This window comes from Musa acuminata, chromosome BXJ2-9 (assembly GCF_036884655.1).
Source record: "Musa acuminata AAA Group cultivar baxijiao chromosome BXJ2-9, Cavendish_Baxijiao_AAA, whole genome shotgun sequence".
NCBI classification, from domain to species: domain Eukaryota; kingdom Viridiplantae; phylum Streptophyta; class Magnoliopsida; order Zingiberales; family Musaceae; genus Musa; species Musa acuminata.
The window spans coordinates 15,137,558-15,208,956 of record NC_088346.1 but is presented as its reverse complement, the minus strand read 5'-3'; the positions used below and the strand labels follow the sequence as shown (position 1 = coordinate 15,208,956).

The 71,399-nt window shown below is 41.1% G+C and overlaps 4 protein-coding genes across 17 annotated transcripts; all 4 read left to right on the top strand.

Annotated features, from left to right (window-relative positions):
* Positions 1-13,708: 13,708 nt before the first annotated feature.
* On the top strand, positions 13,709-15,367 carry LOC135584437 (uncharacterized). 9 transcript variants are annotated; one of them, XM_065126027.1, is made up of 4 exons: positions 13,709-14,019; positions 14,112-14,186; positions 14,627-14,707; positions 14,823-15,367. In XM_065126027.1, the coding sequence occupies exon 4, from the start codon at positions 14,874-14,876 to the stop codon at positions 15,279-15,281; it is 408 nt and encodes a 135-aa protein (XP_064982099.1). In that variant the 5' UTR covers positions 13,709-14,019; positions 14,112-14,186; positions 14,627-14,707; positions 14,823-14,873; the 3' UTR covers positions 15,282-15,367. The 9 variants fall into 9 exon arrangements, with proteins under 9 accessions (XP_064982099.1, XP_064982104.1, XP_064982105.1 ...); XM_065126032.1 differs by lacking the exon at positions 14,112-14,186; XM_065126033.1 differs by lacking the exon at positions 14,627-14,707 and having other exon boundaries at positions 14,125-14,186.
* Positions 15,368-20,549: 5,182 nt separating this feature from the next.
* Positions 20,550-28,991, top strand: LOC135623262 (squamosa promoter-binding-like protein 14). The gene is made up of 3 exons (XM_065126023.1): positions 20,550-21,916; positions 28,011-28,135; positions 28,219-28,991. Exons 1-3 carry the CDS (start codon positions 21,555-21,557, stop codon positions 28,806-28,808), a joined length of 1,077 nt encoding a protein of 358 aa, XP_064982095.1. The 5' UTR covers positions 20,550-21,554; the 3' UTR covers positions 28,809-28,991.
* Positions 28,992-29,132: 141 nt separating this feature from the next.
* Positions 29,133-38,648, top strand: LOC135623261 (uncharacterized). Its single transcript, XM_065126022.1, has 8 exons — positions 29,133-30,096; positions 31,016-31,240; positions 31,350-31,552; positions 31,635-32,076; positions 32,157-32,516; positions 32,596-32,774; positions 32,898-35,891; positions 36,007-38,648. Exons 2-8 carry the CDS (start codon positions 31,039-31,041, stop codon positions 38,599-38,601), a joined length of 6,975 nt encoding a protein of 2,324 aa, XP_064982094.1. The 5' UTR covers positions 29,133-30,096; positions 31,016-31,038; the 3' UTR covers positions 38,602-38,648.
* A 3,817-nt stretch (positions 38,649-42,465) lies between these two features.
* Positions 42,466-52,591, top strand: LOC103998485 (bZIP transcription factor TGA10). Of its 6 annotated transcripts, none has more exons than XM_018831029.2 (11): positions 42,469-42,794; positions 43,436-43,539; positions 44,214-44,266; positions 44,388-44,525; positions 44,599-44,661; positions 44,759-44,818; positions 44,903-44,980; positions 45,095-45,167; positions 45,238-45,509; positions 46,322-46,561; positions 52,187-52,591. In XM_018831029.2, exons 1-11 carry the CDS (start codon positions 42,619-42,621, stop codon positions 52,334-52,336), a joined length of 1,407 nt encoding a protein of 468 aa, XP_018686574.2. In that variant the 5' UTR covers positions 42,469-42,618; the 3' UTR covers positions 52,337-52,591. The 6 variants fall into 6 exon arrangements, with proteins under 6 accessions (XP_018686575.2, XP_018686574.2, XP_009418243.2 ...); XM_009419967.3 differs by having other exon boundaries at positions 42,470-42,794; positions 44,596-44,661; XM_009419969.3 differs by having other exon boundaries at positions 42,692-42,830; positions 44,596-44,661.
* Positions 52,592-71,399: the final 18,808 nt, after the last annotated feature.

Sequence of the window (71,399 nt, the reverse complement as noted above, 5' to 3'; positions counted from 1 at the left end):
ATCTGAACAATGAGAAAATTATTTTCAAAATTCTTGATAAATAATGTAATATCAACCTTGCCTTTTGTGAAATTATTTTCGATAAGAAAAGAACTAAGTCTCTCATACCAAGCCCTTGGGGCTTGTTTTAAACCATAGAAAGCTTTAGTTAATCTAAACACATGATTAGGGAGGCTATCATTTTCAAAACCAGGAGGTTGTTCAACATAAACTTCTTCGGAGATAAAGCCATTTAGAAAAGCGCTTTTAACATCCATTTGAAACAACTTAAAATTATTACTGCTAGCGTAGGCAAGGAGCATCCTTATGGCTTCCAATCGAGCCACAGGAGCGAAGGTTTCTTCGTAATCGATACCTTCTTCTTGGTTGAAACATTTGGCCACTAATCTAGCCTAGGATAGATAGGTTCGTTAATCTGCAAGATTGGAAGTAGATCTAGGTTTGCAAACCATTGGATAGTCTCTAAGTCTCTTAGTTCATTTAGATCTACGTACCCTTATTGATACTTCTAAGTTCGAAAGAGGGAAATTTTTCAGCATAGTTTTTTAAATCAAAAAGGGTGAAGTCAAACTCTTATACTAATCTCCTCTTTCCCTTGTCCCTTGAGGATCTTCTAGATCCCATAACTACTGCTGTTTAGAGGGATGATGATGAGCAAGAGTAAATGAAGAACAAAACAGAATTTAAGAGCTTCTTAGAGAGTACCTTTGTGAAATCTTCAAGAGAAGGAAGGATTCTTGAAGTTTTGCTCCGAAATGGGAGGTATTTGGAAAGCTTAGAGGAGTGAAATGAGAATGGAGGAGACTTGGAAGAGTAGAGGAGGAAATGGGAGTGAGTTGGGGTTGATTCCACCGCCGACCCTAGCGTGGGTTTAAAAAGGCAGAGTTGCGGGTGGTTGCACCTCTGGCTGGAGCGATGCAACCGCTGGCAACCCGTGGTAGCTGGAGGTGCCACCGCCAGCTGGAGAGGTGCCACCGCCTGCAGCCAGTGAGCACCTAATGTGATTTGATCAGGGAGCCTTTGCTTTGAGGAGAGTTTTTCATTTCAGAGCAATTAACGTTTCTTACGTGATTTCATATGAGTTTTTATTTAAGGAAGAAGCTCTTGTATGATCAAGATAGATCTTTTAACGTGCGTATGTCGTACGTATGTTGATAGTTTGTTTGGTATCCCTTTTAAGATCATGACATATTTAGTTTCTTCATGATACAAGAATTAATTCGTAGATGATAGAGTTGAAGGGTTCGACGATAAAGGGGATATGTGAATTTGGGAATCATATGTTTCTAATAAGGTTGTATCCAAATCGCATTTGTGATTTCATAACTTCCACTTGTTATTTAAGCGTTGCGAGTTCCTTTTTGACTCTTGGTTTATGACTATCGAGAATCAAGGAGCAGAATATTATTTCTTGCTCCAGCCTAAAAGTTTAATATTTTTATAGGAAGGGATGATTTTTAAGTACCCATTTGCTTTTGGGTGCCTCACAAATAGATCTACATTTTCTATCATGTTGTATAGAATTTGTCATGGTTCCTTTAGGAACCCAAATCAATTTGTTTGGACTAATTTTCCTGAATGGACAATAATGCGTCCTGTGTCCAAACTTGCAACAAAAGTTGCATTTGCTTTGATGTCTAACATGTAAGATGGGGCCTTTTACGAAGGTAGTTGGATTTTGGTGAGGACTCCTCACAAATCCAATCCCACTTCTTTTGGGAACATGACCCTTGTTTGTAAGGATCATGTTTAATGACTTGCTACCAACCTCGAATTTCTTCAAGGTGTCCTTAAGTAGCAAGTTTTCTTTTTGAAGAGTTTCTAGATCAAGGCATTTTATGCATGAGTTTAAACTATCACTATGTTCATCATTTAACTTATCAAACTTGTAAATAAGACTATCATACTCCTTTTTTAGCAATTTGTATTTACCACTAATAGTCTTACACTCATCAAACAATTCATGGAAAGCATTTAATAATTCATCGAATGATAAATCTGCATCTAATGAATTTGTTACCTCGTCTTCGATGGCCATTAGGGCGTAATGAGCAACTCATCTTCGATGGCCATTTTGGTGTTGGTCTCCTCTTCTTCGGACGCGTTCGAGTCGTCCCATGTTGCTTGAAGCGCCTTCTTCTTTGATGTTCTTCTTTTGACTTGGGGACAATCACTCTTGTAGTGTCCCGGCTTTTTGCATTCATAGCAGATCACTTGGTCCTTCTTGGGTTCAAGTTTATTTTTCGCGTCATTCTTAAATTTGTTTCTTTTAAAGAACTTTTTAAACTTTCTTGTTAAAAGTGCCAAGTCATCATCACAGTCCTCATCACTTGAGTTTTCTCTCAAGTGGCATTCAGAAGTTTTGAGTGTCATATCCTTCCTGTTCTTTGGAAGGATGTCTTCTTGCTCTTCATGAGCTTTACAAGTCATTTCGTAGGTCATTAATGACCCGATTAGTTCTTCAAGAGGGAAGTTGCGTAGATCTTTTGCCTCTTGAATAGCAGTGACTTTAGGATCCCAACTCTTAGGAAGGGATCTTAGTATCTTATTTACGAGTTCAAAATCTAAAAAACTTTTTCCGAGTCCTTTCAGACCATTGACGACATCCGTGAAACGGGTAAACATGTCGCCAATGGTTTCACTCGGTTTCATTCGGAAAAGTTCAAAAGAATGCAACAACAGATTGATTTTTGACTCTTTCACTCTACTTGTGCCCTCGTGGGTCACTTCAAGTGTGTGCCAAATATCAAATGCAGTTTCGCAAGTTGAAACACGATTAAACTCGTTTTTATCAAGTGCGCAAAATAAGGCATTCATAGCCTTTGCATTAAGAGCGAAAGCCTTCTTTTCCAATTCATTCCAATCGATCATTGGAAGAGAAGACTTTGAAAATCCGTTTTCAACAAGGTTCCACAGTTCAAAATCCATAGAAATAAGAAAGATCCTCATTCGGGTCTTCCAGTAGGTGTAGTCCGTCCCACTGAACATGGGTGGACGTGTAATAGAATGCCCCTCTTGGTTTCCGGCGTATGCCATCTCTCTTGGGTTTTAATCCGTTAGAGAGTTAACCTTGCTCTGATACCAATTGTTAGGATCAAGAGCACTAAGAGGGGGGGGGGTGAATTAGTGCAGCGGAAATCTTTCAGCGATTTAAAAACGAAAGCTGCGTTCGTCCGATAAAAACGATTTCGATGTAAAAGTCGATTCTAAGATTACTTAAGATTAAGCGCAGTTTACGTCTAAGCACAGTTTACGTCTAAACTGAGTTTGCGTCTAAATACAGTTTGCGTCTAAACGCAGTTTTGCGTCTAAACACAGTTTTACGTCTAAACGCAGTTTTGCGTCTCAACTCAGTTTACGTCTAAACGCAGTTTTACGTCTAAACGCAGTTTGCGTCTAAAAGTAGTTTACGTCTAAAACACAGTTTTATGTCCAAACATAGTTTGCGTAGTTTGCGTCTAAACACAGTTTTGCGTCTAAACTCAGTTTACGTCTAAACGCAGTTTTACGTCTAAACGCAGTTTGCGTCTAAACGCAGTTTTACGTCTAAACGTAGTTTTACGTTTAAAAGAAGTTTACGTCTAAAACACAGTTTTATGTTTAAACATAGTTTGCGCAGTTTACGTTTAAACGCAGTTTTACGTCTAAACGCAGTTTGCGTCTAAACGCAGTTTTACGTCTAAACGTAGTTTGCGTCTAAAACAGTTTCAAAGAGATCTAAACTTAGAAGCTAGTTCATAAAAAGACAGTTTTGTAGAATCAAAACACAAACGTAAGCTGATCGTACGAAAAACACATATTTACGTCTGAATGCAGATTCGAAAAGATCAGCACTTAGAACTTGTTCGTAAAGGCGCAAAGAGCAGTAGTTATGTAGGAGGTTTGCAGTAATGATAAGGTACTCAAAATAAAAGCAAACCAGAGATTTAGAGTGGTTCGGTCAGTCTTGACCTACTCCACTTTTGGCTTCCTCCTCCGACGAGGTCACCGACGTCAACTAGCTGCCTTCCTTCAATGGGCAAAGGCCAACTGCCCTTTTACAGTTTCACTCCTTTTGATGGGCTCAGGAGACAACCCTTACAGAACCTTTCTCTCCTCACTTTACAATTCAGAAGCTTAAAGAACAGAAGGAGGAGACTTAGAGGCTTTACAACAATTTTGAGCTCTTAGAATCACAGAAAGAATCAAGATTTCGGTGTAGGTCTATATCATTTCTGTGCTGAATGGGTGGGGGTATTTATAGGCCCCAACCCAGTTCAAATTTGGAGCTCAAAACGATCAAATCCCGGAATTCCGGGATCAGGCGGTTGCACCTCCTGACTGGAGAGGTTGCACCGCCTGGCAGAGCTCGGAGACTGAGCCCAGGCGGTTGCACCTCTCTGTCAGGGGCGGTTGCACCGCCTGAGTCTGGCTCGGAGACTGAGCCCTAGGCGGTGCCACCTCTTGACTGAGGCGGTTGCACCTCTCTGCCAGAGCTCGAAGACCGAGCTCAAGCGGTGCTACCTCTCTGTCAGGGAGGTTGCACCGCCCAGTCTAGCTCGAAGACTGAGCTCAGGCGGTTGCACCTCCTGGCTGGGGCGGTTGCACCGCCCAGTCTCGCTGGGAGACTTAGCCCAGGCGGTGCCACCTCCTGTCCTAGGCGGTTGCACCTCCTAGTGCAATCAGGGTCCAAATGGTTAGCTCCATTCGGCCCAATTTCAATCTTTTCAGGGGCCCAATTGCCCCAAGATTAAGCTAATGGGATCACCTCCCATTTTCCAACTTAATCAACATGCTAACTATGATTAAATCTAAGACAATTTCTGCAGCTTTGCTCCGATGTATCAATCGCTTCTTCCGGCGAGTTTCCGGCGAACTTCCGTCGATCATCCGATGAACCCTCGGTGATTCTTCTGCGGACTTCCGGCAAACTCCTGGACTTTGCGACGATCCACTTGGCAAGTTCCGACGAGCTTCGCTTGGCAAGCTTCTGGACTTCTCGGATCTGTTCTCGCATAACCTCCGACGACCGTCCGAACTTCCGTCGAACTCTCGAACTCCCAACGTGATCATGATCTTGACTCCGGCGCAACTCCTGCTGCTTGTCTAACTTTCATCGTAGTTAATCCTGCACACTTATCTCAACACATAGATTAGACAACAAATGACAATTGACTTCATCATCAAAATCCGAGATTCAACAAATCCGACCATTCGTTCATCGGTTTAGAGGGAAGTTGAAAAATATTTTCAAAGATATTCCATAAATCCAAATTCAAAGAAATCAAGAAAACTCTCATTCGAGTTTTCCAATAAGTGTAGTCCAATCCGTTAAATAACGGTGGACGAAAGACCGAAAAGCCCACTTGAAAGCCATGAAGAGCTATTTCTCTCGGGTGTAAATCCGAAATAAGAAAAATCGGGCTCTGATACCAATTGTTAGGATCAAGAGCACTAAGAGGGGGGGGGGGGGGGGGGTGAATTAGTGTAGCGAAAAACTTTCTGCGATTAAAACGAAACTGAGTTCGAACGATAAAAACGATTTCTGTGTGAAAGCCGATTCTAAGATTACTTTAACTTAAGATCAAGCAAGATGATGTTAAAGTCAATCTATGAAGGCAGTTTGCAGTTATGATGAAAACCATAATATAAGCGCAAACTGAAATACGACGTTCGTATGAAGAAACTGATTTACGTCTAAATGATGATTCGTAAATCACTTGATTAGGCGAGATGCAGTTTAAGCAAGGGTATAAAGGCAGTTTGCAGTTATGGTAGAAATCAAAACGTAAACGCAATCTGAAATATGATGATCGTATGAAAAAGCAGATTTACGTCTAAACACTGATTCAGAAAATGCAAGGCTTGAAACCCGATCATATATGTGCAGAAAGCAGTAAGCTTCAGAGGAGGTTTGCAGTAAAGATACTATGCTCAAAGTAAATGCAAACCAAGATTTAGAGTGGTTCGGTCAATCTTGACCTACTCCACTTTTGGCTTCCTCCACCGACGAGGTCACCGACGTCAACTAGAGGCCTTTCTTCAATAGGCGAAGGCCAACCACCCTTTTACAGTTTCACTCCTTTTGACGGGCTTAAGAGACAACCCTTACAGAATTTTCTCTCCTCTCTTTACAACTCAGAACTTGGAAGAATAGAGGGAGAAGAACTTTTGGGCTTTACAACAATTTTGAGCTCTAAGAATCACAGAAAAGGATCAAGATTTCGGTGTTGAATTACTGCCCTTTCAGTGCTGAATGGGTGGGGTATTTATAGGCCCCAACCCAGTTCAAATTTGGAGCTCAAAACTGTCAATTCCCGGAATTCCGGGATAAGGCGGTTGCACCTCCTGACTAGAGCAGTTGCACCGCCTAGCAGAGCTCGAAGACTGATCCTTTGGGCGGTGCTACCTCCTGTCAAGGGCGGTTGCACCTCCTGACAGAGCTCGAAGACTGAGCTCAGGTGGTTGCACCTCCTGACTGAGGCGGTTGTACCGCCTGGCAGAGCTCGAAGACTGAGCTCAGGCGGTGCTACCTCCTGTCAAGGGAGGTTGCACCGCCCAGTCTCGCTCGGAGACTGAGCCCCAGGCGGTGCCACCGCCTGGCTGGAGCGGTTGCACCTCCCAGTCTCGCTCGGAGACTGAGCCCAGGCAATGCAACCTCCTACCTTGGGCGGTTCAACCGCCTGGCAGAAATCAGGGTCCGAATGGGTTGATCCATTCGGCCCAATTTGGATATTTCAAGGGCCCAATTGCCCCAAGATTAAGCTAATGGGATCACCTCCCATTTCCAACTTAATCAATGTGCTAACTACGATTTTTCCTAAGACATTTACTGCAGCTTGCTCTAGTGCGTCAATCGCTTTTTTCGGCGAGCTTCCGGCAAACTTCCGTCAATCATCCGATGAACCCTCGGTGATGCTCCTGCGGACTTCCGGCAAACTCCTGGACTTGCGATGATCCACTTGGCGAGTTCCAACGAGCTTCTTTGGCAAGCTCATGGACTTCTCGGATTTGTTCCCGCAGAACCTTCGATGATTGTCCGAACTTCCGTCGAACTCTCGAACTCCCAACGTGATCATTGTCTTGACTTCGGCGCAACTCCTACTGCATGTCTTTCTTCCATCGTAGTTAATCCTGCACACTTAAAATAAAACTTCGATCGAGACAATTAATCCTAAGCAATTAACCAAGTTGTCCGGCATGTCATTGGTCCCTCGACGCTTCATCTGATTCTTCGGCGCATCGTCCTCTCCTGCAGCCTATTGCTCAATCGGCTAGTTGACTCCGCAACTCCGATATCCTTGGCACAATACTCGCTCTTCTTGGCCCGAAGCCTTATGTCGATACGTCGACCGATCCACCGGCCCGACGTCCAATCTTCTGATATATTCCTCCGACACAACATGATTTTCCTGCTTGAATTGTCTCATCCTGATCGAAGCATCCTGCGTCACTCAAAACACAGATTAAATCATAAACATATATCAAGTGATTTCATCATCAAAATACGAGATTCAACACATATAAATTTTCTCCTCCAAATCATCATGAAGGAAAGTTGTCTTCACATCTAACTACTCAACCTCCAAGTCCTGGCTAGTAGTAATACCAAAAGCAACATGAATAGAAAATATTTTAATAATAGGAGAAAAAATCTCTTCAAAGTCAATACATTTCTTTTAACCAAAGCCTTTCACAATCAATCTAGCTTTGTACTTTGGTTGAAAATAATATTCTTGAGTCTTCAACCTAAAAACACACTTGTTCTTCAAGACCTTCATTCCATTTGGTAGTAGCACCGAATCATAAGTGTGGTTCTTCTGAAGAGCATCTATCTCTTCCTGCATAGCAACTAACCACTTCTTTTTTTGCTCACTTTCAACTGCTTCTTGGTAACTCTTTAGTTCACCTACATTAGTAAGCATCACATACTCATCTATAGAGTATCTTCTGGAAGGTTGTCTAGAAGATCTTCTCAACTGAGGTTCTATGGGAAATTGCTCTCTAACTTCTTCTTGCTTAACATGTCCTATAGGTAGATCAACATCAAGCTCTACACCATCTTCCTGCACATCTCCCCCATCAGCCTGATATATTGGAGGAGTAACTAGGTCACAATCTGCTAATCCTTCTATAGAAATCTTGGCCGATGTCTTCTTCTTCAAATCCTCAAAGGTTTGATCCTTAAAGAAGATCACATCTCTGCTTCTAAACACCTTCTGCTTTTCTGGATCCCAAAGCCTGTAACCGAAATGATCATGTGAGTAGCCAAGAAAAATACATTCTTTTGTCATACTATCTAGCTTAGACCTCTCATTATCTGGAACATGTATAAATGCACAACAATTAAATACTCTCAAATACCTATAGGAAACATCTTTCTTTGACCATACATGCTCTGCAACATCACCATCTAGGGCTATACATAGTGACAAGTTGATCACATCAACTGTAGTCCTTAAAGTCTCATCCCAAAATCTTTTGGGTAGCTTTGCTTGTAAAAGTATACATCTGATCTTTTTCATGATGGTGCGGTTCATCCTCTCTACAATAGCAATATGCTGAGGTGTACCAGGAACTATCATCTCATGTTGGATACCATGTGACCTACAATAATCATTAAACAATACTGTATACTCACCACCATTATCTGATCTTATGCATTTCAATTACCTCTTTGTCTCACTTTCAACTTTGGCATGAAATTCTTTGAAGACATTAATAATTTGATCTTTGGTCTTTAAAGCATAAGCTCAAACTTTCTTGGAAAAATCATCTATAAAAGTAACAAAATAAAGTATACTACTTATACCAAGAACATCAATAGATCCACCAGGAGTTTTTATCCTCAAAGGACCACATATATCTGTATAAACATGGTCTAAGGCATGCATTTTTCTAGACATAGCAGGACTAGCAAATGAAACTCTATGTTATTTATTAGTCAAACAATCAATACAAGGATTCAAATATATACCTTTGAGATCTGGTAATACTTCTCTCTTATAAAGAGCTTGCAACCCCTTCTCACTCATGTGTCCCAGTTGCCTATGCCACAACTCCATGCTGAAATCTTTCTTTGTAGCATTTAACTGCTCACCATAAGCTTTAGCTTGTAACCTGTACAAAGTATGATATTTCTTTCCACTAACAATAATTAGAGAACCCTTACTGAGCTTCCATTGCCCTTTGTGAAATCCACTATCATAGTCTTCATTATCTAGCCTTCCAACTGAAATTAAATTCAACCTCAAGTCAACGATATGCCTTATATCCTTAAGCACCAACTTGCAACCAAGGTTGGTCTTTAAATGGTTATCACCCATGCTAATGATATCTGTCATGCCATAGTTGCCCATTTTGACAACACCAAAATTTTCATACTTGTATGTAGCAAAAAAACTCTCTCCATAGTGTAGCATGATAAGAAGCACATGTGTCAATCACCAATTCAAGATCCTAATACACACAAGAAAAAATATCATCAAAATGAGACAAAATCAAATAATCACCACCCTGCACTGTAGTTGTGATATTATCTTTTGTAGTTGTGATATTATCTTTTGACTCTGTAGACTCCACTTCTTTTTCCTTTTTCTTGCTATTCTTAAGTTGCTTACATCGGTTCTTGTAATGTCCTTTCTCACCACAGTTATAACAAATAATATCTTTTCTTGATCTTGATTTGCTTCTACCCATGCGTGAACTGCTTCTAGACTTTGACCTTTCTCTGTTCTCTGAGATAAGTGCCTATGAATCATTCTGAGATGTTGCTGAATTCTTTCTTTTTAACTCTTCATTCAACAAACTGCTTGTTACTTGACTCATGGTGACAACACCATCTAGCGCAGAATTACTGAGGGAAACCACTAGTGTCTCCCAACTTTTCGGTAATGAATTGAGAAGGAACAATGCCTGCAACTCATCATCAAGAGACATTTTCATAAAGAATAACTGGTTAGTGATACTCTGCATTTTATTCAAATGCTTAGTAATAGAAACACCCTCTCTATATTTTAGGTTCACAAGTTTTTTGATCAAAAAAGCTTTGTTGCCAGTTGTTTTTCTTTCATAGAGACTTTCCAACTTTTTCCAAAGAGAATATGCAAAAATTTTAGTAGAAACATGGTGAAAGACACTATCATCAAGCCACTATCGAATAAACCAAACTATTTTTCGATTTAAGCTCTTCCACTCATCATCTGTCATAGGTGTGAGTTTTGCACTATCCTCCTACAAAGATCTACACAAATCTTTATAATATAAGAGATCTTTCATTCTTGATTTTCATATCATCTAATTGTTTCAATTTAAACTAATCATGCGAGAAACACTATTGGCCTCCATGTTCTAATATAAAATTAAATCACCACAACCCTACTCTGATACCAATTGATGGGATATAAAGTGAAATAACTTTTGTATATGAACAAATACTAGCAGGCCATAACATACAACGGAATTAAACGAAATTATAATCAAATAGAATATCAAGATATACGTGGAAAACCCCTCCATTGTGAAGGGTAAAAACCACGGGACAAACTAGAGATAATCCACTATGAGAATAATGAATATACAAATATCAATCTCTTGCTCAAAACCCTAGGAACAATCACAAGAGAATAACTGGATACAAGAATCACATCACTGTGCACAATATCTAAATTCTCCCTCAAGTAATCACAACAAGAATTTACTGTAGATTTGATTTAACTAAGATGAGAACACTACTAGATGATTGAGAACAGTCTCACTATATTCCCCTCATTATTATAGTTTTTTCTAATCTTTTCGTAGCCCCCACACCCCCTAATATAAATTAGGGTTAGGTTAAGAAAGGAGGTGAGATATGGGTTGTTCAAACCCACTATGGGCTGAACCATGAGCTGTCAGCCCAAACTCGGAAGACGCTCAAATCCCTTAGGTGTTCAGGTAACCGTTCCTTTTTTTCGTTGCAAATTACGCCCTTGGAAGTTCGATTGTCAGATGGCTTCGCCGATTTCGTTTGGAGGAACTCCCTGCATCGCCAAGCAGATTACTTTGTTGTTTTGAGACAAGCAGAGTTCTTGCTACCAAAAACCCATCCTTTAATACGAAAAATCCGATATTTGACCATGGCAGCACTTATTCATCACCGTATTCCGTGTCTTTGATTGGTTTCAGGGGTTTTTGCGCTGATGTAGCTTCTGGAGAATCACAGATTAGTAGTCGTATTAGTCGTGCTATCGCCGAGGTCCAGGGAACTCTTATGGATTACCTTCATGGCACGAGAGGCATAGACTTGACTGACTCAGAGCACATGAGCAGGCACTCTCTTTTCTTTCCAAGCTTTTGAAGAATGTAGAGAACGAGGAGAACATTGGGAGGGCGATGTCGTCTCGGTTCTTTGAGACCATCGGTCTGAAACCAAGTGAAATTATCTAATTTCTTCGCCAGGATTTGATGTTCCTTTCCGATGATGAAGAACTGACTGAGAGCTATCATGTTCTCTGCAATTATGGCATTGCCGGTGGGAAGATTGGAAAAATGTACAAAGAAGCCGCTGAGGTTTTCAGGTGTGACTTTGGAATTTTGGAATCAAAAAGTTTTGCGCTTACGAGGGATTGGGTCTTAGTAAAACTGTGATGATAATGAATGGTCACGTAGAGATAAGAAGGAAGTTGTCAGTGCGGCTTTGGCACTCTTAACAGTATTCCGTGTCAATGGTGATGAATTCCAGGACTTATCGGTGAAAATTGGGATTGGACGCGTATCCCATGAGATCAAATTATCTCTGCACATCCTAAATCAGAAGATACATGTCCCAGAGAAGAGGGCAAGATTTCCTTCCTTTCTTGTAACTGATTTGGGTTATCCCTTCAGAGAACAAATCGAAGGTACAATTACAATTGGCTGAGCGATAGAGGAAGGGTTAAAGCATACAATTAGCTCTTAGCAGTATCCTTGCATGTTCCGCTAAGATTGATTTTTATGAGACCTTGAAGAAATCACCATCTTCAAGGACTCTGAATGCTGGTAAAACTGCTTAGGGTGACTTGTTCAAATATTAGATAGCATGAAGCTCGTTGAGAACTCTGAATATATGCGAAAACAAAGACACCTTTTTTCTTGGATAAGTTGAATTCAACCTAGGTGATTTTTTTGTCTCTGGGATGAAGATGTGAAGAGTATGTGTTAATGTGCAGATGTAAGATGATCGTGAAGCGTGTCTATTTCCTTTAGACCTTCTGAATTAAACTTGTTGAGCTATTTGCAGTAAAATCACGTTTACTAATCTTCTTCAACCCATCAATCATTTATCTATCTGGTACCTTTATATATATAGATACCTTTTACCGTTTCTTAATCTTTCGATATACTTGGACGGTCGCAGAGGTAGCGATCCCTCTCCTTCCTCGGTAATGCATGCGCCGCCACACGACTAACTCGTAAGCTGCTAGCTAAAATTAACTGCACCTCATTTGTTTACTGAACATTCTATCGAATTATTCATAAATTTGTTTATCCATCTAATTAATGGCGGCATCCTATGGAATAGGCAATGATGATTCCTCCTCAACTGAAAAATTGAAGGTGATGTATGAGTGAACGGGTTGGGGACTCGACCAGATTCAAGCTCCAAACCACCTTACCTTACATGGGGGGATCTCTACATTCTCGGTTCTGCTGGGATAGCGATATGCGTCAGGGTGCTGAGCTGCCACGATGGCCCACATCATATGTTCGGTAGAGTGGGAACCCATGCCACCTATTCCGTCCGTATGTAAGAACGCATCACCGGACCAACGTCACCCTTCCCACATTTAATTGCGATCAGAGCCGTCCGTACGCCAAGCAACGTGGATTTTTCTCTTTTTGCAGGAACACCGAGTTGAGTTGAGTTGAGCTCACCGCCTTGATCCAAAACACCAGACCGATCCGTTCGAGACCGGCGCGTCGGATCTCCATTTCCAGTGGCTACCACGGGGTATCTCCCCACGAGCGTGGGTCCCACTCGCCAGGAGGCAACCAACGACGTGGGCCCCGAGGGAAATTCTGTCGTTACGTAACGACCGATGAACGGAGTGGGTTGATTCACGTCAACCCGAATCCGAATGGGGGGGTGTTTTTATTTTGATAATTTCATCAACTAGTCTCATGACTTACTGTTTACGGCCCTCCTTTTACTATTGACAATTTCTTTGTTGTCGATAGTCTCGTGCTAAAATATTTTTTTACTATTTACAATGATTATCCTTTTTTTTTTCTTCCCTCTTATTTCATTCTCGTCATCACTTAGTCCAACCACTCTTCAATTACAAGTATAGGAGAAAGGAGAAAGAAGAGGAGGATTACTAAATATATATATTTATTTATATTTATTTATAAAAAATTAGAAAATATTAAAAAAAAATTAAAATAAGATTATAAATAATAGCAGGAGATCATAGATAGTAATCTCCTAATAGTTATTTTAGGATTCCAAGTAAGGGAGCGGTATCTATACAGTTAGGATTATGATGAATAAAATAAGTTATTGTAAAAATAAAAATATAATTGATAATTAAGTTATTAAAATATATATATATATATTTATTTATTTATTTATTTTTGGGAGATGGTAATTAGGAACGGATTGTCAATATGAAAAAGCTTCCCAATAGCAAGCTTCTATATTTATTACTGTTATATATATTTTTTACTTTTATATATAAAAGAAACGAGTGGGCACTTTTGTTTTATGGTAGATTCTTGTTGTCTTTGGCCAACCAAAGAACGGAAATATCTTCTCAACACATACTTCTCTTCCGCTGGTTTCTTTGCTCAGCTTCTCTCAGATCCTTTCCGGCCTCCTGGAAATCGCAGCCCCTGTTCCATCAAATTTGAATCGAGTTTCCATTCTCTCCACCAAGAACCTATCTTTCACCACCTTTATGCTGGTCGAACCATAAAAATCCCATCTTGTTGATTCTTCCTACGTTGATTTCTTAGTTCCTCATCAGATGCGGAGGAAATGGATGCTAGAGGGTGATGGTGAACAGCGGATGGTTATAGAAGGTCAGTTTTTTAAGACTTCTCACGCCCAAAGACGTCGATTTTTCCTACTTGGATGACCAAGATTGTTTCTTTCCCTTTATGCTTGATGTTAGACTACAACTTTAGGGGTTCAAGAGCGCGCTCTGATTTCAGCTTATAAGACGGAAAGGATTTGGCATACTTCGATGGTGAACATCCGAGATGTTTCTTGAAAATTGATTCATCTTTTCTTTTGCTCTGCGGCTTGTGGAAGTGCTTCTTTGGGAGCTGCATGTTCCTATCCACAGATGAAACTCTCGTGTGGTGGAGTCGACGAGGATCGTACTTCTCCGAAAAGAGCAGTCTTTCTTTGTTATGCATACGATATGGTCGTCTAATTTCTGGTTTCTGATGGTCATCAACACGGCTTTATCGTTATTATCACCCAGTTTACTAATTTAATTCTTTTTCTTGAAATTTCTGAGTCCATCTTGAGTTCCTTGGCTGCTTCTTCACCCAATCAAGTCTCTGATCTAGTTTCTTACTTGGGATTTCTTATTTTCATTGCATATTTCACCTCTTTGATGCTTCTTCATATGAATTTTTGATGCTTGATCTGAGTTCTTCTGTATGCCGTATTGGTAATTAGGTTTATCCTGGCTAATGTCCTCTCTGCTGCATCTTGCAATTGGTGGTTTCTTACTGGAAATTGTAGCATAACAGTTTAAAGGTGCAAAGATTGCAGTTCGGTTATTAGTGGTTATTGTAGATATAACGACAACAATATAATTCTTCTAGGATTTAAGCTGATTTCCCCTTAATCTTTTTTTTTTTTCCTTTTGCAGCATAGATAATCATCTGAGTAGTTTTAAGTTTTAATTGCTTGTTTGGGTTTAATGGGTCGAGGCAGAGGAAAGGGGAAGAAATTGGCAGTGGCCACTGGTAACGAGGACCCAGGTAGTGGTGATCAAGAGGTGCTTCCTGTATATAAGAGAAGAGGAAGGCCTCAGAAGCCGTTGAAGGATGACATTGATGTAGATGACACTGAAACGGTAGAAGGGAAAGATGATATGAAGCTTACTGCACCAAACAAAGAGCTTAAGGGTTCAACAGTGGCGGTTGGGAAGAAACGAAAGAGATATTCAAAAGCAAAAGAGAACTCTGATGCGATCATAGAGGAAAATGGTGTTGGATCAAAATCCAGAAACGAGGATTTAACAAGGTCCAATGGTTTTCGGCATAGTGGGAGCCGGCGGAAGAGCAAGCCTCGTCGGGCTGCTGAAGCTGGAGTTGAGTGCAAGTGAGAAACTGATTTTGTTGTGTTTCTATCGTTCCATTGTGAGACATTGCTGACGGTTGAGATCCTTTATGGTGCACTTCTTTTGTTTTAGTTGCCTGTCTTTCTTTTGTTTCAATTCTTATCTTGCTCATGAATTAACCAGAGGCTAGGGACTAGATATATTTTGTGACCATCTATGATCACTAAAGAACTTTAGGTTAATTTTAGTTTCTCTTTTACGAGAGTTCTGAACATAAAGCTTCTTTTACATGTGATTTTATTTTATTTTTTTATCATGCAATGTTTTCAATATTTTCGTGGGATACCTTTCAGCTTCTTGGTTTACATACATGGCATTTTATGCATATGCTAGATATATGGGGGATTTCTAGATGTCAGCCTTTCCCTTATCTGTTTCTACTGTAACTTAATTTCTTAATGAAAATTTTGATTGCATTACGTTTCTGGAAATTTTGGTACCAAGCATTAGATTTATACTTGGATATGTCTTGTCATTGTATGTTTGTATTATTGGGCAGTGAAATTTGCATTAAAGATGGATTCCCTGTGCGCTCTTTGGACATTTCCTACTTGTGTCTGTTTGTACACTGTAAGAAGTACAAGGTGGTTATTTGTGTACTACATGCTCTAGTTTTACACATGTATCTGTTAAGTTTTGGGGATTTGCCCCAGTAGAACATTGATATTAGTTCGATCATGATTGGTCATGTTGCATATACAATTGAGAAACATGGAAGGACTATCAAGGCCATAGTTTTTTCTTTTTCCCCAAAAGAGATCATTCATCTTTTTATATCTTGCTGACAACAAAGATTTTATATGCTTTTCTTAGTAGGTTATGTACTTTGCAGTCCCTTAATTTGTCCTTTAGGTTATTGTGACACAGTTAGTAGTCTACTTTGGCTTCTAGGCATTAGTTTGTTAGATTATTTAACCTCATTGTAAATATTACTTAATGCGTATATTCAATAAGAAAAGTGATCTAGATATGCTTGAATTCTCATTCCTATTTAGATTTGTGATTCTTTAGGATAAATCACTCACTTCAGCATTTGTTGTGATGATGTAGCTGGGAAAACCTTGATTCTGAACACAATTACTTAAGGTCTGAATACCAGCGAGATACTTGGAAAGTGATTCAGTGACTTGTTTGATCTGTGCTTCAGTCCATGTCGTCCTTCAATTGTAGTTGTATGAGATGATTTTTTTCTTGTATTATATAGGAACAGAAAACGCCATTCTTGAACTAAAATTTTGAAACAAGATCAACAAAAAGTCTTCTCATGGCACTGTTGCTAGCTGCAAACAAGGTAAGGAACGGATGAGTTATAATTGAAAGACTAGCCTGTACATAGTAGAAAGCTTGTTTTGTTTAGATAGGATATCCTCATAACTGTAGTTTCTAATGCTTCAGACGGTACAACAGTATGAGTAACAAAGTCAACTGTCTAGGTGAAGAAAACTCCATGTGTTTATCTCAAATTTGCACCTTTTTCACTTTCATACATGATATGCTAGGTGACTATTTTTTAACTACTTTTGTCATGATAGTTTATCTGATACTTGGCATGTGAAAATGAAATTCTGAGTTCTAATTTGGACTTTGTCACCCTTGATCAATCTTTGATTTCAACCTGATCCAATGAGTTATCATAAACAAGTTGCATTATAACAGAGTTTAGAATTTGCATGAATATACGCCAAAAAAAAATCCTCATTGATATAAATTAATGGAAGCAGAGAAATTCAGTCCTGCCTAATTAAGTTGAACTCGGACCTGCCTCTCTGCTGCCAAGGGTCCGAGTTTGTCATTCTGATTTTTAATGCTAATACTCGTATTCTTCTTAGTTTTCTAGTTTGTCATTCTGATTTTATTGGTATCTGTTTACAGATATCAAGAAACGAAACGACAGTTTAAATGAATTCTCCATCCTAGTTTCTATTGACCGAGTCAGCCTTTTCTGAGAGCCTAGAGTTCTACAGATCTCCTGCATAAGGCAGGGAATAGGCCCTAATTATACCAAGTAAACTGTCTGCGGACTCTTGTAGCTACTACATTTTCTAGAGACTGATAATTTTCTTGCTAAGATAATTTGACAGGAGCAGATTGAATGTGTCCATCATTATGAAAATAATGAACAAGTATAAACCTTTGTTCATATTAGAGTTCCTAGGCCTTTTCATTTTCTATGACATCGTCATCTCTGACTTACGATGTACCGACGGGTCTTGCTATTTTCAGTTATGTTTTCCGAGGACAGATTTCTGCATATGTAGAATTACTTGAAATTTACATAAAGAATCATATTGAAGCGAGACTTTTGGCTGCATTCTTCTTCACATTCATGTATATCCTAGAGTGCATGAAATTAAGGTACTGGCTTTCGACACGCAAGGAGTTTATAAATTATTATCAGTTTACTCTTGATGGTCTACAAAGGATAGGGGAGCAGACAATCTGAAGGATTGCACTGTCAATATATTTAAAGGATACTAATAGACAAAAGAAAATGCTGTGGAATTTAGTAAAGCTACATGATAATATAAAATATGATGAAGGATTGCACTGAAAATTTGATCTGTTTGGTGATAATGGTACACAGATAAACTATTACTCAGTTGTATATGTGCAAAAATATACAGAAGTTGAGGAAGGACACTCATCTGTTGAATTATTTATCTGTTTTGCCAATAATAAGTTGCATTTAAGAGGCAATAGGAAATAAACTGAATCTGAATGATATGAATTGTTTCTTTTCCTATTACTTTTAGAACTGCACACTGAGAGCAAAACTAAACTGTTTTTTGAACCACTAGTACATACCATATACGAAAATATATACAAAGGTACTTTGAGGTGAAATTTTAATGCATAAAAGTTCAAATGAATCACTAATCACTCCTTTTTGCTTCTGGGAACACCATGAAATTAGTAAATGGCTAGTATCAAGAGACGAATATCCACCAGGTACTGACCCATGGGGCATTTTCCTCTTCTGGTGTACATGGGACTGAAAGGTGAAAACATTCCCATGAAATCAATTGTGATGATGCCCTGCTGGACCATCATTTCCGATGTCCCTTTGAGCTCAGACTCAGTTGTAGTTTCTCCTAGTGTTCTCTGATTTTATTCGTAATCGTGATCTGCAGACAACATCAGTAGCAACTTTCGTTTGATGTAGTTTTTTGTTTTGTTTTACATAGTTCTGTGTTGACTTTTTTGCATTTGAGGTCTTCATCCCTGCAAATTGTTTGTGTTGAATTTTCACGTTTCAGGCGCTGACATATGAAGCTCCTGTTTGGTTCATCAAGACCGACTTCCAGAACATATCTTAAGTCGATCCTAGGTGATTTTACAGAGGGTGTTCGATAACCCCATGTTGTAGCCCCAGCTACTGGCATGGATGTTTGATTTGTTGCAAAGATGAAAACAAGAGAGAAGTTACCCTGGGACGTGTAATTTAGGTAGATCATCTTCTGTTGATCAAGCAGAGAACATATCCAGGCTACGATGCCTTCTGGATTCTTTGTACCTTTCTTGAAGCTGGAGTAGTTAATTGTTATCTTTGGTACGAGGATCCATCTGACTTCCTTCCTGTGCCGTGCCACAAGAGTCGAGCACGGCAGGATGCCAGTGGGCAAAATGCACAGCAATCCAAGGCTCCGGAGATTTCAACCCTGGATGTGCCTCATCACAACTATTGCTCCATGATCGGATGAGACCATCGTTATCTTCATCCAGCTCCAGTTTTTGTGTTCGTCGATAGCATGGTTATTGAGAATTTGCAGCTGTAGAGATGTGAAAGAGAGACTGGACACCATGCGACGCAGGGGCGTTGTTGGTCCACAACTGCAATCTACCCAGAAAGATGTGCAAAGTGCTACTATAATTGTGGTCTGCCGTCCTCCTCTGTTCCACACTGACCTCGTTACATCAGTCCATGAAATCTATCTAGGAGATTTATACCATTAGGAGACTTGCGGATGGATCCATTGCAAATGGAGCGCACTAGTCGAAGAAACCTCAACTCCAGCACATTCGACCTAACTCGGTAGTGGATCGCTGAACCGGTGCACATCACATGTACTCTTTGAATTTTGACAGCCTTTCTTTCTGCTCACAAGTTCAGCCAGACAAGGGCCATTAAAGTTTCTTGCTAGAGAGAGAGATGTGTCATCATTGTTCGTTGATGTACTAGTGTTTTCGAGACCACTTACATGCACATGGTTTGCATTTAATTCTCTGTTGCGTGGTTTCAAACAACAACACTCAAAAGTTAGGGGCAGGAGGAGGATTTAGGTAGACCAACTCTCTACTGTACTTGGAACATGATAACTAGATATCTTGAGCTATGTCTCATCGTGTCATAAATTTGGTCCCTTGTGGTAGAAGAGATGAGAAGAGTCTAGTGCTGGAGTTGGGATTACCTTGCGCAGGTTTCTTCTTATGCATCCTACTTCCTCTCCTTTCGAGAGATGCAACAGGCAACACAAATTATATCAGACGGACGATCTTGATCATAAAGCAAATAAGGTTATGCCAGATGAAGATGTTGCTGCTGCCTTTAGCTTTTCCGCCTCGGGATAACATCCATATCGATGGTCCAATTACAATCCATGTCTTCTGTGCGATCCTGTTTCTGGGAATTCTCGTTGCTTTGGGGTCTGCAATCCCTCTTCCTCTCTTATTCATCATCCTGATAAATATGTCAAGCTTGAAGATCCAAGGCTGAAGAGAAAAAGGAAGAGGTTTGTGTTTTGCTCGACCTCAGAGAGAGAGAGAGAGAGAGAGAGAGAGAAGAGTTCTCATAGGATACCCCCAAAGTTGGCTCATGCTGCATACTTGTGCAAGCATCATTTACAGTAAACTCGGATCACAGCCAAGCAAAGTAGAAGAGGTGCGAGACAAAGTTGATGGCCATAAGCTTCCGATCCAGCTAACCAAGTTGAGTTGACTTAACCCACAAATGGGCTATTATTCTGCACATATTTTTGGTACGGCCCTTCACGTCTCGACTGACGACACCTAAAGTTCCTCCGACACGAAATGGACGACAATAGGAGGAGGCGGCCAAGGGGGTCAAAGTGGTCGGCGGTGTAGCGTCAAAATCTTTGGTCTCCCCCCGTATGAGACTTTCACTCCAACTTTAAGGCTCGTACGTTTTTCTATGATGCTTGCAATCACAACCTAAGAGAAGAAGAGACCGAGAAAAAGTTTCTAACAATCACCAACAAAAATACAAAACAAAGAATTCCACCGATCTAATATAATCTCTTGCAACGATGAAGATTTGGAATTCTTTCTTCCTCATCGCCTGATTCTGATTCTTTTGCCATGCCTTGATATCATACATACTAACAGCCATTTTCACTAAGACAGTAGGTTTCCTCCGGAGCTCCGTGAACACATCTCAAGTCTCTCATGCCCAAAAACACACAACACTGAATAAAATGAATCAACACAGTTCCATTGAGGATACCGTCCGATGTTTATTAAACGAAGAAAGATCTGCACAAGCCTTGAATCCATCAAATAGTTGCTCAGTTCTGACAGAAGCAAGCCTCCATCTGCGTGATTTCTTGAGTTTAATTCCCTCATCCTCAAATTAATGCATCCATTAAGACAGTTTCCTATATTTGCAGTCGGTTCCCAAGAAGCCAGGGATGAAGACCCAGGAGGGCCCTCCCATCAAATCCAAAGCTCCTTCCAAGAAGATTCTCCCCCAGTGAGATTCTTCAGTCGCACGACTCAGTAGCAGAGGAAAGAAAGAAGCGGAAAAGGAAGCACGTCTTCTTCCATCAAAGCAAAAGCAAAACCCAGATGATGGATACACCAGAAGTTGCTTTTCCGTGACATGCACACACAGATACATAAATGTATGTATCTTAAGAAAGCAGAATGTCCCCAACTCCATGTCACAAGGAACTGTACAAGATGAAGGTCTTTATTAGAAAGAGGAAATCCTATTCAGAGGGCACCAAAGAAAGACCGTCGTCACCGTTCATCCTCTAGCTGTTGTAGTACAGAGGTATCCCCAAGCATGATCTCTTGGCCAGAATGCTTTCCAGACTGATGGTGTTATGCCGCAAATGAAATAGCTCGATGTGGCAGTGGCAGCTTTGTGAGGCAGCAGAAAGACACAAAAGCCCTTCTTCTAGCCCACTTGCCCCCGCCGTCAGGGCCCGCTCTTCCTTGGAGAAACCAACTCCCCTTTTTAGGCCGCCTCCTGGTCTCTGAGTCCATGGTTGGGCTGTAGAGAGGGTTGCAACTGTGAAGATGGACTCGAGCTCTCTCAAGGCCTCTGCGACCTCGAGTAGCTCCAGTGATCCTCCCCATGGGCTCAAGTTTGGGCGAAAGATCTACTTTGATGGTGGCAGCGGCGGGAGTGGGAGCTCCTCCGAGACACCGTCGGCTCCGTTGACGGAGGCGGCCACGCCACCGCCTCCGACGAAGAAGGGGAAGGGGGTGGCGCAGGGAGGTCAGCACCAACCACCTAGGTGCCAGGTGGAGGGGTGTAATGTCGATCTGACGGGGGCTAAGGCATACTACTGTAGGCACAAAGTTTGTGGGATGCACTCCAAGGCACCTAAGGTTATGGTTGCAGGCTTGGAGCAGAGGTTCTGTCAGCAGTGTAGCAGGTAAAGTTTGCTTCTTAGTTTGTTCTTTGAGTTCTCGTAGGCCTTCTCTTTCCCTAAAGCCAATATTATTATTCTTCTCTTTCTTTTGGTACGCCCCCTTCCGAATCTGGTTTTGAGTATAGAAATTTGTGAAATAGATGTTGTTGTTGTTCTTGATTTGTGAGCTAAACCATGCTGCCTATGAATGCTAATAAAGAGTCCTGTTTTATGGTCTTCTTGTGTAGGAATGGGATTTACTAATCTATTTTATTTATCTATAGGCTTTGTTTAAGGTAATATTATGCCTTGTGTAAAAAGCAAAAAAAAAAACAAAAATGATCGTAGTGAGGAACATGCTATTGTTTGTAAAAGAGGTCATCCCCATTTGATAATATCGTTTATTAGATAGTGAATAAGTGATTTTGTTGGGTTGAATGCTGGACGAACTTTGCGAGCGCGTTTAATATCATTTATACAGGTTGGTCTTTTGTAATTTTCTTCATCTTTTGATATTTGTTTGATGTGTACAACTACTGGGTTTATATCCTTTGCGATATCTTTGGATATGAGAGTTCCATGTTTCGTAATTATGACCGCCATCTTCTTCGGAAAATTAAGCTTCAGAAATATTCTCTTGATTTTTATTATTTTGGGAAACAACCTCTATATTTGTCTCTGCAAAATATCATGACTCAGTATTTGTTTGCTGATTTCATCAACATCTGTTGATCTGTGCTTGAGTTGTTAGTTTAGAAACTCAAAATGTAGCTTGAAATCCATTTCATTTCTTGCTGTTACGGACATGATCCATAATACTCCATAGAAGAATATTATGAGTTCTTTGTGTGTCAATTAAAGAACTGTACTTGTTGTGAGAGTTCCGCAGTCAGCTGTTGATTTAAAGGAAAAGTTGTATGATAGGTGTTTCCAGAATAGACAATTCATAGTGTGATTATCTTCTTAGCCCGATTTAATGATTTTATTAATAGTTCAGGTCAGTGATTTAAAAAGCGTTAGGCATCAAAAGACGCTAAGGTCCTAAATCGCCTAAGGCACTAGGTGCTCGTCCGAACGAAACGAGATGCTAAAATATAAAAAATATATAATATGATTAATAAATATAATTATTTAAATAAAAATATGTTATTAAATTAAGAAAATCTAAGGTACAAAATCACAATGTCATATTAACAAAAAGTCTCAAAATTCAAAACAATAAAATTTTATATCAAAGTCAATCATCATAATCAATATTATCGTTATTTTCACATAAATCATTTTCATTGAATTCGTCCTTTTCCTCTTGTCCTTCCTCTTTATTAAAATATGTTTCATTCTCTATGTCTTCAACAATTGCACGAGTCGAGTTTGATGCTTTTGCACTCTTTTTTTTTTTGTCATCTATCTTGTATATATTTGTAATTCTCCAATACCTGAAACTCTTGTTACTTCTCCCCATGTCAATTTATCATATTCAAATGCAAGCTCGTCTTCGACATCTTGCAAGTTAGCACCCATTTCTCCCACAAACCATTTATTTGAATCATCAATATCTTATAATGAGATTAGATCAATTCTATTTTGCAAATCATGATGAGCCTTCAAAGCTTGATTATACTTTATGTAAACAAGATCGTATAATTGTTGATATTCCAACCGATTTCTTCTCTTTGAGCGAATATATTATATCATATAATTTAAAAAATATTAATATATCTATCTAAATTAATTAATTAATTAAAACAAAAATATTTAGTGATCCTTACATGCTCAAAGATATTCCAGTTTCACTTACAACCTGAAGCACTACAAGTCAAACTAAGTACTTTGATAGCAAATTGCTGTAAGTTCGAGGTGGAATTTTTAAATAGACTCCACCACTCAGTTGCAAAATTTATGTTTTTATTAGTAATAACATAGTAATATACTATATATGAAATTAATTATATCAAATTATTAATACCTGGAGACATAGTTGCCTTGGATCGAACTGTCATTGGAATTCCAAAAAGACCTTCGGCATTTTTATATAGAGATAATTCACGAATAATCTTATCTTACACCTCAATGCTTGGAACTAATCTTATAACGCATTGATATAACCCATCCAAAACTTCTATATCAAACCCAACAGATTTAATCTTATAAATGAATTCAGGATTCAAATAATAATACTGTATGTAAGGGACGATGAAGTTGACAATTCCATCTTTCGTCAACGATTATAAAAATTTTCTCATATTTTTTTTCATTTTCATTAAAAGATCTTTTAATCATCTCCTTTGCTCTATTCATAGCCGCATAAATATATCTTATTGCAGGCTTATTTTCATTATCCACCAACCGAATGACTCAAACAAGAGGGTCATTACCTTTAATGTATAAATTATATGATTTCAAAATGATGACATTAAAACGATATCAGTTGCCCTCTTGCCTCTTGCTTCTTTTGCCCATTTGTTTGTCACCCATTTCTCAAAGGGAAACATGTTTCTCGGATTATGTTTTTGATAGTACACGCTCTATAATGTTAGGAATGAAGTAACGAATCAGGTGACACCATATCTCACTAATTCTTTATTGCCTGTGAATTCTCTCATCATATTCAAAACTCCAATATGATTATAAAGAAATCCAACAATAAAAATTACCCTTTCTAAAGTTGTTTTGATGTTTAAGATCTTTTCAATATCCTCTAACATTAAATCAATACAATGTGCTACACATAGAGTCAAATATAAGTGTTGTCTTTTTATTTCAAGTAATTTACTTGAGAGAAAGGATAGATAAGACTTAAGAGTTTAACATATTTCATTGAAGATAAAGTAATTAAAAATTCAAAAATTCAAAAGATGAATATTATCAACTAATTCATAGTTGCTTTCATTGTTAGTTATGACTTGAATGACATTTTGTTCTCCAATTTCTTTCATGAACTTGTCAAGTAAATTATATATCTTATCTTCAGATTTTACAAAAGATGAAGCATCTATTGACTTCACAAACATAGTCCCTAAAGAATAATTAACCATAAAATTAATTATACTTCTGCTTCTTCTGTCAGTCCAAGCATATGACATATTAGAGCAACCATATGTTGCCCATGATTCCTTATTACCTTTTAATAAATTATTTGTATAATTCAACTCTTTTTACAACAATGGAACTCACAACTCATAATAACTTGGATGTTTTAATCCCGCACCATATCTTTCAATAACTTTAATCATTTCATTAAAACTGTCTAAATGAGTTGTACTAAGGGGAAGACTAGCCTGATAGAAGAAGCAAGCAATGTGCTGAATTGTTTTTCCTCTTATTTCTTTATCACAAGCATTACTTATATTTGTTTGCCTAAATTTTGAGTCTTCTGCTTGCCTTTGTTGCTTCAGTGATCCTTGAAACATTTATAGATCCATCGATCATTTTTTACCCTTCTTAGTACTCATAACTTCTTTTCTTTTTTTCTCGTATACTTTTTTCCCACTTGGGTTAATACTGATAGAATAATCTTCTTCTTCATCCCTAATATGTTCAACATTATCTTCTGGTAAATTCCTATAAGATTCATTCTTTTGGGTCTTCTTTTCATTCATATAACTTAGCAACTCTTCTTTTACTTCAGATGGATACTTTTTGCAAGCTGCTGCATTCTTGAAATTTCTTACTAGATGTTGTTTTGCACAAAAAATATTACCTCTAGTAGTCTTATCGTAGAATATGCAAGTCACTACATTAGGATCTTTCGGATCCTTTAGATAATTATACTTCCATGCAGAATCTTTTTTTGATGTCATTGGAGAATCTATTGAGTTACTTTGTATACTTACCATTTATCTTGAAATCTAACAATAATTTCAAATAAATAAAAATTAACAGTATTAAAATAAAAATTATATATTATTAATCTAATAAATAAAAATATTGTTACTAGTATACAATTAGCAGTATACTGTTAATATACTATTAACAGTATACTATCGAAGTGAGAAAAGTGTGAGTAAGAGGAAGACCGAAGCTACTGACTGATAACAGTAGTAGTGGTAGCGACAACGGTAGTAGCGAGCAATGGCAACGGGAGCAGGAGCGGCAAGCGACGACAGTAGCAACGATAGCGGTAATAGCAAGCAGCGGGAGCGGTGAGCAACGATAGTGGTAGCAGCAAGCAGCAGTAGCGGGAGCGGCGAGCGACGACAATGGCAATGACAGCAGGAGTGGCGAGCAGCGATAGTGGTAGTGGCAGTGGTAGCAGCGAGCAACAACAGCGGGAGTGGGGAGCGACGACAGTGACAGTGGCAGCTGCAACGATAGCAACGAGCAGTGGCAGCGGGAGCGATGAGCAGGGTTCGATTGAACCAACTAAAGCACCGGAGACCGAACCAAACCTAAAACGTTGGTTCAGTCGCCTGGTTTAACACGACGCTGGCCCGAAGCGCCCGGCACCTGGGCTCGGGCGAGCACCCAAGCGGCACCTCTTTGAAGCACATCGCTTGGAAATAAAGTGAGGCGCTCGGGCCTCGCCTCGCCTCGCCCGAGCGCCTATTGAAATCGCTGGTTCAGGTTAAATCTAACTGCTGAAAGCAAGCACATATGGTCGGACCGCCCCCCCTACGCTTCACACTTTGATTTGTAGAGTTTTGAAAACAAATTCACCTGCTTTTTTTTTGTTTTATGTAATTTTTGTGTCTACTACTAAGAAGTTCTATCAAGAAATATTTAGTATTCCATGGGTCTCCAAGGAGACGTCTGAGTGGTTAAAGTCAGTTTCACAGTTATGAGATCAGAATTTCGATTCCTGCTGTAAGCATATTGTATGATAGTTATGTAATGAATGGAATGAGTTAGTGTTTAAAATACTATTGACAATGTTTCTCAATGTGATTTAAAGACCATAATATGTTCAATGATTTCTACAAGAAAACTAATGGTAAATATTATCCAAATGATGTTTATGAAGTCTTGTATCCACTAACTTATTCCTAATTGCATTTGGTATTTATGAGGAGTCCATTATCTTCTCCTCATACAAATGAATTTGCACAAATACATTTGAAACCCTAATTGAACATGACTTGGAAACTTTGACAGTAACCTATTTACAATTCTTGTTTGTGTACGATTGACAAGATTTTGTATTACAGATGGCTCTAATCCAATCAGACAAGACGGTTTGGAATGGCATATTGTGATAAGAAATTCCATCTGAATTCAGTTCTGGTCAGGATTGTGCATTTCCATTTTTTTGGCTGAAATTGATTGGTGGAATATGATTTATAGACCGAAATGGATTGGCGTGATGGATCAAATTGACCAAAACATGATTTCTATAATTTTTCATGACTTTTACAAGTGAAATGGCAGACGTGAACTTAAGGAGATTGGAACTATTGTTGCTATTTGACTAAAACAGCCAAAATTATCGAAGTTGCTGATATTGACGAGAACAATAATTTCCCTGTAATAATAATGTCCACTAAGTAGAAATTTGTACTAATGTTGTCAGTTTTAGTGCATGAGGTATGTACATTATAGGAATGATCAGTTTGTTGATTCTTTACCATGAGCCTGTCATCACATGAATGTCATGACTGTCTCAGGTGCTTTCTGAGTTTCAATTTCTGTGACAAGGTTGCATTCAATAGGCAGATAGGATTGATTACACATCCTACTTTGGGAACCAAGAAGACACTTTTGTGTTATTAACGGGCATTATCTCATTGATCAAATTCATATCAAGTGTGCTTCTAACTATCAGTGACAATGAGAGAGAGAATCTTCTTCATTATTTATCATATAATAAATGAAGTACATCTTCCTTTCTGATTAATTACATTTGAGAGGTCTGACATGAGGTTGAAAGCAAGTAGTGGAATTCTCACAGAAGCCCCATGAAGCATTTTGATGTGAGTTGTGCTTTATGGCCTACCCATTTTGGTAGAAAGCCTGGAAAACGGTGATGATGCTGATTACGATAGGCAGTATTATGCTCATTCTGGCTCTAAAAACATTGTTTTGGATGGTAAATATTTTTTTCTTATTTTGCAGTTTGTTTTCTGAGAAATTTAACTCTTTAAATAACATTTGCTTTTTCATTGCCGTGGCTACTGAATTACAGGTTTCATCAATTACCTGAATTTGACCAAGGAAAGCGCAGTTGTCGCAGACGTTTGGCAGGACATAATGAACGCAGAAGGAAGCCACCTCCTGGGCCGTATGGCCGCTTTGCATCATCCTTCCATGGTCATAAGCAACTCACTGTGGCGGAATTCACATTATTATACCTGTAGCCTTCTAATATGCTAATAATATGTTTTGTTTCACAGAACAACCTAGTGGATTCAGAAGCTTTCTGATGGACTTCAGTTACCCAAATCTCTCTAGTAGTCGAAGAAATCCAACTGCAACTGCTGGTGACGGGGTGGCCACTAATGAGTGGCACAGGGACTTGGATGCTTCACCTGGTGCCGTGGCACTGCATGGTACCCATAGGTGCTCTCAAGGACCTGCAGCAGGAACCTTATGCTCTACCATGGAAATTCCAAAAGGTGAATGTCTTGCAGGCGTCTCTGACTCAAGCTGTGCTCTCTCTCTTCTGTCAACACATCCATGGAGTAGCAGCTCTGCCAGGAATGGTGCTCCGGTAATCCCAGCAACCAGCATCTTCGACAGCCCCGGAACGGTCGATTCAGTCATCCCTAGCAATTACGTTACCAGCTTATGGGGGGTCAGAGATCGTGGAGGCAGGACTAGCTCACACAAGGTCCTGCGTGAAATGGGATCAGTGGAAGCAACCGCGACAGTTGATGCTCATTTTTCAGGTCAGGCAGAGTTTGCTCTGCAGGAAAATGGACAGTGTCTCGACCACAGTTTGGGTAGCGCATATGGCCATTCAGGTCTTCGCATGCATTGGTAGCTGTAGACTCTATAATCAATTCATGTCAAAGGAACCTAATCATGAGGATTGGATGGAGCATCACGAACCAAAGCTTTCATAATGCCTAGTTCTAGTTCTAAAGATCTTATGCCTCTCAACTATTATATGAATGCTTATGTTACTAAAAAGCAGCATTAGTATGGTGTGATGTGTGTTTGCTAATATAGCTTTGGGAATGTTGAAGTCACCTAATTGTGCATTTTCATCTTCCAGTCATAGCTACACTTGTCGCCTTTGCCAGTCATCCATTCATGGAAATTAAATATTTTTTTTTCTTTTTTGCATAATATGTATCTTCCATTTCAATATTAAAATCTTCCACATATTAGTTTAACTTAACTACAACGAAATCATGGTTGTATATATATATATAAAGGTATAAATTTATAGGTATATATCTGAATTTTGGACCGAACTAAAAACACTTGTTATCCGGTTCGCCTGCCCGCTCGGTTGTCGCATCGATCGGAGGTTAAGAATGCGAAACGGGTGACCGTTACAGATTGATTGCTCCGTGCTAAAATGTCACAGAATTCGACAAGTTGATCACAAGACCGAAGGAATGGGATCGTCAATCGTCGTGGGAGTACTTCCATTGTGTCGTGCCTTCAATTCTTCTTCGGAGTTCGTTCCTTCAACTCTTATTCTATCGATCTAATCATGGTAAAATCCGCCTTCTCCCCCTCGAACTTTAGTTCAGATCGATCCGATAGAAAAAAGGTTTGCAGACCAAGGATCATCTCCCTTTTTCTTCCGATTCCTCGCCTTCAGGATAGAACGTCTATAGATTGATTGGGGAATGTGCATTTCTGTCGATTGATCGGAGAAGAAAGTTACCTTTTCTTTCTTTAATTGTAAACTTGTGCCCGCCTCCTGCTGCGCCAGGATATCAAAATCTCTTTGCTGCGGAGTTGGCGAGGTCTGAGGAATCCAATGTTTTTGATTCCTTGGAATATCTGTGTAGCGGAAAGCTAGGGTTTTGTCTTGTTCCCTTGCTTTATTTTATTATTTTCTGCAGTCGTATTACGTGAAGGTGTTCTTTCTAACCTCCAAACGTAGTAATCTGAGGGAACATCAATACCCAAGCTTCCCTCTGGTAACTACTTTGATTCGCCTCGTGTCCATTTTGTCTTGTCTCGTTTGGAGGGGGATGACATCTTCTTGGTTTAAATTCCGGCATGAAGACCTGCGTCTTACAATGTGGCAGGGCGGCTACGGGCGGAGTGCCACTCTGCCTTCTGGTGGTGAATCCTGTCCAAGACAGCAGGTGTGGGCAATTGCTTGATTATGGATCTATTCTTTTTTTATCTCTTGTTTCTGATGGTGATTTTTATCAATTAGTTGGGGCATCTGTACTGCAGTGATTTTTACGCATACCTAGTTGTTCGTGAACATGTGATCAGAAGCGATCGGGTGCAACTTTTGTTGTCTTTCTTGAACAATTGAGGAAGTGATATTCTATGTGTTGGCTCTCTCATATCTGAAAGTTTATGTTTATTTTGGGGCTTATTCATTCCCAAATCTTGGTCATTAGCTTATATGTGTCTGTTCATAAAAGGTTTCGATTTGTTATGGTTGTTAAATAGGAAGGGGTACAGATTTTTTTTTATGGTTTATTTCCATTGATTTTCCAAGGTAAAGTCAATTCACTGACTGGCTGTCATATTTGAATGTCCTAGACATAACTGAATCTGTTGAATGCTAAAATCACTGGTGTCTTTTCTCTAGCTTATGGTCCTTCCATAGTTGGCACTACTTCTGTTGAGTCACAAACTTAAGTATGCTTGTTTTTAGATCAGTTGCTCTTCTAGTCTAGAATCTTTTATGTTTAAAAAAAATTTGTTAGATAGTCTGCAAAAATGGTGTTCTTGTTAGCAAGGTTCAAGATCTTCTACCATGCCTTTGGATATTATGCAGTTCTATGAAAGGATTAAATACTTCTAGTAGGTGATCTTCCCTTGATCTTTGAAAGCTTTCCCCAAATCGGTGTTTGACATTTGGATTTAGGAAATGGATAAATTCATCGAGTTCTTAACTTGACCTAGAGGTTGTTTCTTATTCTGATACTTGCAAGTTGTCACTTATGCTTAGATTCTTATCCTAATAATGCTTACATGAAAGAATTATATTTTCTTCTCATTATTTGTGAAATAGTGTTTCTCATCCTTGAATTTAATCTCAAGCAGGAACTGCTGCTGGAGATCAAAGGATGGATACTACAATATGTATTGAAGATCAACTGTCCAAGTTGCATCCATGCTTTCCTGTGCAGACAAGAATTGCTATCGTGGGAGCTGGGCCAAGTGGATTATCAGCTGCCTATGCCCTGGCGAAGCTTGGATATGGTAACGTGACCATATTCGAGAAGTGTCAATCAGTTGCTGGAATGTGTGAATCAGTTGATATTGAAGGTGGAGGATCTTGGACTGACATGTTTTTTCTGTAGCAGATTGGTTTTCCATATGCTTCTTTTGATTAGCAGAAAAAAAAGAGAGTAATTGTTTAGTTGCTAATGTTCAGGAAAAATTTATGATCTGGGAGGTCAAGTTATTGCTGCAAACAGTGCCCCTGTTATATCTCATTTGGCAAAGGAAGTAGGTGCAGAATTTGAAGAAATGGACTCACACAAGCTTGCTTTTATTGATAGCCGTAGTGGGAAATTCGAAGACATGAAAGTGGCTGATGATTATGCTTCTCTGATCTCCATGACATTGAAATTACAAGTTAAACAGCTTCTTCGCATTTTGTTCCCATTTTGAAATCGTTAAAACATTATTGTGACAGAGAACTTTACTTTTCTTACAGGATGAAGCAACAAGGTCCGGTCATATTGGAATTCATGCATTGAGTGGCATTGCATCTGATTCAACTCTTGATTTTCTGAAGTTGCACGGCCTGAGTTCTTTGCCTAAATCAGTAGCATATGGTTATACTGCATCTGGTTATGGTTTTGTTCAAGACATGCCATATGCTTATATTCAAGAGTTCACTAGGACTTCCATGGCTGGAAAGATTCGGCGTTTTAAAGGAGGATACATGAGCATGTGGCAAAAGCTTAGCCAGTCTCTACCCTTTGAAGTCCTGTGTAACACCGAGGTTTTGATGGTCAAGCGAAATATTTCAGGTGTCAGAGTAACTGTCAAGAATGCTGATGATGAGCAAAAACTTATGAAGTTTGATAAAATTATCTTTTCAGGTAATTTGACATTCAAGAATGGAAGGACATACAGGTCTTCATTCCTAACAAGTAAGTAGCTTTGCAACAGCTTGGCATTATTCCTTCATGCCACACATTTAATTTTTGACTAATATCTCTCTGTTCTACAGCTGGGGAAAATGAGGTGGTAGATTTGAATGATCTCGAGAAGCAGCTATTCTGTAAGGTGCGAACAATAGATTACTACACCACCGTTCTCAAGATCAAAGGATTTGAGCATATATCTGTTGGTTTTTATTACTTCGGGGAATTTATGGAGGATCCTGCAACTATTGGACATCCTGTAGCAATGCAAAGATTCTTTGCTGATACAAATATTTTCCTGTTTTGGTCTTATGGAAACTCCAGTAATATCAGGAGTCCAACTGTGACCAGCCTTCTGATTAATGTTGTGAGGACCATGGGAGGAATCATCGAAAAGGTGGTATTGCAGCGCCGGTTCAAATACTTCCCTCACGTTGATAGTGAAGGTCCAATTCGTTAGTCATCTTTAATTATTTCCATGCTCCTTTCTCTTTCACAACTTTAATTTTGTGAGTTCTTTTACAGAGATGAAAAATGGCTTCTTTGAGAAGTTGGAAACACAACTTCAAGGTTTTCAGAATACTTATTATTTGGGAGGGCTGATGGCTTTTGAACTAACAGAACGAAACTCATCTTATGCCATGGCATTGGTCTGTAATTACTTTGCCAGACGTGGTGAGATGCCATTGATTCCATATGTTAAGGTAATTTAAACTGGTTTCCTTGACAGTGAAAATCTTGAGAGACTGCTAGATTGATGTCAAGACATTTTTCCTTTAATTTATATGTTAAATGGTCATCTTATACAGTGAGTTCATTTGTTGCAGAGATTGTTTCCTCTAGTTTCTAGTCAAGAGCCATATTTTCAGAGAGAACTTGGTGAACTTGCAGGCGTAGAATTTCCAGATCTGCCTTCCCTAGATAGTTATTTGAGCTTCTGGGGAACTCATCCAGTCACCGTTAGTAAAACTCTCTATACTTGGATTACTGAGGAAGGTCAAGTTGTGGACCAGAGAACCTACAGTGAACTCCAAGCCAATGCATGTCATATTGCTCAAAATCTGTTAACAAGCAAGAAACCAACTTTCAAGCCAGGTGACCGGGTTCTTTTAGTCTACCTCCCTGGTCTGGAATTTATTGATGCCTTTTTTGGGTGCCTCAAAGCAAAAATCATACCAGTTCCTCTTTTGCCTCCTGATCCACTAAAGAGAGGTGGACAAGCACTTCTCAAGATTCATAACATTTCTAAATTGTGCAACACTGTAGCAATTCTATCCACATCTTCATACCACAGAGCTGTTAGAACAGGCTTTGTGATGAATGTGATATCATTGACAAATAGCAATTCGAGATCTTCAGCTTTTTGGCCTGACCTTCCATGGATCTATACAGATTCATTGATCAAGAAGTATAGAAGTCAGTCTAGGAAACTGAAAGACTTGGAATCTGAAGCCATAAGCTCTGAGTCTCAACCAGATGATATATGCTTTCTGCAATTCACATCAGGTTCGACTGGTGATCCAAAGGGGGTGATGATAACTCATGGAGGGTTAATTCATAATGTCAAAACAATGAGAAGAAAATATAGGAGCACCTCAAGAACTATTTTGGTTAGTTGGCTTCCTCAGTATCATGACATGGGGCTTATAGGTGGCCTTTTTACTGCTCTAGTCAGTGGTGGATCTTCAATTCTTTTCTCACCAATGACATTTATCAGGAATCCTCTTCTGTGGCTTCAAACCATGAGTGACTATCAGGCAACTCACAGTGCAGCTCCTAATTTCGCATTTGAACTGGTAATTAGAAGGTTAGAATCTGATAAAGTAAAGAACCATGCTTATGATCTGTCTTCAGTTGTCTTTCTTATGGTTGCTGCTGAACCAGTGAGGCAGAAAACTCTAAAAAAATTCATTGATATTTCTCGACCATTTGGCCTTTGTCAAGAGATTTTGGCTCCCGGCTATGGTCTGGCTGAGAACTGTGTGTTTGTAAGCTGTGCTTTTGGAGAGGGTAAGCCAGTCCTCATAGATTGGCAGGGTAGAGTCTGCTGTGGCTACGTCAATCCGAATGATTCGGATGTTGACATTACGATCATAGATCCAGAAACTCTCAAAGAGCATGAAGAATTTGGGAAAGAGGGTGAGATATGGATTAGCAGTCCCAGTGCAGGTATAGGGTACTGGGGTGATAAAGATATGAGTCAAAAGACATTCTTTAATGAGCTCGATAACCACAAAGGCAAGAGATACACAAGAACAGGAGACCTGGGGAGAATAATTGATGGGAAGCTTTTCATTACTGGAAGAATAAAGGATTTAATTATTGTTGCTGGAAGAAACATCTACTCTGCCGATGTAGAGAAGACAGTAGAAAGTTCATCCAAAGCCTTACGCCCAGGTTGCTGTGCTGTTATTGGTGTTCCAGAGGAAACGTTGACAGAAAAAGGGATTTCCGTTCCGGAGACTTCTGATCAAGTTGGACTGGTTGTGATTGCCGAGGTTAAGGAGGGAGAATCAGTGAATGAAGAGATTGTTGAGGAAATCAAAGGACGAGTAACAGAAGAACATGGTGTCTCTGTAGCTTCTGTGAAGCTGATTAAGCCTAGAACTATATCAAAAACATCATCCGGAAAGATCCGAAGGTTTGAATGCCTGAAGCAATTCACAGATGACACACTAATTCTAGTAAAAAAGCCCAATATTTCTAAGAAGATTTTATCTCGATCTTTCACCACTGGCAGCTCCATAGAGGGAAGGAGATTACACCTGCCACTGGATAAATCTCCTAATTTTCAACCTCGCAATGCTGGAAAGAATGTTGGTGAAATAATCAATTTTCTGAAAAGACTTGTAGCAGAGCAAACTGGGTTAGAAGTTGAGAAGATATCTGCTACTGAAAGCCTTGTTTCATACGGTATTGATTCAATTGGAGTGGTTAGAGCAGCACAGAAACTCTCAGATTATCTTGGTGTTCCTGTTGGAGCAGTAGACATTTTCACTGCAACTAGCATTTCAGATTTAGCAAGCTTTTCAGGAAATCTTCTTCTTGAGTCTCAGCCCGGGTCCATGACAACTACTTCTTACCTTCCAGAGGTTGAAGCAGAATTCCTCGGGCACGATATTAATCCATCAACAATTTGGAAACTGACTATATGGTTGCTACAACTTTTGGCCATCACTTATATTTCTTTTATCCTCGTTTTTCCTGCTTATGTTTCAAGCTCCATGTTCATGAAGTTGCATCCTCTTATTCTGATCGAGGAAATGTCATTCGCATCTTCTCTTATTTCTCTTGTCCTGGCACCTCTTGCCTGGATTTCCTACATCTTCCTCACCTGCCTTTTCCTCTCCCTGTTTGGAAACTCGTTCTTACAGCTTAACTATGTTCTCACCCCAGAGGTCTCCATCTGGTCCGTTGATTTTGTAAAGTGGTGGGCACTTAGCAAGGCTCAAGAACTGGCCGCAAAATTCTTGGCTGTATACCTCAGAGGGACAGCATTCTTGAATCATTGGTACAGGATGCAAGGAGCTCGGATAGGATCATCTGTTCTAATCGACACTGTTGACATTACAGACCCCTTTTTGGTGTCATTTGGAGAAGCATCTGTGATAGCGGAAGGTGTAATGATTCAAAGCCATGAAGTGAAGAATGGAGTATTGAGCTTTCACTCGGTCCAAGTTGGCCGGAATTCCACAATCGGCCCCTATGCCATACTTGAGAAAGGAAGTGTAGTGGGAGATGGTGCAGAGGTTCGGCCTCTACAAAAGGTTGAGGGTGTAAATCCTATAATCAGATCAGAGAAAGCCTCTAAACTTTGCAAGGTATTCTATAATCAAAATTAGGCATGCTCTATAAGCAAACTGATAATTTTTAGTGTGTTACTACATATTGAAGTATTCTCTCTCTCTCTATCTCTTTTTTTCTTTTATTTTGCAGAAAGAATTAGACGAAGAGATTCCAAAGACTTTGGTAACACTTTATCACCTTCTGGGAATCTATGCAGTCGGTTTCCTTAGTTCCTTCTCTGGTGCCATTGTTTATTTGTCATACGTATACCTCACCAGAACCTCGTTTCTGCTGCATTATTTCATGTTGGCATGCGTTGCTGGTGCCTTCCATTGGTTGCCGGCTGTTGTGGCAGCATGTGCCTCCATAATTACTGAGATCTCATCCGGTCCAGCAACTTCTGCTTCCTTCCTTGCCCTTGCTTACTTCTGCCATGGTCTAGTCCTCAGCCTCCTCAGCGGTATTCTTAACCGCTGCCTTGCTGGAGATCGAGGAACTCAAAGATCCCACATCAAAACATGGTTTCTCTATCGAGTAAACATCGCCTGCCACCTCAGGTTTGCCAAACTATTGACAGGAACAGAAGCATTTTGCACATATCTACGCCTTTTCGGGGCTAAAGTGGGTCGTCATTGTTCTATCAGAGCCATCAATCCAGTTTGTAGCCCCAGAATGATTTCCATTGGAGATGGCGTCCATCTTGGTGATTTCAGCCGGATTGTAACTGGATTCTATTCCTCTGATGGTTTTACTTGTGGAGAAATCCAGGTGCAGAAGAACTCGGTTGTTGGAAGCCAAAGCCTCATCCTCTCAGGCTCAAACATCCACGAAGATGTTGTCCTGGGAGCCCTTTCTATTGCACCTGTGGGTTCTGTACTTGAAAGAGGTGGCATCTATATGGGTTGTCAGACACCAATCTTGGTCAAAAACACCTTGCATGCTTTAGATGAGAGGATCGAAGAGATGGACGAAAAGTACAAGAAGATCGTTGGTAAACTTGCTGGAAACTTGGCCATAACGACGATGAAAGCCAAATCAAGGTACTTCCATCGGATTGGTGTTGGTGGAAAGGGTGTTCTAAATATCTACCAGGATCTCTTAGGATTGCCGAATCACAGCATCTTCGGGCCAGGCAAGTGTTTCCCGGTAGTAATCCGACATAGCAACAGTCTCAGTGCAGATGATGATGCCAGGATTGATGCACGGGGCGCTGCTTTACGGATTCTGTCAGAAGAAAGTCGTCAAGTACCTCTTCTTGATCTGACCCTGAAAACAGGCAAAGCTTTCTATGCACGCACCATCGAAGACTTCGCCACTTGGCTCTCATGTGGCCTTCCTGCAAGAGAGCAGCAAGTGGAGCGTTGTCCCCACATTCGTGATGCTGTCTGGAGTTCGCTGAGGAACACAAACTCTTACACAGAGCTGCACTACTATTCAAACATCTGCAGGCTATTACGCTTTGACAGTGGCGAGGAGATGTATGTCAAGTTCAAACTCCGACCTGTTGATCGTGACATTGGTGAGGTCTCCGGTCACGTTGCTCCGAAGGGTATCCTTCCTCCGGAAACCGGTGCAATCCCAAGGGAAGAGAATGACACCCGTCCGTTGCTCTTCCTCGCCGATGATTTCCGGAGACGAGTAGATTCCTCAGGTCACGTCCGTTATATATTTCAGCTGCAATGCAGGCCAGTTCCATCGGACGGAGAAGAACGTGAATGGGCTCTCGACTGCACCAGGCCATGGGATGAGACGGAGTACCCGTACATGGACATCGGCGAGATCACAATCGATCAGAATCTCACCATGGAAGAATCCGAGAGACTGGAATTCAACCCGTTTCTCCGCTGCAACGAGGTCGATATTATCCGAGCAACCTCGTGCTCCCAAAGTGCATCTATTGATCATGGCCGCTCATTGGTGTACGAGATATGTCAACATCTACGTAACGGCACGCCGCTCCCAATGGCCTGGCGGAGCTTCCTTGAGCAGTCTGGTGCAAAGGTGGACCTTTCTGGTTGTCCAATGGCAGCAACCGCGGCGATGCTGACAAAGGAATTTGGTGACCGCAGAGTGACACTGGCGAGGACTAGGTGTCAAACACTCTGGGCTACCTGTTGTCAGCCACTGCTGCAGACATTGCTGCCTTATTTCGTTCTTGGAATGGTGATCTTCCTGCTGCTCCGTTGGATGCTCATCGTCAAGTCCACTCTGGAGCTGCCACTGCATTGGTTGCTGCCGCCATTCTGGGTTGCGTCGGGGATCATGGCCGGACTGATATGTGCCGGAGCCAAGTGGGTGCTGGTGGGGAGGAAGAAGGAAGGAGAAGCGGTGCTGATATGGAGCCGGGTGGTATTCATGGACACGGTGTGGCAGGCGCTAAGGACTGTGGTGGGTGACTACTTCGTGGAGATGATAACCGGATCCGTGTTGTTCGGGGTGTGGATGCAGCTCATGGGGTCGAGCATCGAGGTGGACGACGGGGTCTACGTGGACAGCATGGGAGCAGTGCTGAACCCAGAGATGGTGGAGATCCGGAGGGGTGGGGCTGTGGGGAGGGATGCACTGCTCTTTGGGCATAGCTACCAAGGGGAAGAAGGGAGAGTGAAGTACGGGAAGATTAAGGTTGGGGAGGGCGGGTTTGTAGGAAGCAGGGCTGTGGTCATGCCTGGGGCGAGGGTGGAGAGTGGGGGTTGTCTTGGTGCCCTTTCCTTGGCCATGAAAGGAGAGGTTGTGAAGTCCAGGTGAATGTTGTGCCTCTAACAAATAAGTGTTAGGCTTGATGTTAGTCACATCAGGTTGATGTAAGAAATAAGATCCGAATGTTGTGCCTCAACAAATCATATATATCATTTATAGGTTTTTTTTTCTCTTATAATTGGATTTCCGATAATTAAAAATAAATAAATGATAAAGACGAGATTCGAATAGAGTATTTTATAATAAATTATCAAGTTATTTATCATTTAAATTATTTGACATCTTTTGTTGAGGGGATATGATTATTTTAGTTCGATTAAAAATATTGAATTTTGATTGGTTTAATCTAAAGATTTTATTTTTACAAGTAAAAGATTTCGTTTGGGTTTTTATTGTTCCGTTATATACAAATGGAAAGTTTTGTTTTTGCTACCAAACTTGTGATTTTTGTTGCTGATCCAATAGAATTTTTGAAAAGTCTTTATTGAATTTCATATATAATCTTGGTAGGAACTGTATGAGAATTTGAAGATGAATGAGACGGATGTGGTTTTTGAAATTGGTTGTACTTCTTTTTAGAGGATGACCGTAACCAACGAATGAATTAAAATTCTTGATAAATTAAACTAAAAATAAAATTAATCAGAATTTTATTTCAATTAAGTTATTTAATCTTTTTGGGATAGGTTTAGATGGGAAGTTAATTTCTGAAGAGGACTTGATTTCTAATTTAAGAAGCTAAGACAGGAATTAGTTTAGATAAATTATTTTGTGTAAGTTGTCCAACTCTCCCTATTTAATATTGTTTATTTTAATTGTAATGTTTAGACATGATCTAATAATGTTTATATTTATTTTTGCATTTTATAAAATATTAGATGAATTATTCATCGTCTTTTACATTTAGAAACATGATATCTAAGCATGGTTTAATCATCAAAATTTGAAACCAAATTTGAGTTTCTTACGATTAAAATAACATGTTTTTTATTTTATACAGTAAGTTTGAGTCTCTAGCATTGAGGTGGGCTCTCAAAGGTTATATTCTATCTCGATGGTGAGGTAGGAATGAGGCCCTATGGTTATTCTAATTTGACTAAAAAAAATTAAATTATGAGTGGTTTACTCCCGATTTAGTAAAAAAAGATTTATGTGCAAGAATGAGTAAAGGGTTTTATTTTTGCTGAGTCAAGATTTGATTGTTTGAATTGAATGCTAATTTAAAACCAATCAAGATACCTCTTCCATATTATTTTTCGATCAATTTTAATCCATATCAAAACTTCAATAGTAACGAGACCTTACATGATGATACCTCTCCGATGTTTAAATTAGTTTTAGAGTCAAATGATTTAGTTTATACTTTTAACTATATTGGAGATATGCATAAGAAGTTTTTTTTTATATTAAGCTTTTAGTATCATTCTCTTATAATATTATGACGGTTGTGATCTTTCTTAAACTTAATCATGATTGTGATGCATCAAATCCTTAATTCAACATCAATGATCATCGATCGTACTAATGCCATCTCATGCAACACCAATGACCACGATAGCCATCATTGTATCACCATAATCAACCAATTGTCGATAGTAGGTCGTCGTCTATAATTAAATAATATTTGTTTTTTATCTTCATTATCTGGATTCGATTGTAGCCCTATATGCATATGCAAGGAAAAATACTTTGATGCCCAAGGATTAATAAAAAATTATAATAATAATTTGATGCCATTACAATAGATTAAATTTTTTTATGATCTAAATTATCATACATCATTCAAATATGGTGTACCACCTTCAAATCAAGATTCAGATCTAAATTATCATATATCAAGAATAAAACGTGTACCACCTTACTAAACATTTCAAATATGGTGAAGTTGTAGTTTTGGACATAAAGAGTGGACCTCCTCTCTTTATATTTTCTATAGTGCCATTATAATTTTTAATGAAATTTGAGACTCATCTACGATCAGATATTAAAAATGTCCTATCATTATATAGAGAAAGATAATTTGATAGAACACTCACGTTAACGTAATCGTCCAGGATTAGGAATCCTTTTCTATTGACAAATAATCTTAATCAGAATCCTTGTAATATATGTTATCCTAAGCTAGTCCACGGATCACTGTTATTTTGGTTGATATAGAACTACTATACAACTATTAACGCAAATTATTGACCCATTAGGAAATTCACGATGTTTATTGACCTTGCACAACCTATATATATATATATATATATATATATATATATACAAAAAAGATTTGAATTGCAGATGGGCCGGCTGGGCCATGTGAGACAAATGGTGTTGGATGAGGGACAGGGAGTGGTCCGTAGTCCCCCACTAACCTGCTGGAGTCCTTTGTGATCATCATTATTTTAGTGATTGATCTTCGAGTGATCATCATCATTTTTCTTTCTCATGGATAAACAAACATCCGCGTTGTGTTAGGTCTGACCCCGGAGAGGGTACCTCGGCGAGGGCGGCCACCCAGTGCCGTCAGCCAATCGTGTCACCGACGTAAGCCGTCGCGTGCATGCCTGACGTAAGTGCCGCTACCCTATCTACTGCTGCCGCGTGTAATCCGCATGCAGCCAAGCTCGAGAGAGTAGTTCTTCCGTAGCATCAAAGTTGTGTATCCAAAGTCCACAAAAACTATTCTGTCTCGAGGAACATGGCAGAAGATTTGCATTCGATGTACCAAATCCAGTCCTCTTCTCGGACGTGGACAAAACAATGGTCTGTAGGCCAAGCAGAAACCGAGAGGACGCTTCCAATTTCCTATCTTCTTCCTTTTATAATAATCAATATAGTGGAGGAGCTCCTCTGATGTCGACAATTACAGGGAATAAATAAACGGATTTGAAAATGGGGATGTTGATGTCGGACTTGTTCTTCCAATAATATTAAGTCGATGATCTCCATTCGTACTTGCTGCTACTCCCCTCGTGTCGTTAGTAGCCTCTTAACTAAATACATCATTCGTACCATTAAGCTTATATCGATCGTCATCTCGTCTTGGCTAACAAGGAGGAACATGCATGCTGCTGACGGCCCACCGCAGCAGCGTATACACACCGGTATGTACAACACAGACGACCCTCTCTCCTTCGCCGCTCTGGTTGTCAAGTTTGATCTTGATCGAGTAGGAACAATACGATTAGTGTCGTTTGTCATGTTCTATATATTTATTGTCTGCGGCAGTTGCAGAGAGGCCAAGTCCGTGTCACGGGAGTTGTTGGAATGCAAGGAGAGGCTTAAAGGTTCAACTGACTTACATACGGCGCCCATTGTCTGCTACCTTCTCCTTCGTAGGCCACGTATTTGGGTGCGCCGAGTACGACCGGCCGGTAAGATCTGGGCCGTCCTTTCTTTCTGGTCCCACTCCCGGGCTGCCATCGGATCCGAGCGGGGACCATCTTTGTCGGCGGGGCGTGGCCTTGTCACAGCGACACGTGGACGTCTGAGGACGGTCATGCTCGCGTGGTCCGTGCGTCAGCTCGTCGACCAGATCCTTTGAATTAAATAATGTATATATTGCCTGAAAAATTCAATTGCATCTGCTGCTGGTAACAAGGGAGAGAAATTAAACGGAAATTTCATGCGTCGAGCGAAGATTTCCTAATACGATCACTATTTTTTTTTTTTAATTCTTTTTTAGGACGGTATGTCCTATCAGATTTATGATTATTCGATTTGATGACAATTTGGTCCACATATAAGAGCGTCAACCGCCATTGGGATCAGGTCACCCATGGACGTGGCACTCACGTTGGTCCGTCGGGAGTAACTTTCAATTAGTCCACGGCGTTCCTTGTCTGCGTGGTATTGTCCGTTTGGGCGGTCACTTTACCAACCTCCCTCCCGTCTTATCTGTCTCGAAGCAACCTGACTCACGCCTCTCGAGTCTTCATGTTTTCGGTAAAACTGCCACTATCGCTGGGAGTAGCTGATTAATTTTACGAACCCCGGGGAGGGGAAGAGTGAGAGAGAAGAAGAGGGGGAGAAGAATCGGCTTTCTCATACCATTTTGGAGGCGCAGAGAGATGGCCAATGAGTAGAGAACGAGCCATTAATGGAGAGAGGATCAAGATCCGGAAAAGGGAGGCTCTTGCGAGGAGGAACTTGATGGCAAACGAGGGGAGTTTCAGCAAGGAGCTGCCGCAGCAGATCTCCTTCGCCATGATTCATCCTTCTTCTTCCTCTTCCTCCATGCATGGAAGCCTCATGTAGTAACCATCTTGTCGGAGCTGAAGACTTGCCATGTCCCAAAAAATTCCTTTTTTTTTTTTTTGCTTGTCTTTCTTTCACGTGCTTTTTTTTTTTGTTTTTTGTTTTGGCCCTTCTTTTCATAAGTGATCGATCAGTAGGAATTAATTTGGAGTAAACGGAGAGAATTTCTGGTTCTCGGTAGGTGAAACTTCATACATCCTTTAGAATCCTAGTATTCCATGTGAATAAACTGAAAGAACACTAAGCTCGTTCTACAGGAACCTGGTTTTCTAGGGAAGTTTCAATATAACGCGGGTGTACAATTAGTTTGAGGTGCCTTGATTTTGGTAGGAAATGAAAGGTTGGTGGTTGTCCTGTTATCGGTGTATACTTTAAAACGCGAAGTAGAATTGTCATAGAGCAAATTAAGTGGAACACGCTTAAGCACACAAGCACTAAAATTTCAGATGAGCTGAAGAATCTAGGTTGCCTGGTCATCATGTCATAAGAAATACGAGTATATTGAGTAAAACTCAATGAAGGAGAGTGGGCTTCTTTTTCTTGGTCCTTAATTAGCTTCAAGTTTCATTTCAGTAGCAGCACCGAACGAAATTGGTCATCCTTTGCTTATTCGAAATCTTGTACTGATATGATGTAGGAGGAGCAAGGAGGCTGGAGCTTATGACTTGGGAGAGCTGGACCAAGCTCTATTCTTCTCTTTAGATGAGCAGGATCATTCGATATCAGGTCAAGAACAACGACGTGAGTCCCTTTCGATTACACTTGGCTTCTTTTAATTCTATCTCATACTGGCTTCTCGATCTCCTCTGTGTCACATGCCGATCCGATGCCAGAAAGGCTATCACACGAAAAGAACTGGTAGGGTAGGATGAAGAGGGAGGGAATCAGATAGCTGTTTAGATTCCTTTCGGAAGAGTTTTTTGCTTTGGTTCTCGGGAAGGGGGGAGGGGCGGGGTCATGAGAACACCATGTCTGACAGATATTGTCGAACTGTGTAATTGACCGGATTTTTGCTGATAAGACTGGAAATCTGACATCTAAGAATAATTTCAATTTTCTGATTTTTTTGAAGGTTTTTTTTCCTCTCCTCTTGATGGAGACTGTGACATGTATCAAACAAGTCATGATTGCCCTGGAAATTCTTGTCCCAAAAGGTGTAGAAATCGATTTCTTTTTCCATATGCTTTCTATCATTTGCCCTCGTCTCTTTCCAACTCCAATTTTTCTCTCATCTCTCCGTCGCACTTACACAATCCCCCACGAGTTTCTTCGAAGAAGTGTCATTTCTCTGTCGTGGTTGTATCTTTGGAATCTGGAGGTTGTCACGTTTATTCTTAAAGAGGAACTACTCTCCATTTATGGTGTTGAGGTGCAACATGAGGGGATTTGATGCTTACAGCGGTTCATACGTGCAGAGACTCTGAACATTTTCCCTTCGCAGCCCATGCATGTACAGACTTCGACAAAGGTACGCGAGACTAGGACTCATCTTTAATTTCTTGCTGCTCACGCTTTTCTGATACATTTATTTAAGCGTCTTTGGAAGAAGTTGTATGGGCGGTAGCTCATATGATGTTTAATACGCATAGGGTGGAAAAAGCTTGGCTTCTCCAGCAACCAGTGGTTCCAAGAAGTCGTCAGATCAGACCATGGAACTAGGAAACAGTCCCAATGATCTCCCAGAGTTGCCTGAGAAGTCGTCGAAGGACACCAAAGTAGTAGTCAAGGTGAGAGGCAACAACTTCATTAGTATGGTCATGTTCATATTATTTTCTTCATTCGCTTCTGTGGCAACAGAAGGAAGGGAGCCGAAAGAGCACATGTGTTGCAGAAAGTGAAGGGCCCAAGACAACAGATACTAAAGCGAGTTCATCTAAAGCTTCCCATATATATCCTTCTCCTTTATCCTTTACAAGTAAAAGCTCTCTCCAACTGTGTGTTTTGTTTTCTTTGTGAGCAGACGTTGAGAAGGCTTGCTCAGAATAGGGAGGCAGCCAGGAAAAGCAGGCTCAGGAAGAAGGTGATCAGTCAATTAACAACAACAATATTTCACCCAAAACCTGTTATGTGTGTCGATGTATTCCTCTCTCTTTTCGTGCTACAGGCTTATATTCAACAGCTGGAGAGCAGTAGGAACAAACTTAGTCAGCTTGAACAAGAGATTCAAAGGGCAAGAGGACAAGTAACAATTAGTCTTACAGTCATGCACACTTCTTTCTACATATATATATTTGCGCCAGTGAACCATTTCAACTCCTCTTTCGATCTCTTACTAAAACTGACGCTCTTCTTTTAGGGTCTGTTATATGGTGGCGGAGCTCTCCTCGAGGATCAAGGCCTCCCCACATTTGCCGGTGGGCTAAGTTCAGGTATCATCCTACGTACGCTAAACTGACATGAGCGTGAATTGTTTCCCTAACCCATATAATTTGCTTTCAGATGCAGCCGTGTTCGATATGGAGTACACGAGGTGGCTGGAGGAGCACCACAGGCTTATGTGCGAGCTGCGCGCGGCGGTGGAAGAGCAGCAGCCGGAGAACAAGTTGCAGATGTTTGTGGACAGCTGCCTCGCGCATTACGATCATATGGCGTATCTCAAGAGCATCGTCACGAAGTCGGACGTCTTCCACCTCATCTCCGGCGTGTGGATGACACCCGCGGAGCGCTGCTTCATGTGGATGGGCGGCTTCCGTCCCTCCGAGCTCATCAAGGTCCTTCACACATCTCTTGCATGCATGCATGGGTACATAAAACCAGCACTCAAAAGCGCGCATCCTCTTATTTTGGGACTGGCCAAGATCCAGCAAACCCTTGACCTCTCAATAATGTGCCCTTTGCCATTCTAAACCTAACATAGAACACATGCTAGTATAATAAGGGTTTGAATAGACGATGCTGGTTGTTTAATGAGCTGAAAAGGACCACTAGCATAGGATACTAAGACTGACATCACCCCAGTGCATAAAATTATCATTTGAATAATCATATGGTCTTGCCGACGTCTACTCCATTGCCATTTGTTTAATGGCGAACAACTGCACTTGGGAAATAGTTACAGCCATTAATGGGCGACGAGGTTTATTAGTTTACATCTTAAATGTTATAGGATGATGGAGTTGGTGCTTAGTTTCATCAAGGAATGGGCTCGGAGGACGTGTGCTGATGGAAGGATCAAGTGCAGTGCCACAATGTTGAAGAACAATTCGAGGGGTGGTGGGCACTCAGTGGCAAAAATGTCTGGAAGAAGGCTTTTTTTCCGTTCATATACCTTACATAGTTACGTTGAATCAGACCATAAATAAAAGTCACACGACTGCTGAACCGTGAAAGCAATACATTATCTTCGTATTTCCATGAATGATGATATCATTCAAATACGGTGTTTCCTGTAACTTGGCATACGTAGAAGGGTTCAAATAGCTTCTTGTGTAGAGAGAGCATCATATTGTTACTGCATGCTACAAGAGAGCTGTAGCTGTGTTAAGATCTTAACAGTTCCTGACGGTATATTATGCTTGCTCAGATGCTTTCGAGACACATCGAACCATTGACGGAGCAGCAGATACTAGGGGTGTGCGGACTGCAGCAGTCGACGCAGGAGACGGAGGAAGCACTCAGCCAAGGGCTGGAAGCCCTGAACCTATCTCTCTCCGACACCATCACCTCCGACGCACTGAGCTGCCTCTCTCACATGGACAACTACATGGGTCAGATGGCCGTCGCCGTGAACAAGCTTGCCACATTGGAGGGCTTCATCCGACAAGTAAGCTTCAGATCTGCATATACTAATGAAAACATAACGTCACCTTGCAATCACACTGGTAGCCACCCAAGACTATGATTGACGTAATGTCATATACTTAGTTGGTTTTGCTTAAGTTATGCAGCATCGATGTGTGTCCGTCCATAAAGGTCGGTCTTCTCGAATCCTCTTATGGTCCCTTAGGACCTACAAAAGAGAAAACGAGTTAAAGAAAGCATTTCACTCGGGATCCACAAGCAATCATTTCAACAAACACTTCATAGTCAATGCAAATTATAAACAGACATCACAAGCTTCAAACAGTCACATAACAAATGGTCCAAAATGATCCACTATAGATCGAAATCCTCACAAGTGCCCATATGACACAATCTTTATTTGCAAACCTAAGACGATCACCAAAAGCAAAGAAAATGGGACTGCTAGGCCTACTATTAGCCTTTTACATATTGTGCAAAGCATAAATAAACCTGAAAGACATGGACATACATATGCATTACATCAAACACCTTGTTTACAATTTTGTCCGTGACATTCTCCTCCACTTATTCTTTCGACATCCTCGTTGAAGCCTTTGCAGACACTGCATCTCCTCACCTTTGCTAAGTCTTCAATCTTCTACTCTAATTGCAATGTACTTTTTGGCTTCCAACTACACTCCATCGCTGTTGTTGAGTAGTCGAATTTTGATCCGTCATACTGCTTCAACTAGCTAATGACTCTGACTCTGGTGTGAAGTCAGTTGAGTTGTGATGATCTCTATTGTTTCCTGCGGATCTCTTGAATGAAGGAAAAGACCATCCTTATTATGTGCTAGTCTCTTAAATACCTCATACGACTTGAATTAGGTGGACACTTTGTCACGGACTTAGCTAGTTTTGCCAAGTTGTGTGGCACACACAAGCACCTTTGCGTGTCCATCCGCAAAGGTCAGACCTCCCGAAACCTCTCATGGTCTCTTAGGGCCTAAAAAAGAGAAAACGAGTTAGTGAACGTACCTCACTCGAGATCCACAAGCAAACATTTCAGAAAATACTTCATAGCCAATGCAAATTATAAACATACTTCATAAGCTCCAAACGATCGCACAACAAAGGGTCCAAAATAGTCCACTACAGATCGAAATCCTCATAAATACCCATATGACATAATCTTTATTTGCAAGCCTAAGACGACTACCATAACCAAAGAAAAATAAGTTGCTAAGCTTACTATCAGTCCTTTACATGCTGTGCAAAGCATGAACAAAATCGAAAGACATAGACATACATGAGCATTACATCAAACACCCCGTTTATAGTTTTGTCCATGACATTCTCCCCTACTTATTCTTTCGACATCCTCATTGAAGCCTTTACAAACGCTACATCTCATCGCCTTTGCTGAGTCTTCAATTTTCTACTTCAATTGCAATCCGTCTCTTGGTTCTCAACTGCACTCCTCTATTGTTATTGAGTAGTTGAACTTTGATCGGCCATGTTGCTTCAACTCGTCAATGACTTTGACTTTGGTATGAGGTCGTTTTAGTTGTGATGATCCATATTATTTTCTACGGATCTCTCAAATGAAGAAAAAGATCATCCTTATTATATGTTAGTCTCTCAAATGTCTCATGTCGCTTGAACTAGGTGGATGCTTGTTGGAGCTTTAACGAGCATCGCCTCGCAGACTTTAAAGTTTTTGGGTCCTTCCTCCATAAAATTTGCATATTGATTCTTCTTTTAATTAGTCGTCACTTCCAAGTATGTTCGTATTACTTTTGCTTTCGATTAGTATTCTGTTAGGAAATGAAGTGGATAATCTACTCCCAGTAGCATTGATCACTATTGGTGAGATTTTGACAACTATTGTCTTCCATTAGATTTCTTTGAATAGTCTTTGAACTTATGTAGAGCTCCTCTACTAGATAGATAAGAGAATTGGGATACTCGGTTTCGCCCATTCTCTTAAGAGTTGAGAAGACAAATGTTACTTGACTTCACCCACCTTCTCAAGGATTGTACTCTATGCATCGAGTTGTTACTAGCCTTCACCCACTCTTTTGCTCAAACTTCTAAAATGCAAGAAGTTTTCATCCCAACTTAGAGCCAGTCTAATAGTTTTAGTCACCTTTAGGATTGTACCGTCTTCTCTATCATCTTTGCCACCTACTCCTCTGAGTCACAAAGGTATAGAACTGTATATTGTCTACTTCGATCCTTGGTTGAGCACTCTTGCATCGACCCGAAGTCCTCAACTTTTAGCTATTTTAATGAGAAGCTCGTTGATACCGGTCTTACGAAGTTCCCTAGCCTCTACCCTTCAGCTTTATTTCGGTACTTAGAGTTTTCCTCTGTATTCTCCATCTTCCGACCCCTTTCATGACTAAGTGCTCTTCCTCTATAAGAACAAGGGATCGATGACTTTTTGGAAGTCCCGTCTCTACGGTACCATAGCGCTGCCATGCCCATGGCTCTACTATTCGTCGTCTCGTATTTGCGTCCCTTTCTTCACGATTAGTAGATCTGCCTCTGTGGCACTGTAGTACTCCTCCGAGTCCACCTCCATTTTAATCAATACTTAGTTTTGGGTAGCTAAGTCCCTCTAGACTCGTCATCGCTTCCTCGCCCTTTTCAACCCCCTACTTCAATACCTTTGTGTTCTCTAAGTAGCTCTCCTTGGTCGATAGAAAGATAGACTACAACTCCCATGCATGGCCTCTGCCATCATATTATAGGATTTACACTGATTCTATTTTCCTTATCTTCCTTGGTAGCAAAGTTCTTTTACTCGGCTTTGTCCTTTGACTTATTGAGTTCCCTTAAGCAAATATAAGCTCTGGAGTAGTCCAACTCTCCAACCGCTCTAATCAAACCTCCGTATGATCAAGTCCCTTCCCACCTCCCCCCCCCCCCCCCCCCCCCTATTGGACTCGCTACTATTTGCATTCAAAATTCTCCCTCGGTGGTATACAACCCTCATATGCTGATGACCAAAGCTTTTATCCGATATAAAATTCAATACATGCACAAAAGACCCGCCTTTGCGATACTATGACATTCACTCCTTGAATCCATAGCTTTTCTTGCTATCGTGTTATTCACCGAAGTGGAGCTTCCAATAGCTCTCGATCATACCTCCGTATGATCTAGTCCCTCACGGGACTAGTTTCATATGTATCGCATTGCCACGAACTATTCCACCATGATTCGCTATACCATGTTGCCTCCTAGTGACATCTACATTACATTCTGATCATTGTGGAATGAACTTGGATTATGATTCCTCCACGTGTGGCCTTTGCCATCACATCGCAGGGTCTCTTCCACCTTCGATTATGTTTGCTCCACCGATAATTGACCTTCGTCCACCCGCTCTCGGGTCACACCTAAACAAAGCACAGCTCTAGGACAGTCCATCGCATAGTAGTTTTCGAAGTCTATCGGCTTTGTTGAAATTGGTATACTATTGTCTTGATCATATGCCTCTATCCTCACCAGCACAATCTTCACTATGCACCACTTTCTTCATAGCAACTCGAATGACAATATTATGATGTATTCTTCAAGAGTACCCGCCTTCATATCCTCTTGCCTAGTGTCAAGGCCTTTTAAATCTAACTTCTCCTCCGTAAGTTGAGTCGCCTTGATTCATTCGTCAAATGCTTTTCCAAGATAAGATGCATGTGTCTCGAAGCTTCATTCGTCTTTGGAACCATACAAGATGAGTTTGCTCCATTAGAATGAAGGACCTATGGAATGACATGATCCCGCTTTTGCCTCTACAAGAGTTCATGTCCTTGACCTCTATCTAAGGAAAGCTTCGTGCCTCTGCTCCATGTTCTATCTTTTATGCCAACTCCCTTCATACGGCTTGGCCCTTCACCAAGTTATACCCAAGTTATTCCGCTCCTCGATTTGCATTGAGTTGATGGTGGCTCTTGCGCCTACTATTCCATGGGTCAACCTTCCGTTGAGTCTGATTTCTATATCAGCTTCAAGTGTGCCTTCATCTTATGTTACCTTGGGTTGCTCCCCCACTTAATCTCACAATGCATCCACCAATGCATTACCTTATATGAGATCATACGATGTCTCCTTGCCACTTGCTCAATCCGTTGAGCTTTGTAGGGTTATTGTCTTGAGGTACTCCTCAACAGGTGTGGTCTGTTGCACATGATTCTCCTTCTTGAGAACTCGAGACTTATCCATCCAAGGTATTTGTCCCGTTAGAGCAACTTCTCTCTTCGTATCCTTCCCTCTAGAAGTTTTGGATACCACCATCCCCTTGGACTACTCCGCCTCGCTGAACAAACTGTGCATTGTTCTGCCCCCGCAAATACACTTGCTAGATTGAGACTCCTTGCCAATACAGTTCCTACTGCACTCCTCAAGTCCTAGTAATTTGCTGAACTCGCTGTACACTTCAGCTCCTACAGATGTATCCTTCTCATGCCAAATAGAAAATTTTAATGCTCCATGGTGTTGAGTTTCAGTCGCCTTGGGATGGCCACGAACATTCCCCTCACCTTTGTGAGCTTTGCACAACTTTTTGGTCACTAAGCAACCCATTTCACTTTGAACGAACTCATTTTTTACTAAGCATCTCGCTTGCCTTGAGCACCATCAAATATGGTTGCTAACGTTGAGCCGTAGCTCGAACTCAACCATCTCAACTTTTGTGCGCTATGCATTCTTCCCAACTTGCTTGTTCTCGTGGTGCCTCTTGCGCAAAGGGTTGACCATTCCTCTGAATGTCAATCTTAAATGGCCGCTCCTCTAAGTGACTCTTTTTTCCTACATCTTCATGCCCATTTCCCCTAAATTGTCACAAATGTTGGCTGCCTTTAACGTAGCCCTGCTAGGTCCCTCATATTTACATGCCAAGTATTTCGATGTATGCTTATCTTGCTCTGATACCATATATAATGCACTTAGCTGGTTTTACCTAAGTTGTGCAGCACCGATGCGTGTCTGTCCGCAAAGGTCAGCCTCCCCAAAATTATCTATGGTCCCTTAGAACTTATAAAAGAGAAAACGGGTTAGAAAAAGCATTTTATTCGAGATCCATAAGCAATCATTTCAGCAAACATTTTATAGCTAATGCAAATTACAAACAGACTTTACAAGCTCCGAATGGTCACACAACAAAAGGTCCAAAGTAATCCACTACAGATTAAAATATCCACAAGTACCCACATGACACAATATTTGTTTGCAAGTCTAAGATGATCATCAAAATCAAAGAAAATTGGGCTATTAAGCCTACTATCAACTTTTTACATGCTATGTAAAGCATGAATAAAATCGAAAAATATCGGTATATATGAGCATTACATCAAACACCCCGTTTACTTGATAGATCTACTTTTACGAGCACTAGCATCCTGACCAAAATGTGGGGTAATGTTGTGAGTGTCAACTTACGTGGGACGACGGCTTTCAGGGTGAATTAGGTTGATCATGCCACTGTCATGGCTAGTCCTAAGGTACTTGTTATCATGGTTTGGTGGCAAAACGATAGAGCTTTGTTCTGCAATCTACATCGACATTCTTATATCATAGAAAATAATGTTATGAGCAAAATATATGGAGAACAAGTGGTTTGTTGTGATAAGCATATAACACTGCGAATCAATGGTTTCAGGCAGATAACCTGAGGCAGCATACGCTTCACCGGCTCTACCAGATCTTGACGACCCGGCAGATGGCGCGATGCTTGTTAGCCATTGCGGAATACTTCCACCGCCTCCGTGCACTGAGCTCTCTGTGGCTCGCCCGGCCGAGACATGAGTGAGCGGAAGAACCCTGCAGGCGCTGCATGCAAGTGGAGGTCAGACACCAGAAGAGGGTCAAACTTATTTGTATACGACCGTCATCTCTTGGCAATAAAAGAGTTGTAGCAAGAAGAAGAGAGTCTGATCTAAAGATGTATAGATGGATAATTGCGACGTAAACACACTGTTTGGGGAAACATGGTTTAGGTACCACATCCTCTTCTCTTCTCACGCTTTACCTGTTATAATTATATGGAAAGTAAGGATTTTGGCCATCTTTTGTGACTTTTGTAAAGGAGAAGTGAGGTAGGAAACAGAAGAAGAGATAAAAGGTGGAGGACAAAGTTGAAGAACAACAAGGTGGAGGAGGGTGGAAAAAGAAAAAGAGCTACCTTAGTATGTGTGTGGCTCCAAATCGCTGCATGTCTTTGAAAAATCTGCCGACGGTGACAGAGACATTGGCGGGTGATAGTCAATTTGTTTTTTATCCCCTCTTTCTTAGCCGGAGCTAAATTCTCATAAGCAAGAAGAAAAAAGAAAAAGAAGATCCTTTCGTTTATATAACTGGAGCTGGAGTTGAGAACATTTGTTGATGAATGAGTGTATCGTGGTCGATGCGTCAGCATGACTTGGTCCACGGGTCGATGTCGAGAGTTCACGATCGGTTGGATGAGACACCGAGATTGATTACGTCCGTAAGTCGGGATATCGACGTCGTCTGAGAGGAAATGCCTCTTGGTAGGGACACGGGCGTTGTCGTCGGGAAGAGCATCTCTCGATCGGGGTAGTCACACTTTCAGGTGTGGCAACGCTCCTGCACAGAAGGCCCTCGTCGGGAAGTTCCCGACTTTGGCCCCTCGACGATTAAATTAGTGATTGGCTTCCTCCTTTCTTTTCTTTTTTTCTCTCCTTGGTCGGATGCCGGTCAAGGGCTTTTATACTATTGTACGAGGATCGACTATACGCGGGTTTAGAGTGACGACCATTCCCCGAGTGGCGAGGTAGTACCTTCGTGCGACTGCCATCCCGGAATGCACAGAACGGTGCCATGCGGCGCCGTCCTGAGCTTTCCGGGACGGGATGTACAGAGAGGTGCCTCGGTACGGAACTTGTCTTGGTGCATAGAAATACTCCCCGTGCTGACTTGGCAGGGGCATGATGCGACGTTGGTTGTGACGTGGCTAAGGCCCAAAATATGCCTTATCACTTCTCCCCCCCACCGAGGTGTGCCACGGGTCCTTGCAAGAGGGCGAGGTTGCAAGAGGGCAAGGGGCACGTCTGGCTCGTAAGAGTGCCACGTGTGGATTGGTTACTCGTGAGGGCTAGTCAGGCTGGTTTATCGTGGGGCTGCCTGGCGAGCCGTGCTTCGTGTCTCGGGGAGGGATTGGACCTGTTGGCTAGACGATTGAGCTCGGGGTCAGGTTCGAGACTGACGAGCCGCTGGTCGAGGGACCGATGCGACTCGGGCAAATATTGAACCTATTGGCTGAGCGACTGAACTCGGGCTTAGGTTTGGGACTGATGAGTCGTTGGTCGGGGGACCGAGCTACTAATCATAGGTGCCCAGTAAGCCAATCACGTGAGTGATGGCACGTGTGACTTGATACAGAATCTTCTTGCTTATTATATTTTGGCATATATCACTTTATAACTATTGCATATATGTATATATATATATTGTCATGTCCTTGGATTTGTGCAATGGGAATCGAATCGTGATGAGATCACGATAATGAGATCGATTCACCTTTAAACACAAATCCTAAATAATCCCGGTCATAGGTTACTTGAGAGGGACATCGTGATAACCAGACAGATTGGTATGTTGTATACCCATCCGTATGATGGATGCAGCTGGTCTCATAGCTGCTCATGTAGGGACACTAGGGATACAGTACAGGTGCTCATTGGAGAATGAGTTCACTGATTGATCCACTTACGGAATGCTGGATGGTTGATGATGCCTTATTGTTAGACAACGATTTCGTAGTCAGAGTGGTATATCTGGTCCTTAGACTTGAAACACCAAGGATGTCTTGTATGAGTGCTCCACTCTTTGATACCAGACTTATAGGTTTGGTTGTTCCAAATCTAATACAACTGGTCATTGGGAGTAGTAATCGACCTTACGAGGGCTATTGAGTGTCGATAGTGGATCATCCACTCTCGGCGTCATGAGAGGAATATCCCATGTGTTCTTACTCAGACAAATCCCTGGCTAGGGTCATTCGGGTTGAGAGAGAAAGAGTTCTTCGGGAGAATCTGATTAGAGCGAGATTCGAGTAGAAACCGTATGGGTCTGACAGCAGCATGCTCGATATACGGTCTCTGGGATATTAGATGGATGAGGGACTATAGGTACACGGTAACTGAGGACAGACAGGTCCAATGGATTGGATTCTCCTGTATCGTTTGGGGACTACGACGTAGTGGCCTAGTACATCCATAGTCGATGAGTCAAGTGAATTATTACAGAGATAATAATTTACTAAGTTAGAAGGAGTTCTGATCGGTATGACTCACGACCAGCTCGATATTGGGCCTAGAGGGTCACACACATATGGTATGCATTGCGATGAGTAGAGGTTCAGATATGAGATATCTGACGGAGCCCTTGTCTTATTGGATATCCAATAACCCCTTGAATTATTGGATCCCAAGAACGAGATCTAATAAGAGCCCATTTTAGATTATTCGATAGAGATCCACTAATCTAAAAGGCTTGGGTTATTAGATGCAGATCCAATACCCATTAGGGGAGGATCAATTTGAGTTTGATAAGGGATCTCTATAAATAAGAGGGATTCAGAGCCTTGTAGGCTAGAGCCTTTGCTTGCCTCTCCTATTCTCCTTTCCCTCTCCACCTCAGAGCAGGCCTAGAGTTTTGAGGAGCGTCGTCGCAGCCCTGTTGTGTAGATCACCACTAGAGAGGAGGACGCTTGACCTCGTTCACCCTCTCCCAAAGATCTGCAAGGAAACAGGGATATACGATCTCCCTAGGTAACACAATCTACTCTATACACAGTTTTTCAGTTTCACGAATTTTGCGCACCAATCTTCGCACGACGACGAACATCTCTTTAGGAATCAAGGATTTTGTTTTCTTGTTCTTCCACTGCGCATATGATGTTGCCCCTAAGATTTCCCAACAGTGGTATCAGAGCCAGGTTGTTCGTGCGATAGATTGGTTTTGAACTGCGTGTGTTGTGTTTTAGAGAAGCTTTTGATGTCAAAATCGTTGATGCAAAAGCGAAAGGGGGCAGCAACTGTTGCTGCCCTCATTGCCGTCGCAGATGGCAGCACTACCATATGCATGCAGGCAGGCAGCCTGCAGCAGCAGCCGCAAGGCAACGCGCGTGCAGGCAGGTAGCCTACAGCAGCAGCCGTAAGGCCGCGCGCGTGCAGGCAGCCCCCTGCGGCGGCGCTCGCAACTAGGGCCGTAGGCACGGCGGCCACCTACGCGGGAACTACGCCCACGCTCAAGGGCAGCGGCGCCTGCGGCTGCTGCTCTCGCGTGGTGACGCGCCATAGGGCAGCGACGCCTATAGCCGCTACTCCCGCGGGCAAAAACCCCGCAGGGGCGGCCGCCCGGCGAGGCAGTACCGCCTGCAGGTGCTGCCTCCCGGGCAGAACCGCCCGCGGGGGCGCTCGACTACAGGGGCAGCGTCGCCAGCGGCGTGCCGCCTGCAAGCGAGGGCAGCGACCCCGCCCTCCGCCGCACAGCCCGCCGCCGACAGGATGGTGGCGGTGGCGGCAACAGTAGCAATAGGGGAGGATGAGGGCATTAGGGTTTTCTGGGCAAAAGATAATTTTACCCCTCGGAATTTAAGAAATTTCAGTTTTTGTCTTTTGTCTAAATTATGAAAATCCCCCTAAGAATTAAGAAATTTCTTATATGTCCCTAATTTCATAAAATACTAATTAATTAAAAATTTTAGTTGATTATTATTTTTATTATTATCTAGTAGTCCTATATGATGATGATTATTTATACATGTGATGTATGATGTGTGGACGAATAATCATGGACCGTGTGATGTGTGTACTTGTGATTAATATTATTGGGGTCTGCGAGCCTCCATTATATTTCTCGTTTATTGTCGGGCCTGCGTGCCTATGATTAAGTTGTAATCACATGAGGAGGCACAGCGGGAGCGTGGATGCGATAGCGGGACCCATGAGGCGGACGATCGCGATGCATGAAGATGCATCGAGATGTTGACGGAACCGACGAGGACGAGATGGACAATCACAGGGCATAGAGATGCACCGTTGCACACATAGATCTTGATGTGAGTGATTTGGCCTACTGGCTCGGGCCTAATCACATTAGGTTGTGGTCCATGATCATCTGGTGTGATTGCTTATACACATACTAGATATGTATATATATTTGCATGCGATGTAGATATATATTAAATATGTATATGTGTGACATGTCATATTAGGAGACCAAATCATAGAAACATCTCTCTCGATAATATTAAGTCGGTAAACGTGAGGAAATTAGATTGACCCACGTGGCCTTCCATCGTTATAAGTAGGAACCGATTCCCGGTGTAGGTTGAGTTGGTCGAGTCCCTCGAGACTTACCTATATCACGATTTGCTATCTTGCTTACGACATAGAGATGTCACCGATGACCTGAGGACATGGTATGCTTGGTCGAGTCCCTCGAGGGTATATCATCAAATCAGACTCATCTTGTAATGAAGGTGTTGACTTAACCGAGCATCATGGTTGGTCGAGTCCCTTGAGACCATGGTGATTCGGAGGCCGAACAGGACGAGAATCACAAGGAGTTATGATCGGCAAGAGTTGCCTACCTTTTAGGCTTAGTGTGATTGGTCAAGTCCCTCGAGGTTACACTAAGACGCTGATTGGATCCTGATCCCCACTAGAAGTCTACCGGAGACTTCCGTTTCATGTGCTGAGGGTGTCACGTGACTCGTTAGTAAAATAGTGGGAGCATATTAAGATAGAAGTCCATATCTTGATAGTTTATTTCTTGCAAAATCTGCATGTTATTCATTTCTGCTGCATCTTTATTTTCAGAAAATGTCACTTTCAAATCCCTTACCTGGCATACTTGATTTCAACCGCCTCACTGGTCCAAATTATACGGATTGGATCTATAACTTGAGAATTGTTCTCACGGCGGAGAAAATCGCGTACGTCCTTGATACAATGATGCCTACGCCCGAAGAAGGGGCAAGCGAGGATGAGATCACTCGCTATGTGAAGTACATTGATGACTCCACTCTTGCTCAGTGCTATATGTTGGGCTTTATGACTCCTAAGTTACAAAGACAACATGAAAAGATGGATGCCAAATCCATTCTCCTACATGTCCACAAATTGTTTGAGGAATAGGGAAGGACTCAACGATATGAGATATCCAAAAGCCTCTTCCGCGCTAGGATGACTGAGGGGACACCAGTTCAGAACCATATCCTAAAGATGATTGAGTGGATAGAGAAACTCACAGGTCTAGGAATGGTCCTAGAGGATAACTTGTGTGTGGACATTGTACTTCAGTGCCTACTAGATTCCTTTTCACAGTTCATAATGAATTTTAATATGAACAAGCTTGAGGTGACTCTCCCAGAGCTCCTCAATATGTTGAGGGAGGTAGAGAGTACTATTAAGAAAGAGAAGCCAGTTCTCTACACTAATGAGACCAGAAAGAAAAGAAAAGCAGAAAGGTCCCTTAAGAAGGGAAAGGGCAAGGGTAAGGGTAGACCAGGTAAAGCAAATGTTGCTAAGAATGACCCAGCAAAGGACAAAGGCCAGTGCTTCCACTATGGCAAAGATGGGCACTAGAAGAGGAACTGCAAAGAGTGCCTTGCAGAAAGGGCGAAACAAAAGCTTGATGAAGCTTCAGGTACATTCATAATTAGTCTCCATTTGTCAGACTCTTATGATAACACATGGGTATTGGATACCGGTAGTGCTTATCATATATGCAATTCGTTGCAGGTTATGGCAAGGCCTAGGAGACTAGAGAGAGGCGAGATGGACCTCAAGATGGGTAATGGAGCAAAAGTTGCTATAGTAGCTGTTGGCGAGGTCGCCCTACATCTGCTTGGTGGAGCTTTTATTGCATTAGATGCATGTTATTTTGTTCCTTCTATTATCAAAGACATTATCTCCATTTCATGTTTGACAGTTAGTGGATATAAATTAGTTTTTGAGAACAATGGTTGTTCGATATTATTATATGATAAGATCATCACAAAAGGAACATTGCATAATGGTTTATTTATGTTAGACACTACTCCACATATCATGAATGTAAATGTGTCCAAGAGGAAACGAGATGAGATGAACAATGCATATCTATGACATTGTCGGCTAGGTCACATCAATGAAAGAAGGATTCAAAAGTTGCTAAATGATGGATATCTAGATCCATTAAACTATGTGTCATATGCAACTTGCGAGCCTTGCCTTCGTAGAAAACTGACCAACTCTCCATTTAGTGGAACTGGAGAGAGAGAGACACTGAGCTGTTGGAACTCATACATAGTGATGTATATGGACCCATGTCAACTCATGCCATTGGTGGATACTCCTACTTCATTACCTTTACTTTTACTGATGATTTATCAAGGTATAGATATGTGTACTTAATGAAGTACAAGTCCGAGGCATTTGAGAAATTCAGAGAGTATAAGAATGAGGTGGAGAATCAGACCGGAAAGAGTATCAAAACTCTTCGATCAGATCGAGGAGGTGAGTACTTAAGTACAGAGTTTACTCAGTTCCTCAAGGACCATAGGATATTATCCCAATGGACACCTCCTTATACACCTCAGCTCAATGGTGTCTCTGAAAGGAGAAATCGTACGCTATTAGACATGGTACAGTCTATGATGAGTTTCGCTGACATACCCATCTCATTCTGGGTATATACCCTAGAAATCGCAGCTTACCTTCTGAACAGAGTTCCAACTAAGTCGGTAGTGTCTACACCATATGAGATATGGAAAGGGAAGAAGCCTGATCTTAAAGTTGTTAAGATTTGGGGCTGCCCTGCCCATGTTAAAAGACACAACCCTGATAAGTTAGAATCAAGGATAGAGCAATGCAAATTTGTGGGATACCCCAAGGAAACTTGTGGGTATTATTTCTATCATCTCGAGGACCAAAAGGTCTTTGTAGCTAAGAGAGCAGTGTTCCTTGAGAAGGAACACATTCTTGGTGGAGATAGTGGGAGAATGATAGAGTTGAGCGAGGTTGGAGAACCAAGCTCAAGCACCACTCTACAGCCCGAGTCTGTTCAGGTACCTAATACACAAGTTTCAACTTTACGTAGGTCTGATAGAGTATCTCATCCTCCTGAGAGATATGTGGGACATATTAGAGGAGAGGATATTAGGGATATTGATCCTCAAACCTACGAGGAGGCTATTATGAGTATAGACTCCGGGAAGTGGTAAGAAGCCATGAATTCTGAGATGGATTCTGTTAGGATTGAGAGCACTAAGAGGGGGGGGGGGGGTGAATTAGTGCAGCGAAAATCTTTCAGCGATTAAAAACGAAAGCTGCGTTCGTTCGATAAAAACTATTTTGATGCAAAAGTCGATTCTAAGATTACTTATGATTTAGTGCAGTTTACGTTTAAACGCAGTTTGCGTCTAAATGCAGATTGCGTCTAAACTCAGATTGCGTCTAAGCGCAGTTTGCGTCTAAGCGCAGATTGCGTCTAAGTGCAATTTGCGTCTAAACACAGTTTGCGTCTAAGCACAGTTTAAGCAGAAGTATAAAGACAATGTGCTGCTATTGTACAGCTCAAAAAGTAATCTGCAAAAAGCAGATTTACGTCTAAACGTAGATTTACGTCTAAACGCAGATTTACGTCTAAACGTAGATTTACGTCTAAACGCAGATTTACGTCTTAAACGCAGATTTACGTCTGAACTTTGAAACTCGTTTGTATACTCGCAGAAGGCAGTATGCAGTTGAAATCAAGATGTAAACGTAAATTGAAATCTGATGATTGTGCGAGGAAAGCCGATTTACGTCTAAATGCAGTTTTACGTCTAAATGTTGAAACTCGTTCGTAAAATTGCAGAAGACAGTTTGCAGTTATAAATAGAATCAAAATGTAAATGTAAACTGCAAGGAAACTCATTCGTAAAAGCGCAGAAGACAGTTCGCAGTTATAAACAGATTCAAGACGTAAATGTAAGCTGCAATGTAAAGATCGTACGAAAACACCTATTGACGTCTGAATCCAGATTCGGAAAGATTAGAACTTAGAAACTTGTTCGTAAAAGCGCGGAGAGCAGTAGCTATGTAGGAGGTTTGCAGTAATGATAAAGTGCTCAAAATAAACGCAAACCAGAGATTTAGAGTGGTTCGGTCAGTCTTGACCTACTCCACTTTTGGCTTCCTCCACCGGCGAGGTCACCGACGTCAACTAGGGGCCTTCCTTCAATAGGCGAAGGCCAACTGCCCTTTTACAGTTTCTCTCCTTTTGACGGGCTCAGGAGACAACCCTTACAGATCCTTTCTCTCCTCTCTTTACAACTCAAGACTTGAAGAACAGAAAAGAGGAGAACTTTTGGACTTTACACAAATTTGAGCTCTTAGAATCACTGAAAAGATCAAGAATTCGGTGTGGATCTGTGTCCCTTTAGTGCTGAATGGGTGGGGTATTTATAGGCCCCAACCCAATTCAAATTTGGAGCTCAAAACGATCAAATCCCGGAATTTCGGGATCAGGCGGTTGCACCTCTTGACTGGAGAGGTTGCACCGCCTGGCAGAGCTCGAAGACCGAGCTTAGGCGGTGCTACCTCTCTGTCAGGGAGGTTGCACCGCCCAGTCTTGCTCGAAGACTGAGCCCAGGCGGTGCCACCTCTCTGTCAGGGAGGTTGCACCGCCCAGTCTTGCTCGAAGACTGAGCCCAGGCGGTGCCACCTCTCTGTCAGGGAGGTTGCACCGCCCAGTCTAGCTCGAAGACTGAGCTCAGGTGGTGCCACCTCCTGGCTGGGGAGGTTGCACCGCCTAGTCTCGCTGGGAGGCTTAGCCCAGGTGGTGCCACCTCTTGGCCTAGGCGGTTGCACCTCCTGGTGCAATCAGGGTCCGAATGGTGAGCTCCATTCGGCCCAATTTCAATCTTTTCAGGGGCCCAATTGCCCCGAGATTAAGCTAATGGGATCACCTCCCATTTTCCAACTTAATCAACGTGCTAACTACGATTAAATCTAAGACAATTTCTGCAGCTTTGCTCCGATGCGTCAATCGCTTCTTCCGGCGAACTTCCGTCGATCATCCGATGAACCCTCGGTGATTCTTCTGCGGACTTCCGGCAAACTCCTGGACTTTGCGACGATCCACTTGGCGAGTTCCGACGAGCTCTGCTTGGCAAGCTTCTGGACTTCTCGGATCTGTTCTCGCAGAACCTCCGACGACCGTCCGAACTTCCGTCGAACTCTCGAACTCCCAACGTGATCATGAACTTGACTCCGGCGCAACTCCTGCTGCTTGTCTAACTTTCATCGTAGTTAATCCTGCACACTTAAAACAAAACTTCGATCGAGACAATTAATCCTAAGCAATTAACCAAGTTGTCCGACATGTCATTGGTCCCTCGACGCTTCGTCCGATTCTTCGGCGCATCGTCCTCTCCTGCAGCCTATTGCCCAATCGGCCAGTTGACTCCGCAACTCCGATATCCTTGGCATAATACCCGCTCTTCTTGGCCCGATGCCCGATTCCACGGCCCGAAGCCTTCTGTCGATACGTTGACCGATCCACCGGCCCGACGTCCAATCTTCTGACATGTTCCTTCGGCACAACATGATTTTTCTGCTTTAATTATCTCATCCTGATCGAAGCATCCTGCGTCACTCAAAACACAGATTAAATCATAAACATATATCAAGTAGTTTCATCATCAAAATACGAGATTCAACAATCTCCCCCTTTTTGATGATGACAACCACTTGATGACGGAGTTAAACTTAACTCCCGGAGTTTAAACAAACTCCCCCTATCAATATGCCATATTGATAGAACCTTGAATTCAAACTGAATTCAAGTCATTGCAATATTCATCATGAATACTTGCAACACGTCAACATGAACATATGTATAAACTTATGCATCACATGTCATGTCATCAACATACTTCTCCCCCTTTGTCATCAACAAAAAGGAGAAGTATCACAATCAAGTGTTTATGATATTGGTTCAACTCATTGCATGAAAAACATAATATCAAGTTTTATCATCATGCAATTTTGCTAGAAAATATAGCAAGTGTTGAATCATGCTTAGAACATTCATGCTATCAAGTTTTAGATATGCAAGTTTTATAGCATATAAGATAGCACTTTTGGTAACGTTCAAGATAGCAAGTTCTACATCATGCAAGCTAGCAAATTAGAGATGTTCAAGAAGGCAACTCTTGCTTCTTGAAAATTTTGCTCACTTTGCTAGATGCGCAAGTTAGCATTTTTGCCTCTTGAGATAGGCAGGATAGCACATTTGCTTCTTTTGAGATAGCAACTTTTTGCTTCTCTTTAGACCAACAAGCTAGCAATCAAGTTTTTGCATCTTCTTGACTTGTACAAGCTAGCTATCTCCCCCTTTGTCATTGTAAAAAAGAAAGAGAGAATACAGTTTTGTAGTTCTTTTTTCCTTTTACAACGATTTCAAAATCATGACAAAGGATGAATAATCAAGTTATGAATGTCAAGACAATTTTTCATCATGAATATTTTATCATTACATGCATCATTATCATAAGTTGAAGTATTACATGCATGATATCATATCACCATTCATAATTACATTAATGTTTCAATATAACAATTTCTTCTAAAAATGTGTAACTTGGCACTCATAGCATTTTAAATCATGATTTACATCATATGCAATACATCACATCATAATTAGAAAGCACAAGTATTGCATGCATAATTGCACATCATAAATGTTTCATATCATGATGGTATCAATTTTGTCAAATTATTATCTTACCATGTATGATCAAAACTTCTCCCCATTTTATCATTGAAAATAAGAAGAAAGTAGGGGGAAGAGCATAAAAATGTTAAATATTTCAATCATTTCAAGGCATTTACATCATAGATCAAGTCATGATTTGTGATTCATCATAAAGCAAGTTAGTTTTCAATCATCACGTAAGGCATTTAAGGAATTTTTGAAACATAGGAGAATGATTAATTTAAGCATACAATGTTTCAATCCAATTCAAGTCATGAATATCAATGCTTTCATATTGTGAGTATCAATTCATGAATACCACAAGATATTATTTGTGACTTCAATTTTGCAAGATCAAGATTATGATTTAGATAAAACTTATTCAAATCAAATCATTAACTTGGAATTCATAATCAAGTCATTAAAATTAATTTCGAGATTCACAAAATATCATGAAATCATTAATCTCGATCAGATGGGAAAAGCATTTTTTTTAAGAGATTCTTTTTCATCTAAGCATGCTTTAGTCTTTATATGCCAAATTAAGATAAGCATGAAATTTCAAGACATAAGGCAAAGAAATCTTGTATTATGAAATATATGATATCAAGGCTCATGATTCATTCGAAAAGATATAGTACAAAGAGCAACTTGAAACATTCTTATCAAGATCATATTTTAAAATATTCCAAGTTTCAAGATATCAATATGACACTTCATTGAATTGCATTTCATTTGAAGAACTCCTTTTTGATAAATGTAGGGAGCATAATGAACGATCTTGATTTATAAAGAGCTTCATGTTATAATTATCAAGATCATGATTATGATTATTCTCTTTAGCAAAGAATCACAAAAGCACTTTATTTTTGCATAAGAAATCTCATTGTATTATGATTTATAAATTCTTTTTCTGCACATGAATCATAGGAGATATGAATGTGAAACAAATCTTTGCAAGCAAAAACACTATCATTCATATTTCAAGATGAAATTTATAAGCAGGAATCATTTCATCAAATCCATTTTAGAAAAATATTTTTCATAAGTGTATGAGAGAATCTGATTGTTAGGATACCAATTGTTAAGTGAATCCGAAAATGAAATTAACACTTTCATATATTCAGACATGATTTTTGTTATAGATCTTGAAATTAAATCAAGAAGATCAAACAAGCTCATCATCATGGATAACTTAAAATCTCATGCAAAAAATTGTTAATAACCATTTAATATTACATCTTTATGCATTACTTTAAATCAAACGTGATTTCATTCAACAATGTTAATCAAACATGATACACATTATTACTTCTTAACCATGATCAAAATCATTTTATTTGTTTATCATGCAATATTATCATTTTCGAAATTATCAGCATGATCATAATTTTTTGTATTTTTATTTTTAAACATGTAATTTTCAAGAAAATTAATTCTAAACTAAAAAAGAAAATATATCATGAAAGCATCAAGTAATTTTAAAATAAACCAAAGGCATTTTAATTATCTCAATGTCATAGGCTGGTAAGGCGTAGTTTGCCGCCTCGCTTTTGTTGACTTTCTCGTCTTCAGAGGAGCTCGATTCATCCCAATTTTTGTTTTTCTTCTTGCGTTTAAAGCAAGTAGTTCTATTCTTTTTGCTTTTTAATTTTCGTTTCATTTGTAGTTTAAGTTCACCATCACTTGAGCTTATGCTCGAGTGGTCTTCAAATGTTCTATGTCCCAAATCCTTCCTGTTCTTTGGAAGGTTGGTTTGTTCATCATTGTCCTCATCACTTGAGTCATCGCTCAAGTGACATTCATTTGTCCAGAGTTCCAAATCCTTCCTGTTCTTTGGAAGGTGATTGTGTTCAACATGTTCATCATGTGCATTGTGTACCATTTCATATGTCATCAATGAACCAATTAGTTCTTCAAGTGGTAAGTTGTTTAGATTTTTAGCTTCTTGTATTGCAGTTACTTTTGAATCCCACTTTTTAGAAAGAGAACGCAAAACTTTGTTAACGAGTTCAAAATCCAAAAAGCTTTTACCAAGTGATTTTAAACCATTGACGACATCCGTAAAACGGGTGTACATGTCAACAACGGTTTCGCTTGGTTTCATATGAAAAAGCTCGAAATCATGCAGTAAAATATTAACTTTCGAGTCTTTGACTCTACTAGTTCCCTCGTGCGTGATTTCAAGAGTGCGCCAAATATCGAAAGCCGTTTCGCACAAAGAAACCCGATTGAACTCATTTTTGTCCAAAGCGTAAAATAAGGCATTCATAGCCTTTGCGTTTAAAGAAAAATACTTCTTCTCCAAGTCCGACCATTCGTTCATCGGTTTAGAGGGAAGTTGAAAATCGTTTTCAACGATATTCCATAAATCCAGATTTAGAGAAATCAAGAAAACTCTCATTCGAGTTTTCCAATAAGTGTAGTCCAATCCGTTAAAGAACGGTGGACGAAAGACCGAAAAGCCCTCTTGAAGAGCCATTTCTCTCGGGTGTAAATCCGAAATGAGAAATACCCCGCTCTGATACCAATTGTTAGGATCGAGAGCACTAAGAGGGGGGGGGGGGGGGGGGGGGGGGGGTGAATTAGTGCGGCGGAAATCTTTCAGCGATTAAAAACGAAAGCTGCATTCGTTCGATAAAAACTATTTTGATGCAAAAGCCGATTCTAAGATTACTTATGATTAAGTGTAGTTTACGTTTAAACGCAGTTTGCGTCTAAATGCAGATTGCGTCTAAACTCAGATTGCGTCTAAGCGCAGTTTGCGTCTAAGCGCAGATTGCGTCTAAGCGCAGTTTGCGTCTAAACACAGTTTGCGTCTAAGCGCAGTTTAAGCAGAAGTATAAAGACAATGTGCTGCTATTGTACAGCTCAAAAAGTAATCTGCAAAAAGCATATTTACGTCTAAACGCAGATTTACGTCTAAACGCAGATTTACGTCTAAACGCAGATTTACGTCTTAAACGCAGATTTACGTCTGAACTTTGAAACTCGTTTGTATACTCGCAGAAGGCAGTATGCAGTTGAAATCAAGATGTAAACGTAAACTGAAATCTGATGATTGTGCGAGGAAAGCCGATTTACGTCTAAATGCAGTTTTACGTCTAAATGTTGAAACTCGTTCGTAAAATTGCAGAAGACAGTTTGCAGTTATAAATAGAATCAAAATGTAAATGTAAACTGCAAGGAAACTCATTCGTAAAAGCGCAGAAGACAGTTCGCAGTTATAAATAGATTCAAGACGTAAATGTAAGCTGCAATGTAAAGATCGTACGAAAACACCTATTGACGTCTGAATCCAGATTCGGAAAGATTAGAACTTAGAAACTTGTTCGTAAAAGCGCGGAGAGCAGTAGCTATGTAGGAGGTTTGCAGTAATGATAAAGTGCTCAAAATAAACGCAAACCAGAGATTTAGAGTGGTTCGGTCAGTCTTGACCTACTCCACTTTTGGCTTCCTCCACCGGCGAGGTCACCGACGTCAACTAGGGGCCTTCCTTCAATAGGCGAAGGCCAACTGTCCTTTTACAGTTTCTCTCCTTTTGACGGGCTCAGGAGACAACCCTTACAGATCCTTTCTCTCCTCTCTTTACAACTCAAGACTTGAAGAACAGAAAAGAGGAGAACTTTTGGACTTTACACAAATTTGAGCTCTTAGAATCACTGAAAAGATCAAGAATTCGGTGTGGATCTGTGTCCCTTCAGTGCTGAATGGGTGGGGTATTTATAGGCCCCAACCCAATTCAAATTTGGAGCTCAAAACGATCAAATCCCGGAATTTCGGGATCAGGCGGTTGCACCTCTTGACTGGAGAGGTTGCACCGCCTGGCAGAGCTCGAAGACCGAGCTCAGGCGGTGCTACCTCTCTGTCAGGGAGGTTGCACTGCCCAGTCTTGCTCGAAGACTGAGCCCAGGCGGTGCCACCTCTCTGTCAGGGAGGTTGCACCGCCCAGTCTTGCTCGAAGACTGAGCCCAGGCGGTGCCACCTCTCTGTCAGGGAGGTTGCACCGCCTAGTCTAGCTCGAAGACTGAACTCAGGCGGTGCCACCTCCTGGCTGGGGAGGTTGCACCGCCCAGTCTCGCTGGGAGGCTTAGCCCAGGCGGTGCCACCTCTTGGCCTAGGCGGTTGCACCTCCTGGTGCAATAACGGTCCGAATGGTTAGCTCCATTCGGCCCAATTTCAATCTTTTTAGGGGCCCAATTGCCCCAAGATTAAGCTAATGGGATCACCTCCCATTTTCCAACTTAATCAACCTGCTAACTACGATTAAATCTAAGACAATTTCTGCAGCTTTGCTCTGATGCGTCAATCGCTTCTTCCGGCGAGTTTCCGGCGAACTTCCGTCGATCATCCGATGAACCCTCGGTGATTCTTCTGCGGACTTCCGGCAAACTCCTGGACTTTGCGACGATCCACTTGGCGAGTTCCGACGAGCTTTGCTTGGCAAGCTTCTGGACTTCTCGGATCTGTTCTCGCAGAACCTCCGACGACCGTCCGAACTTCCGTCGAACTCTCGAACTCCCAACGTGATCATGAACTTGACTCCGGCGCAACTCCTGCTGCTTGTCTAACTTTCAACGTAGTTAATCCTGCACACTTAAAACAAATCTTCGATCGAGACAATTAATCCTAAGCAATTAACCAAGTTGTCCGACATGTCATTGGTCCCTCGACGCTTCGTCCGATTCTTCGGCGCATCGTCCTCTCTTGCAGCCTATTGCCCAATCGGCCAGTTGACTCCGCAACTCCGATATCCTTGGCACAATACCCGCTCTTCTTGGCCCGATGCCCGATTCCACAGCCCGAAGCCTTCTATCGATACGTTGAACGATCCACCGGCCCGACGTCCAATCTTCTGACATGTTCCTTCGGCACAACATGATTTTCCTGCTTTAATTGTCTCATCCTGATCGAAGCATCCTGTGTCACTCAAAACGCAGATTAAATCATAAACATATATCAAGTAGTTTCATCATCATAATACGAGATTCAACATATTCTACATACTCTAACAAGGTTTGGAACCTAGTTGATGCGCCCGAAGGTATTATACCCATCGGTTGCAAGTGGATCTTTAAGAAAAAGATCAGAGTAGATGGAAAGGTAGAGACCTATAAAGCAAGGCTAGTGGCTAAGGGGTATCATCAAAGGCAAGGTGTTGACTACGACGAAACCTTCTCACCCGTAGCAATACTAAAATCTATCAGAATTCTATTAGCTATTGCAGCACACTATGATTATGAGATCTGACAGATGGATGTGAAAACTGTATTCCTTAATGGGAACCTCGAGGAGGAGGTGTATATGATGCAATATAAGGGATTCATGTCCAAGAACTGCCCATATAAGGTGTGTAGGTTGCTTAGATCCATTTATGGACTAAAGCAAGCTTCCCGAAGTTGGAACATAAGATTTGATGAGGTAATCAGATCTTATGACTTCGTTAAGAACGAAGATGAGCCTTGTGTGTATAGGAAGATAAGTGGGAGCACTATCACCTTTTTGGTGTTATATGTGGATGACATCCTGATCATCGGGAATGACGTATGAATGCTATCAATAGTAAAGGCTTGGTTATCTAGACATTTCTCGATGAAAGACTTAGGGGAAGCATCCTATATCTTGGGGATTAGAATCTATAGAGATAGATCCAAGAGGATGCTTGGCTTGTCCCAGTCCAGGTACATATAAACCATTGTCAAAAGGTTTGGCATGGAAAATTCCAAGAGAGCTCTCATACCGATGAGACATGGGATATCGCTTTCTACGAGTATGTCCCCAAAGACTCCAGAAGAAAGGGTGAACATGGATATGATACCTTATGCCTCAGCAATAGGGTCTATCATGTATGTCATGCTATGTACTAGGCCTGATATAACGCATGCTCTGAGTGTCACGAGCAAGTATCAGGCGGATCCAGGCTTGGAGCATTGGAAAGCTGTAAAGTGTATCCTTAAGTACTTGAGAAGGACTAAGGATCTTTTACTAGTATATGGAGGTAGTAGCCTTAAGGTTGAAGGCTACACAGACTCAAGTTTTCAGTTTGATGTCGATGATAGCAAGTCGAATTCGGGGTACGTGTACACCTTGAATGGAGGAGCAGTGTGCTGGAAGAGTTTCAAGCAAGATACTACTGCTGACTCGACCACAGAGGCAGAGTACATTGCTACATCAAATGCAGCAAAGGAGGGAGTCTGGGTGAAGAAATTCATCACAGATTTGGGAGTCATGCCGGGTAGCAAGGAGCCGATCTCCTTATATTGCGACAATAACCGGGCGATTGCTTAAGCGAAGGAATCCAGGTCTCATCAGAAATCTAAGCATATTCTAAGGAGGTTCCATCTTATCAGAGAGATCATAACCCTAGGAGATGTAGCAGTAGAAAGAGTTCCATCCGAAGATAACAATTGCAGATCCACTAACAAAGTCGTTGTCTCATATTGTCTTTGAGCGTCACAGGGGTCTGATGGGGATCAGACATATAAGTGATTGACTTTAGGTCAAGTGGGAGATTGCTAATCATAGGTGCCCAGCAAGCCAATCACATGAGTGATGGCATGTATGACTTGATATAGAATCTTTTTGCTTATTATATTTTGACATATATCACTTTATAACTATTGCATATATATATATATATATATATATATATATATATATATATATATATATATATATATATTTTGATGTCCTTGGATTTGTGCAATGGGAATCGGATCGTGATGAGATCACGATAATGAGATCGATTCACCTTTAAACACAGATCCTAAATAATCCCGGTCATAGGTTACTTGAGAGGGATATCGTGATAACCGGACAGACTAGTGTGCTGTATACTCGTCCATATGATGGATGTAGCTAGTCTCATAGCTGCTCGTGTAGGGACACTAGGGGTACAGTACATGTGCTTATTGGAGAATGAGTTCACTGATTGATCCGCTTACGAAATGCTAGATAGTTGATGATGCCTTATTGTCAAATAGTGATTTCGTAGTCCTAGTGGTGTATCTGGTCCTTAGACTTGAAACACCAAGGATGTCCTGTATGAGTGCTCCACTCTTTGATACTAGACTTATAGGTTTGGCTATCCCAGATCTAGTACAACTGATCATTGGGAGTGGTAGTCGACCTTACAAGGGCTATTGAGTGTCGATAGAGGATCATCCACTCTCAGCGTCATGAGAGGAATATTCCATGTGTTCTTACTCAAACAAATCCCTGGCCAGGGTCATTCAGGTTGAGAGAAAAAGAGTTTTCCGGGAGAATCCGATTAGAGCGAGACTCGAGTAGAAACCGTATGGGTCTGACAGCACCATGCTCGATATACGATCTTTGGGATATTAGATGGATGAAGGATTATAGGTACACGGTAACTAAGGACAGACAGGTCCAATGGATTGGATTCTCCTGTATCGTCTGGGGACTACGGCGTAGTGGTCTAGTACGTCCGTAGTCGATGAGTCGAGTGAATTATTACAGAGATAATAATTCATTAAGTTAGAAGGAGTTCTGACAGGTATGACTCACGGCCAGCTCGATATTGGGCCTAGAGGGTCATACACATATGGTAGGCATTGCGATGAGTAGAGGTTTGGATATGAGATATCCGATGGAGCCCTTGTCTTATTGGATATCCAATAACCCCTTGAATTATTGGATCCCATGAACGAGATCCAATAAGAGCCTATTTTAGATTATTGGATAGAGATCCACTAATCTAAAAGGCTTGGGTTATTGGATGCATATCCAATACTCACTAGGGGAGGATCCATTAGGGTTTGACAGGGGACCTCTATAAATAGGAGGGATTCAAAGCCTCATAGGCTAGAGCCTTTGCTTGCCTCTCTTATTCTTCTTCCCCTCTCCATCTCAAAGCAGACCTGGAGTTTTGAGGAGCGTCATCGCAGCCCTGCTGTGTGGATCACCGCTAGAGAGGAGGACGCTTGACCTCCTTCACCCTCTCATAAAGATCTACAAGGAAACAGGGATATACGATCTTCCTAGGTAACACAATCTACTATATACGCAGTTTTCTAGTTTCACGGATTTTGCGCACCAATCTTCACACGACGACAAACAACTCTTTGGGAATCGGGGATTTTGTTTTCTTGTTTTTCTGCTGC

What these genes read in the sequence shown, in the direction of transcription:
- LOC135623262 (XM_065126023.1), top strand. Translation starts at nt 21,555, where the DNA reads ATGGACTCGAGCTCTCTCAAGGCCTCTGCGACCTCGAGTAGCTCCAGT. An exon ending in TTCTGTCAGCAGTGTAGCAG is followed by an intron (nt 21,917 to 28,010) that starts GTAAAGTTTGCT and finishes ACTGAATTACAG; the next exon opens with GTTTCATCAATTACCTGAAT. An exon ending in CTTTGCATCATCCTTCCATG is followed by an intron (nt 28,136 to 28,218) that starts GTCATAAGCAAC and finishes TTTGTTTCACAG; the next exon opens with AACAACCTAGTGGATTCAGA.
- LOC135584437 (XM_065126028.1), top strand. Translation starts at nt 14,874, where the DNA reads ATGGGTCGAGGCAGAGGAAAGGGGAAGAAATTGGCAGTGGCCACTGGT.
- LOC135623261 (XM_065126022.1), top strand. Translation starts at nt 31,039, where the DNA reads ATGGATACTACAATATGTATTGAAGATCAACTGTCCAAGTTGCATCCA. An exon ending in CATTGATTCCATATGTTAAG is followed by an intron (nt 32,775 to 32,897) that starts GTAATTTAAACT and finishes CATTTGTTGCAG; the next exon opens with AGATTGTTTCCTCTAGTTTC. An exon ending in AAGCCTCTAAACTTTGCAAG is followed by an intron (nt 35,892 to 36,006) that starts GTATTCTATAAT and finishes TTTATTTTGCAG; the next exon opens with AAAGAATTAGACGAAGAGAT.
- LOC103998485 (XM_009419967.3), top strand. Translation starts at nt 42,619, where the DNA reads ATGAGTAGAGAACGAGCCATTAATGGAGAGAGGATCAAGATCCGGAAA. An exon ending in CCAAGACAACAGATACTAAA is followed by an intron (nt 44,662 to 44,758) that starts GCGAGTTCATCT and finishes CTTTGTGAGCAG; the next exon opens with ACGTTGAGAAGGCTTGCTCA. An exon ending in GTCCCTCCGAGCTCATCAAG is followed by an intron (nt 45,510 to 46,321) that starts GTCCTTCACACA and finishes ATGCTTGCTCAG; the next exon opens with ATGCTTTCGAGACACATCGA.